We start from the raw sequence: 71535 nt of genomic DNA, 5'->3' as shown, positions 1-71535 counted from the left end.
ACTATATGATAGTTGAGTATGTGAACTAGCTGAAAAGCTCTTATACATTGACTCTTTCCTATGTTATGATAAATTGTAATTTGCTCCAATGACTGAGATTATAGTTTGTTAGTTTTCAATGAAGTTTACGATTCATACTTGAAATTGTGATTGAATTATTACTCTAGCATAAGAAATCATATGACAAGAATTATGTAAGTTGATGATCTAAGAATGATCATGATGCCCTCATGTCCGTATTTTATTTTTATCGACACCTCTATCTCTAAACATGTGGACATATTTTTCGATTTCGGCTTTTCACTTGAGGATAAGTGAGGTCTAAGCTTCGGGGAGTTGATACGTCCATTTTGCATCATGCTTTTATATCAATATTTATTGCATTATGGGCTGTTATTACACATTATGTCAAAATACTTATGCCCATTCTCTCTTATTTTACAAAGTTTACATAAAGAGGGAGAATACCGGTGTAACACCCCGGATCTAACTTTCCCTATTTGTACTCCAACTCTTGCCGTTTCCGGCGTTAAATTATATTTATTTCTCGGGTTCGGGTCTTTGTCTCCATGTGTTGTTTAGTTTATCATGCATCTCATATCATGTCATCATGTGCATTGCATTTGCATACGTGTTCATCTCATGCATTCGAGCTTTTTCCCCGTTGTCCGTTTTGTATTCCGGCGCTTCGTTCTCCTCCGGTGGCCTTTTCTAGCTTTCTTTCGTGTGTGGGTATTAAACATTTCCGGATTGGATCGAGACTTGCCAAGCAGCCTTGGTTTACTACCGGTAGACCGCCTGTCAAGTTTCATACCATTTGGACTTCGTTTGATACTCCAACGGTTAACCGAGGGACCGAAAAGGCCTCGTGTGTGTTGCAGCCCAACACCCATCCAATTTGGCCCAAAACCCACCAAACTCTGCTCCATGTCCTAGAGCGTTCGATCACGATCGCGTGGCCGAAAACCGCACCTCATTTGGACTCTCCTAGCTCCCTCTATGCCTATTTAAACACCCCCCCGAAATCCGGATCTTCCTCTCCCCCCGGAAACCCTATTTTCCAGCTCGCGCGGCCGGACATGTCCGATCCGGCCGGACGCACCGCCGCCGACGCCCGCAGCCACTGAGTGGCTGCCACGTGGGCCTCCCGCCGCCACCCACCGCTCGGGCCCGCTCGGCCCGTGGCCGGCCCCCGCGCGGCCCGAATCGCCGTCAGCCGCCGCCGCCGCAACGCGCCGGCCCCGCCTCCTCGCCCGACGCCGGTCGCCGCCCGCCGCCCGGCCCCGACGCTCCGCCGCCTCGCCGAGCCAGCCGGTCCCGCCGCCCGCTCCGCCGCGGCCGCGCCGCACCTCGCCCCGGCCGGCCCCAGTTCCGGCCCGGCCACCGGCGACCGGCGACCTCGCCGGATCCGGCGCCCCCAACCCCGGTCGCCGCCGTCCTCGACTTCTCCGGCGAGCCGCGCCGCCGTCCTTTCATTCCATTGCATCATTTTCATTTGAGCTCATCTTGATGCCCGAAATGCTGTTCGAAGAGGCTTCATGAGTTAATTGTCAGATCTGCTAGTTCATCTTAGACTTTTGTCATTTTTGCCATGATTAATGTGTGCATGATATGCCTGTGAGTCCTTCATATGTTTTGTTAAGCATTTTGTCTTCTCTCCATAGGTGCAACCCATGAATTTTTAGGATGTGTGTGGTGACTTGTGCAAGCTTGCAAAGTGAGGCACCCGGTAAATCTGTTTTCAGGGACTTGGTAGTTTTCACTAAGTCTGGGATTATTGAGTTCATGATGCCATATGTTCAGCTTGTTTCCTAGTGATCCGTGCCTCTTTTGAGGATGATCAGTAAAGGAGTTTTGTTAATCATGTTATGCTCTATCCATCCATGTCTTTGTTTGCAATTATGGAGCACCCTAGCTTGAGTCAATCGAGCTCTACTTTTGCTTCGTGGTGAATCTGGGCAGATCGTCAACTCGTTTGCGATTTTGCCGATGTTATTGTAGTTGATCCGTGCATGCTATGCCATTGTTCTTGCCATGTATAGCTTGTATTTTGTTCCTTCTTTATGGATATATGCTTGCCTTGCCATGACTTGCACCGTAGTGAGTGCATCGAGCTCGTTTACATGCCTTCGTGAGTTATATTTCAGCATGTCTCAGCTTTCACTAAGTCTTGAAAACTGATTGTGTTTGAGCTATGTTCGTGTGCTTGTTAGTATATTTTGTGATCCCTTTTGGCCCCAGGTCACTTTGGGACTTTTGTTAAGCTTGTTGAGTAGCTCCATGCCATGTTCTTACTTGTCTTAATCAGGTCATGTATCATGTTGTTTTTCTGCTCCGGAGAGGGCTTCGTGATCTGAAATTTCAGACAAGTGTTAATTTCACTAAGTCTGAAATCTGTTTTGCATTTGCGTTTTTGACATGCTTGTTTGAACCTCATAATGGATGAATTGGCCGTAGCTCAGTGCTAAACTTTTGTTAAGCTTCTTGTGTACATCCTTGCCATGCATTTTGTTGTCATGTTTGGGTGCTGTAGCATGTTCAACTCATTGCATTTAGATGCCTACTTGCTGTAAATCGCAGGCCGGTGTCATTTTTGAAACGCTTGCCATTTCCAAACCGTAACTCCGATTCCGGCGTTCTTTATATCGTTTTCAAGCGATTTCATCTCATCTTTCCAGTGGCACCCTTGGAATTCCAAGTTGAGGCCAGGTTCATGCATTTCCTGTCATATCTTGCATTTTGCATCCCGCATCGCGTCCCGCATAGCATATCATCATTTCATCATATTGCTTGGTCTTGCACATGGTTGATTGTATCCTTGTTGCTTGTTTGTCTTGTTTGGGTAGAGCTGGGAGACGAGTTCGCTAACGAGGAGCCCGTTGAGTTTGCTTTTGAGGATCCAGTCAACTCTGACAACTGTGCAGGCAAGATGATCATACCCTCGAAATCACTACTATCTTTGCTATGCTAGTTTGCTCGCTCTTGCTATGCCAATGCTACGATGCCTACCTTTTGATTGTCAGCCTCCCAAATTGCCATGTCAACCTCTAACCCACCATGTCCTAGCAAACCGTTGATTGGCTATGTTACCGCTCTGCTCAGCCCCTCTTATAGCGTTGCTAGTTGCAGGTGAAGATTGGAGGCCGTTCCTTGTTGGAACATCTTTTATTTACTTGTTGGGATATCATTATATTGCTATGTTATCTTAATGCATCTATATACTTGGTAAAGGGTGAAAGGCTCGGCCTGTCGCCTAGTGTTTTGTTCCACTCTTGCCTCCCTAGTTTCCGTCATATCGGTGTTATGTTCCCGGATTTTGCGTTCCTTACGTGGTTGGGTTATAATGGGAACCCCTTGATAGTTCGCCTTGATTAAAGCTTTTCCAGCAATGCCCAACCTTGGTCTTACCATTTGCCACCTAGCCTCTTTTCCCTCGGGTTTCCGGAGCCCGTGGGTCATCTTATTTAAACCCCCCCGGGCCAGTGCTCCTCTGAGTGTTGGTCCAAACTAGAGTCCTGTGCAGCGCCCCCTCGGGGAAACTCGAGGTTTGGTTTTAGTTGTATGGAGCGCTCATCTGAGTGTGCCCTAAGAAAGAGATATGTGCAGCTCCTATCGGGATTTGTCGGCACATTCGGGCGGTGTTGCTGGTCTTGTTTTAACCTGTCGAAGTGTCTTGAGTTACCGAGATACCGAGTCTGATCGGAACGTCTTGGGAGGAGGTCTATTCCTTCGTTGACCGTGAGAGCTTGTCATGGGCTAAGTTGGGACTCCCCTGCAGGGATTGAACTTTCGAAAGCCGTCCCCGCGGTTATGGGCAGATGGGAATTTGTTAATGTCCGGTTGTAGATAACTTGAACCTTAATTAACTAAAATGAATCAACCGTGTGTGTTACCGTGATGGCCCCTTCTCGGCGGAGTCCGGTAAGTGGACACGGTGTTGGAGTTATACTTGCGCAGGTTGTTCCTCTAGATTCTCGCTCGTGCTTTGCCTCCTCTTCTCGCTCTCTTTTGCGAATAAGTTAGCCACCACATATGCTAGTCGCTTGCTGCAGCTCCACTTATATTCGCCTTACCCTTCCTATAAGCTCAAATAGTCTTGATCGCGAGGGTGCGAGATTGCTGAGTCCCTGTGGCTCACAGATACTATAACTCCAGATGCAGGTCCAGGTGATTCCGCTCCAGGTGACGAGTACGAGCTCAAGTGGGAGTTCGACGAGGACTCTCAGCGTTACTACGTGTCTTTTCCTGATGATCAGTAGTGGTGCCCAGTTGGGGGTGATTGGGACCGCTGTCGCATGTTGGGTTTTCTTCTATTTTGGCGCCGTAGTCGGGCCATGAGTGTTTTGGATGATGTAATGTTATTTTTGTACTTGATTGACGTGGCGAGTGTAAGCCAACTATGTTCTCCCCTTTTATTAGTACATTACATGGGATGTTTGTGAAGATTGCCTAACTTGCGACATATGCCTTCAATGCGATTATGTCTCTAAGTCGTGCCTCGACACGTGGGAGCTATAGTCGCATCGAGGGTGTTACAAGTTGGTAATCAGAGCCTTCCCCGACCTTAGGAGCCCCATTGCTTGATCGTTTTTAGCAGCCGAGTTGTGTCTAGAAAAAAAATGTTTTGAGTCATTTAGGAATTATATATCGGAGAGTCTAGGAATTCTTTTTACTTCCCAGTCTCCTCATCGCTCTGGTAAGGCATCCTGACGTAGAGTTTTGACTCTTCTCTTCTCAAATTTCACTAAAAAATTTTTTAGGATCACGCGAGTATCTTGGAATCGTTCCGATGGCTTATGATGAGAACATTGTCTTGGTGCCTCCTGTCAGGGGTTTAGTGGAAGTGTCCCGGGGAGTTGAGCTCTGAGGTGTTGTCATCATAATTTTATCGTTGCAATTCTAGAATACTTGAGATATTTTCGCCGACATCGAAAATCTCTTTTATGCAGTTCGTTGGTGAGATAACCTCGACGCCACCCAGTACTGGGGCGGGAGTTCGGGAGTATCGCCATAACTTGCATAACGGATGCTTTTCGAAGGTTGAGGTAGATGGTTTCCGAAGGTTTCTTGGTTATGTGTTGAAGGATGGATACAGCTGGATGTAGGATTTGCTAGTTTGGGTGAGATATTATGCTTCCCCTGTATCCCCAACACCTGATTGCATAACCAGAAAGGTTCGGGAGTTTCATAGGTGGGAATTCTAGTAGCTCTAGTTCTTCTTCCACGGATATTGGTTTGAGATTGGGATTTCTTACCGATTATTCGTTCTTGATCCGTACCTTGTTGATTTATTTCTCTACCTTAATTCTACGTGGCTTCTCAATTTATGGATATGTGACCATTTCAAGAGGAATGCATTCGTTCATTTTGTTCGGATGTGAAGACTATATGTTGCAATTTTCATTCCGTTGGATTCAGCTTCTATATTATCTGTCAATGTGCTAATGGTGGTCAACCTCTTCAGGATGGCTCCTCCAACATGCACGACTCCGAATCATGATCCGCCACCGCCTCCACCTCCTCCAGAGGCATGGCAAGCTGTGATGGCGGCAACCAATGCAAACACACTGTTGATCATGCAAATTCTTCAAGAGCGCAATCAAGGCAGTCAAGGGAATCAAGGCAGCAATCAGAGTCACTTTGCTACACTCAACCAGTTCCTTGCTAACGGGCCAAAGACTTTCAGCAATTGTGTTGAGGCAACCAATGCTGACGATTGGCTTGTGGATCTGTGTAAGCATTTCGAGTGCAGCAACGTCAGGCCTGAGGACTTTGTGAAGTTCTTTCCTTCCAACTCAAAGATCAAGCTGCAGAATGGTTCCAGCAGTACAAGGATTCCAGAGGTGGACGTGTTATCACTTGGGATGATTTCCGTCGAGATTTCCGAGCTCATCATATTCCGTAGAGCGTGGTTGAAAGCAAACGTGAGGAATTCCACAATCTGAAGCAAGGCTCTTTATCTGTCTATGACTACAACAAGTTGTTCCAGAAGCTTGCCCGCTTTGCCAAGCAGGACGTGCCTGATGAGAAGAGCATGATATACCAGTTCAGGGGTGGTCTGAAAGAAGATATTCAGCTCGCCCTTGTTCTCTTCGAGCCCTTGAGATACGATGAGTTCTACAACATGGCACTGAAGCAAGAGGCTGCTTAGTTGAGGTGTGATGCTTCCAGGAAGCGAGTCAGAGATGTTACTCCTTCTTCCTCTACTCAAGTGGCCAAGCAGAAGAAGTTTTGGCTTCCTCCTCCTCCGTTCCGTCAGCCGTATCAGCAGAAGAGCAAAGGTGGTAGTGGTTCTTCCCACCCACCCAACCCTGGCTTTCAGAACAAGACTTCGTCTCAAGCTCCAAGATCGAGTGCTCCGTATCACCGTCCGCTTTCAGAGGTCACGTGCAACAAGTGCCAACAGAAGGGTCACTATGCCAACAAGTGTCTCAACCAGAGGCGTCTACCTCCTCCTCCTCCTGTCAGATCGGCAAGTAAAGCTGTGGTTAAGCATAACCCCAAGCATGCTAAGGTCAATTTGATGAATGCAGCTCAGGCAGAGGACTCGTCAGATGTGATCATGGGTAACCTTCCTGTTAATGATATTCCTGCAAAAGTTCTTTTTGACACGGGTGCATCGCATTGCTTCATTTCCAAACCTTTTGCATCAAAGTATGAGTGTGATATTCAGTATCTGCAAAGTTCCTTGCAAATTGTGTCACCGGGCAAGCAGATGACAGCTAACACCTGCGTCCCTGAGGTTACTATCACATTGGGTGACTACAAGTTCCTTTCTTCCCCAATTGTTCTTGGTAACTCGGATATTGATCTTATTCTCGGGATGGATTGGCTTTCTAAGCACAAGGCTCAGCTTGATTGTGAAGCCAGGCAGATTCAATTGACTCATTCGTCTGAGGATGTAATTGTCTTTGCCGCTTAGGATAATTATATCCGTCTGTTTTCTCTCAATGAGAAGGGTGAATTGGATGCCATCTCCCAAATTCCAGTCGTTTGCGAATATCAAGACGTCTTTCCAGAAGAGCTCCCAGGAATGCCTCCGCACCGGCCAGTTGAATTAGTTATTGAACTTGAGCCTGGCATGGAACCTGTGTGCAAACGTCCTTACAAGCTCGGACCTGAAGAGTTGAAGGAGCTGAAGAAGCAACTCGATATGCAAGAGAAAATGGGTCTCATCCGGCCTAGTTCTTCTCCGTGGGGTTGTGGTGTTCTTTTTGTGAAGAAGAAGGATGGAACGGACCGACTTTGTGTTGATTACCGTCCGGTGAACAAGAAGACCATCGAGAACAAATACCCTCTTCCCAACATCAATGAGCTGTTCGAACAACTCAAAGGTGCCTAAGTATTCTCCAAGCTTGATCTCCGTATGGGTTATCACCAGATTCGCATTCATGAAGAAGATATTCCCAAGACAACATTCAGAACAAGCTTTGGTTCATATGAATACACTGTCATGTCTTTTGGCCTCGCCAACGCTCCTCCGATGTTCTCTCGCATGATGAACTTCATCTTCAACGCCTACACCAATGACTTCATTTTGGTCTATCTCGATGACATTCTGGTTTTCTCCAAGAACAAGGAAGATCATGCCAAGCACTTGCGTTTGGTTCTTGATAAGCTCAGAGAACATCAGTTCTATGCCAAGTTCTCCAAGTATGAATTTTGGCTCGATGAGGTTCTTTATCTTGGTCATATCATCTCTGCCAAGGGCATTGCCGTGAATCCTGAGAAGGTGTCTGCGATTGTGAATTGGGAACCTCCTCAGAACGTGAAGCAACTCCGTAGTTTTCTCGGTCTCGCAAGCTATTGCCGAAGATTCGTTGAAAACTTTTCCAAGATTGCGAAGCCTCTCTCTAATCTTCTTCAGAAGCACGTCAAGTACGTTTGGTCTCCGGAGTGTGATATTGCTTTCAACACTTTGAAAGAGAAATTGATCACTGCTCCAGTTCTGACTCCACCTGATGAATCCAAACCGTACGAGGTCTTTTGTGATGCCTCTCTCCAAGGTCTTGGCGCAGTTTTGATGCAAGAGAAGAAAGTTGTTGCTTATACATCTCGCCAGTTGAAGCCTAATGAGAAGAACTACCCCACTCATGATCTCGAGTTGGCGGCAGTTGTGCATGCTCTTTTGACTTGGAGACATCTTCTATTGGGAAGAAAAGTGGACATTTTCACTGATCACAAGAGTCTCAAGTACATCTTCACTCAGCCTAATCTCAACCTAAGGCAAACTCATTGGGTCGAAATGATTCAAGAGTATAATCCGAGTATCGAGTATACTCCAGGCAAGGCCAATGTGATTGCTGACGCTTTGAGCAGAAAGGCCTACTGCAACAGTCTGATTCTTAAGCCTTATCAACCCGAGCTTTGTGAAGCTTTCCGCAAACTTAATCTGCAAGTTGTTCCTCAAGGTTTCCTCGCCAACCTTCAAGTCTCTCCTACCTTGGAAGACCAGATTCGCCAAGCCCAACTTCTTGATGCTATGGTGAAAAAGGTGAAGATTGGGATTGCCAAGAGTCAGTCCAAGTACAAGTGCTACCGCCTTGATGACAAGGACACTCTCTTCTTCGAGGATCGTATTGTTGTTCCCAAAGGTGACCTCCATAAAGTGATCATGAACGAGGCTCACAATTCTCTCCTCTCTATCCACCCTGGGAGCACGAAGATGTATCAGGACCTTAAGCAAGCTTATTGGTGGACTCGAATGAAGTGCGAGATCGCTCAATTCGTGAATGAATGTGATGTCTGCAGAAGAGTGAAGGCAGAACACCAAAGGCCAGCAGGTCTCCTCCAACCTCTTGCCATTCCAGAATGGAAGTTTGACCACATTGAGATGGACTTCGTGACTGGGTTTCCAAAGTCCAAGCGTGGCAATGATGCTATATTCGTTGTCATTGACAAACTCACCAAAGTGGCTCACTTTCTGCCTATCAAAGAGTCGATCACTGCAGCTCAATTGGCGGAACTCTATACCTCTCACATTGTCTCTCTGCACGGTATTCCTCAAGTGATCTCTTCAGACCGTGGCAGCATCTTTACCTCGAAGTTTTGGGATTCTTTCCAGAAGGCCATGGGCACTAACATCCGCTTCAGCACAGCTTTCCATCCTCAAACAAGCGGTCAAGTCGAGCGTGTCAACCAGATTCTTGAAGATATGCTCAGGGCTTGTGTGATCTCCTTCGGCATGAAGTGGGAGGATTGTCTTCCTTATGCTGAATTCTCCTACAATAACAGTTTTCAAGCAAGTTCGGGCAAGGCCCCATTTGAAATTCTGTATGGCAGGAAGTGCCATACCCCTCTTAACTGGTCTGAAACTGGTGAATGTCAGCTGCTGGGTAATGACTTAATCACAGAAGCAGAAGAAATGTGCAAAGTCATTCAAGATAACCTCAAAGCAGCCCAATCCCGCCAGAAGAGCTACTATGATAGTAAGCACCGTGATTTGGCTTTCGAGATCGGAGATCATGTTTACCTCCGTGTCTCTCCTATGAAAGGTACTCGTCGCTTCGGTATCAAAGGGAAGCTTGCCCCTAGATACGTGGGACCTTTCAAGATTGTCAGCAAGAGAGGCGACCTCGCCTATCAACTCGAGCTTCCTTCAAACTTTGCAAATGTTCATGACGTGTTCCATGTCTCTCAGCTTCGAAAGTGCTTCAAGACTCCTGACCGCACAGTCAACTTCGAGGACATTGAGCTCCAAGAAGATCTCTCTTATCGTGAGCACCCAGTTGCTATTCTTGAAGAGACTGAACGCAAGACTCGCAACAAGTCAATCAAATTTCTCAAAGTCAAGTGGTCACACCATTCCGACCGTGAAGCTACCTGGAAACGCGAGGATCACCTCCCTTCTGAGTACCCGGCGTTCTTTCAGTCCTAGATCTCGGGACGAGATCTTTTCGTAGTGGTGGAGTGTTGTAACACCCCGGATGTAACTTTCCCTATTTGTACTCCAACTCTTGCCGTTTCTGGCGTTAAGTTATATTTATTTCTCGGGTTTGGGTCTTTGTCTCCATGTGTTGTTTTCTTTGTCATGCATCTCATATCATGTCATCATGTGCATTGCATTTGCATACGTGTTCATCTCATGCATTCGAGCTTTTTCCCCGTTGTCCGTTTTGCATTCCGGTGCTTCGTTCTCCTCCGGTGGCCTTTTCTAGCTTTCTTTCGTGTGTGGGGATTAAACATTTCCGGATTGGACCGAGACTTGCCAAGTGGCCTTGGTTTACTACCGGTAGACCGCCTGTCAAGTTTCGTACCATTTGGACTTCGTTTGATACTCCAACGGTTAACCGAGGGACCGAAAAGGCCTCGTGTGTGTTGCAGCCCAACACCCCTCCAATTTGGCCCAAAACCCACCAAACTCTGCTCCATGTCCTAGAGCGTTCGATCACGATCGCGTGGCCGAAAACCGCACCTCATTTGGACTCTCCTAGCTTCCTCTATGCCTATTTAAACACCCCCCCCCCCCGAAATCCGGATCTTCCTCTCCCCCCGGAAACCCTATTTTCCACCTCGCGTGGCCGGACATGTCCGATCCGGCCAGACGCACCGCCGCCGACGCCCGCAGCCACTGAGCGGCTGCCACGTGGGCCTCCCGCCGCCACCCACCGCTCGGGCCCGCTCGGCCCGTGGCCGACCCCCGCGCGGCCCGAGTCGCCATCAGCCGCCGCCGCCGCAACGCGCCGGCCCCGCCGCCTCGCAGCGCCGCCCCGCCTCCTCGCCCGACGCCAGTCGCCGCCCGCCGCCCGGCCCCGACGCTCCGCCGCCTCGCCGAGCCAGCCGGCCCGGCCGCCCGCTCCGCCGCGGTCGCGCCGCACCTCGCCCCGGCCGGCCCCAGTTCCGGCCCGGCCACCGGCGACCGGCGACCTCGCCGGATCTGGCGCCCCCAACCCCGGCCGCCGCCGTCCTCGACTTCACCGGCGAGCCGCGCCGCCGTCCTCGTTTTCCGTGCCCAGATCTGAATCGGGTGAACAGTAAACCCTAGAGGTGTTTTTTTCCCGTCCCAGGATTTTTCAGTCCATATGCTCCTGTTCGAGGCTCCGTAACTTTGCATCCGTAGCACCGATCCATGCATATAGCATATCAAAATGTTCGCCTCGACGAGTGCATCATTTCATTCCATTGCATCATTTTCATTTGAGCTCATCTTGATGCCCGAAATGCTGTTCGAAGAGGCTTCATGAGTTAATTGTCAGATCTGCTAGTTCATCTTAGACTTTTGTCATTTTTGCCATGATTAATGTGTGCATGATATGCCTGTGAGTCCTTCATATGTTTTGTTAAGCATTTTGTCTTCTCTCCATAGGTGCAACCCATGAATTTTTAGGATGTGTGTGGTGACTTGTGCAAGCTTGCAAAGTGAGGCACCCGGTAAATCTGTTTTCAGGGACTTGGTAGTTTTCACTAAGTCTGGGATTATTGAGTTCATGATGCCATATGTTCAGCTTGTTTCCTAGTGATCCGTGCCTCTTTTGAGGATGATCAGTAAAGGAGTTTTGTTAATCATGTTATGCTCTATCCATCCATGTCTTTGTTTGCAATTATGGAGCACCCTAGCTTGAGTCAATCGAGCTCTACTTTTGCTTCGTGGTGAATCTGGGCAGATCGTCAACTCGTTTGCGATTTTGCCGATGTTATTGTAGTTGATCTGTGCATGCTATGCCATTGTTCTTGCCATGTATAGCTTGTATTTTGTTCCTTCTTTATGGATGTATGCTTGCCTTGCCATGACTTGCACCGTAGTGAGTGCATCGAGCTCGTTTACATGCCTTCGTGAGTTATATTTCAGCATGTCTCAGCTTTCACTAAGTCTTGAAAACTGATTGTGTTTGAGCTATGTTCGTGTGCTTGTTAGTATATTTTGTGATCCCTTTTGGCCCCAGGTCACTTTGGGACTTTTGTTAAGCTTGTTGAGTAGCTCCATGCCATGTTCTTACTTGTCTTAATCAGGTCATGTATCATGTTGTTTTTCTGCTCCGGAGAGGGCTTCGTGATCTGAAATTTCAGACAAGTGTTAATTTCACTAAGTCTGAAATCTGTTTTGCATTTGCGTTTTTGACATGCTTGTTTGAACCTCATAATGGATGAATTGGCCGTAGCTCAGTGCTAAACTTTTGTTAAGCTTCTTGTGTACATCCTTGCCATGCATTTTGTTGTCATGTTTGGGTGCTGTAGCATGTTCAACTCATTGCATTTAGATGCCTACTTGCTGTAAATCGCAGGCCGGTGTCATTTTTGAAACGCTTGCCATTTCCAAACCGTAACTCTGATTCCGGCGTTCTTTATATCGTTTTCAAGCGATTTCATCTCATCTTTCCAGTGGCACCCTTGGAATTCCAAGTTGAGGCCAGGTTCATGCATTTCCTGTCATATCTTGCATTTTGCATCCCGCATCGCGTCCCGCATAGCATATCATCATTTCATCATATTGCTTGGTCTTGCACATGGTTGATTGTATCCTTGTTGCTTGTTTGTCTTGTTTGGGTAGAGCTGGGAGACGAGTTCGCTAACGAGGAGCCCGTTGAGTTTGCTTTTGAGGATCCAGTCAACTCTGACAACTGTGCAGGCAAGATGATCATACCCTCGAAATCACTACTATCTTTGCTATGCTAGTTTGCTCGCTCTTGCTATGCCAATGCTATGATGCCTACCTTTTGATTGTCAGCCTCCCAAATTGCCATGTCAACCTCTAACCCACCATGTCCTAGCAAACCGTTGATTGGCTATGTTACCGCTCTGCTCAGCCCCTCTTATAGCGTTGCTAGTTGCAGGTGAAGATTGGAGGCCGTTCCTTGTTGGAACATCTTTTATTTACTTGTTGGGATATCATTATATTGCTATGTTATCTTAATGCATCTATATACTTGGTAAAGGGTGAAAGGCTCGGCCTCTCGCCTAGTGTTTTGTTCCACTCTTGCCTCCCTAGTTTCCGTCATATCGGTGTTATGTTCCCGGATTTTGCGTTCCTTACGTGGTTGGGTTATAATGGGAACCCCTTGATAGATCGCCTTGATTAAAGCTTTTCCAGCAATGCCCAACCTTGGTCTTACCATTTGCCACCTAGCCTCTTTTCCCTCGGGTTTCCGGAGCCCACGGGTCATCTTATTTAAACCCCCCGGGCCAGTGCTCCTCTGAGTGCTGGTCCAAACTAGAGTCATGTGCAGTGCCCCCTCGGGGAAACTCGAGGTTTGGTTTTAGTTGTATGGAGCGCTCATCTGAGTGTGCCCTGAGAAAGAGATATGTGCAGCTCCTATGGGGATTTGTTGGCACATTCGGGCGGTGTTGCTGGTCTTGTTTTAACCTGTCGAAGTGTCTTGAGTTACCGAGATACCGAGTCTGATCGGAACGTCTTGGGAGGAGGTCTATTCCTTCGTTGACCGTGAGAGCTTGTCATGGGCTAAGTTGGGACTCCCCTGCAGGGATTGAACTTTCGAAAGCCGTGCCCGCGGTTATGGGCAGATGGGAATTTGTTAATGTCTGGTTGTAGATAACTTGAACCTTAATTAATTAAAATGAATCAACCGTGTGTGTTACCGTGATGGCCACTTCTCGGCGGAGTCCGGGAAGTGGACACGGTGTTGGAGTTATACTTGCGCAGGTTGTTCCTCTAGATTCTCGCTCGTGCTTTGCCTCCTCTTCTCGCTCTCTTTTGCGAATAAGTTAGCCACCACATATGCTAGTCGCTTGCTGCAGCTCCACTTATATTCGCCTTACCCTTCCTATAAGCTCAAATAGTCTTGATCGCGAGGGTGCGAGATTGCTGAGTCCATGTGGCTCACAGATACTATAACTCCAGATGCAGGTCCAGGTGATTCCGCTCCAGGTGAAGAGTACGAGCTCAAGTGGGAGTTCGACGAGGACTCTCAGCGTTACTACGTGTATTTTCCTGATGATCAGTAGTGGTGCCCAGTTGGGGGGTGATTGGGACCGTTGTCGCATGTTGGGTTTTCTTCTATTTTGGCGCCGTAGTCGGGCCATGAGTGTTTTGGATGATGTAATGTTATTTTTGTACTTGATTGACGTGGCGAGTGTAAGCCAACTATGTTCTCCCCTTTTATTATTACATTACATGGGATGTTTGTGAAGATTGCCTAACTTGCGACATATGCCTTCAATGCGATTATGTCTCTAAGTCGTGCCTCGACACGTGGGAGCTATAGTCGCATCGAGGGTGTTACAACCGGCAACTGAGATTCTCGGCTGGAAAAGGAGCAAATATTATAGACCTATTCTGCACAGCTCCAAAAGTCCAGAAACTTCACAGAAGACATTTTCAGAATATATAAAAAAATACTCAGCGGAAGAGATTCACCAGGGGGGCCACACCCTGCCCACGAGGGTGGGGGCGCGCCCTACCCCCTGGGCGCGTCCCCCTACCTCGTGGGCCCCCTGGTGGCCCTCCGGTGGTCATCTTCTGCTATATGAAGTCTTTCGATGGGAAAAAAAATAAGAAGTCATCTTCTCGGACGAAACTCCGCCGCCACGAGGCGGAACCTTGGCGGATCCAATCTAGGGCTTCGGCAGAGCTGTTCTGCCAGGGAAACTTCCCTCCCAGAGGGGGAAATCATCGCCATTGTCATCACCAACGCTCCTCTCATCGGGAGAGGGCAATCTCCATCAACATCTTCATCAGCACCATCTCCTCTGAAAACCCTAGTTCATCTCTTGTATCCAATTCTTGTCTCCAAGTCCGGGATTGGTGCTAGTAGGTTGCTAGTAGTGTTAATTACTCCTTGTAGTTGATGCTAGTTGGTTTATCTGGTGGAAGATCATATGTTCAGATCCTATATGCATATTAATACCCCTCTGATTATGAACATGTTTATGCATTGTGAGTAGTTACGTTTGTTCCTGAGGACATGGGAGAAGTCTTGCTATTAGTAGTCATGTGAATTTGGTATTCGTTTGATATTTTGATGAGATGTATGTTGTCATCCCTCTAGTGGTGTCATGTGAACGTCGACTACATGACACTTCACCATTATTTGGGCCTAGAGGAAGGCATTGGGAAGTAATAAGTAGATGATGGGTTGCTAGAGTGACAGAAGCTTAAACCCTAGTTTATGCGTTGCTTCGTAAGGGGCTGATTTGGATCCATATGTTTCATGCTATGGTTAGGTTTACCTTAATCCTTTTGTTGTAGTTGCGGATGCTTGCAATAGAGGTTAATCATAAGTGGGATGCTTTTCCAAGTAAGGACAGTACCCAAGCACCGGTCCACCCACATACCAAATTATCAAAGTACCGAACGCGAATCATATAAGCGTGATGAAAACTAGCTTGATGATATTCCCATGTGTCCTCGGGAGCGCTTTTCTCTTTATAAGAGTTTGTCCAGGCTTGTTCTTTGCTACAAAAAGGATTGGGCCACCTTGCTGCACTTTATTTACTTTTGTTACTTGTTGCTCGTTACAAATTATCCTATCACAAAACTATCTGTTACCATTTATTTCAGTACTTGCAGAGAATACCTTGCTGCAAACCACTTATCATTTCCTTCTGCTCCTCGTTGGGTTTGACACTTTTACTTATCGAAAGGACTATGATAGTCCCCTATACTTGTGGGTCATCAGCCGGCTCCGCCTTTGCCCGGCCGCCGCGCCCACTTTGACCCGCTAGCTCCGCCCCCCTGCTCACTGCGCCGGGGAGATGCGGGGCGGGCTGGAGACGCCAGGCGAGGGAGGCGTCGGGGCTGCATCTGGCAGCACGAGCTGTGTGCGGTAGGTGGTGGAAGGAAAAGGAGAGGAGAGAGGGGAGAGAAAAGAAAGAAAGGGGGAGAGGAGAGAGAGGGGCTGCCAAGTGGGCCTGCGCATGCAAAAGGCAATTGCCGGCGTCCCCAGCTGCCCCCCAGGGGGCTGGGTGTGGGGTGGGCGTGCCGGCGGGAATTATCACCAAAACCTGTGCAAAACGACGTGTTGGGGGCCTGGCTGGGACGTTTTTTTACTGTCGGTGCTAAAAAAGGGCTTGGGGCGTCCTGGAGGCCCTAGTGGAGATGCTCTAATGTGCGTCTCCTGCGCCTCATCTTCCACGCCCTCCTCTCCCGAGGCCGGCAGTAGCACACGACTGGCACCTCATCGCGCCGCCGTGGTCACCCTCCCCTGCCCGAAAATATATATTAGAGCATATGCATCCAAGTCCTCTCTATCTAGCCATCCATTTCCGCATCGCGGTTCGTGCAAATACATTTCTCTTTTTTGTTTCTCCTACATAAAACATATCTTGAAGTTCAAACCTATGCAGCGTGGCAACGCTTTCTAAGCAGAATCTAGGATAAATCTTTCAGATTTTTTTGTCAAATATAAATATACAAAATACGTTTTATTTGATTAAAAATAATATTTTTAGTATTTATCTCGGACAAAAAATTCTAAAAGATTTATCCTAGATTCTAGCTAGAACGCTTTGCCACGTTGCATAGGTTTGAACTTCAAGATATGTTCTATATAGAAGAATCAAAAAAGAGAAAATTTCATATAGAAAGGTAGTTGCGTCGCACGGATCTTAAAGCGATATTGGAGAGCTAAGATAGCAGGACCGGGGTGCAAGTGCTCTAAAAATCCACGTCCCTCCCCTACCGCCTCCAGCTGCAATGGCTCGTGCCGCGTTCAGCGTCCCCGGTGTTCGTCCCACCAGATATCTAGGTTCGATAGCCAAGCCAACCTCCAAACCGCCGCGAGCTACCCGGCGGACTGTACATTACTTGTGAACCCTTGCTTGTTGCCATAGAAGGGCAAGGATGCTGGATGTTGAGATCTCAATTCTGGATATTTCTGGCAGTGTGGTGTTAGTTAGGGGTTGTTTGGTTTTCAGCCACATATTGCCATACTTTGCCACAGCTCATCTTAGGCAAATTTGATCAAGTTAGATGGGTGTTTGGTTCTAGCCACACCTAAGGCAAGAATTTTTTTTATGAGCAGTGAACCCCACATGTCATAAACACAAAAAGTGTGGCAAGATTCCTTTAAGTAAGCCAAAGTGTGGCTAACAATTTAAGCAACTCAAGTTAAGCAAGTGTGGCAAAAATAATGTGGCAACATAAAGCAAACATAGTCACAATCCAAACAACCCCTTAGTTTGCCTGGTTGCCGTGCAAGTCCAAGTCCCCGGACCGCCATGGCACATATTTCTTCATGACGACTGTGGCGGTCGCCGGGCGATGTCTGCAAACCTCGGGACAGGTCAGTTTCTCTGTGCTTGATGCAGTCAGGCAACACAGCCAATAATGTAGCCCGTGAGATATTGGCAATTTGTTGATCTTCAATTCCTCACGGAGACCACCCGCAATGCCTTTCCTATCACATCTAGGACTAGGAGGACGTATTGGATATAAAAACTCATGTTAATGTGACCGGCCACATCAGTCAGGAATACCAAATCTCCGAGCGTGTTGGGCTTTCTACCTTAGTGTGTTTGAACCCTCCAAGCTACCAGTCCCAAGCATCTGCATCCCATCTTATTGCCTTGCTCTTCACAAGCATATGTAGAAGAAGGCCTAACTAATGGGCATGACTCCCCTCCCAGTTTTTGTCCTCCTGTTATTGATTTGTTTCTGCAAGTTCGATGATCGCCTAACACCGGCAAAGCCACTCTCACCCGGTGACAAGCTCGTCTCAAATGGTGTCATCTTTGCTCTTGGCTTCTTCTCCCTGACAAACTCAACTTCAAACTCATACATCGGCATATGGTACCACCACATCCCCGAGCCAACATACGTGTGGGTCGCAAACCGCGATAACCCCATCGCCAGCAGTTCTCATGCTAAGTTGGTTCAAATTTCACCATTTTACCTAGTAGACATTTAAATACTCGTGAGCTTATATGCTTGTTTGGTGACCTCAGACGATCTTACACTAAATACAACTTCTCCCTGGTATTTTTATTTATTGTAGCTCACTCCGTGTTTGGTGAGAAGATACATTGTCACATCCAATATATACTCCTAGTTTTTTACTCTGCCTTTTGCACCTCTCCTTGTCAACATAATCAAAAGTTGACCTGGATATATATGCATGCTTCTTCAATCTACTTTTTTTTTCTGTTAATTATTATCTCCATTGTATATACTTTTGCAGTGAGCAAAAAGAAGACTGGTGCGCTGAAGATTGCACTCCCAGTCTTGTCAATTCTATCATTACTTGTGTGCATTTGTCTTGTCTGGATATGCAAGTCAAGAGGTTGGCAATATTCGATTGTGCAGCCAAATACATCGATGTTAACACATTAGTGTTTAACATATTGATCTTAATTACTGAAGGCAAGCTCCAAATAAAGGCATCCATCGATATCTTGATTGAGGGACAATTGGGCAATTATGATGAACCATGCGATCAGAAATTTCTGTGGATTAGATTCAAAGACATTGTCCCTGCTACAAACGGTTTCTCTGATTCCAATTTGCTTGGAAAAGGTGGCTTTGGCATAGTATACAAGGTACTGTAGATTTCACTTTGACAATTAGAGTAGCGAAGGACATTCCTTCATTATTAATCTGAACAACCTCGTAGGGAACGCTGGAAAGTGGCATGGAGGTTGCTGTTAAAAGGCTTACCAAGTATTCTGAACAAGGAATAGAGCATTTTAGAAATGAAGTAGTTCTCATAGCAAAACTGCAGCATAGAAACTTAGTTAGACTTCTTGGTTCCTGCATCCGTGGAGATAAGAGGCTGCTTATTTATGAATACTTACCCAACAAAAGCTTAGACTACTTCCTTTTTGGTATGTCCTGATCACTTAGAATGATTCTTGTGCTGACCAAAGGAGCATGCCCGATGTTACGACTAACATAGCTTTACAAAATTTGTTCTTGTCATGCAGATGATACTAAAAAATCTATGCTTGATTGGCCAACAAGGTTTAGCATAATCAAAGGGATAGCCAGAGGACTTCTGTACCTCCACCATGATTCAAGAATGACGATAATTCACAGAGATCTCAAAACAAGCAACATATTGTTGGATGTGGAGATGAGACCCAAAATATCAGATTTTGGCATGGCAAGGATCTTTGGTGACAGCCATCAACAAGCAAATACTAGACATGTTGTCAGAACATAGTGAGTAATAACTCCTGCACTAAACTAATAATGCTTAAAAAACCATTTATGTGCTTCAACTAATTATACTTTTGGGCAGTTGTGAAGCAATTTAAACAGTGGCTATATGTCGCCTGAATATGTGATGGAAGGCATTTTTTCTATCAAGTCCGATGCGTATAGCTACGGTGTCTTGTTGCTGGAGATTGTAAGTGGGTTAAAGATCAGTTCGCCCCATCACCTTATAATGGATTTTCCAAACCTTATAGACTACGTAAGTGCTGCTAAATGCTTCAAATTTGTATCACTCGAGTATAACATAGTGAATATGTTTATGAATCCTCGACCTTGTTTCAGGCATGGAACTCCCTGAAAGAAGGAAAATCAAGGGATTTCCTGGACACGATGCTTCTGAAGAGCTGTTCACTGCATCAAGTGTCTTTGTGCATCCATGTTGGCCTTTTGTGTGTCCAAGGCTGCCTAAGTGCCAGGCCACTAATGTCGTTAGTCGTGTCTATGCTGGACAACAAGGCCATGCCACTCACAACACCAGAGCAGCTGTTATATTCCGTCGGGAGGAAGCATGATGCAGAAGAGGCAACGGAGAACTCTGTTAACAACGCAAGACTGACAACATTAGCAGGGCGCTAGATGCTTATGATTCCTTGCAGTGAGGTAACCTGAGTGCCCTGGAACATCAAAGGGAAGCAGATTATGATTGACTGCCAAGTGGGTTTCAGTGGCCAGCTGCAGGTGGAGAATCCTCTTCCCCTTTGGCGCCCTCATCCGATGGTTAAATTAAAATTAGTATTGATGCTATATTTGATCCATTGGCTTATAAATCTTATTGTGGTCGGCATGTTCTTGCTGCTTGAGATCAACTACTGGGATCCATGACTGTTTTGCCGGACGTGTCAAAAGGGAGGGAAATGAGGTTGCAATTATTACAACTTTGTAGAATATAGTTGATCAGGTATTCATGTTCAATGATTGTGTTGAATCCTAGTGTCGAAACTAACTGGCTTTCTAAAAAAGCTAATTGTTCGAGATTGTAATAATCTTTTGATCAATTAATAATCTCTATTGCCTAAGAGGGTATGTGTATAAAACGCTTCGTGAGAAAAGGGCAAAGGTGATTGTGAAAACCTAGCCGGGGGCAAGCGTCTCCTGGTCTGTATCGATGACTTTTCGAAGGCTACTTCTAGTCTTCTACATGCTCCTGAGTTTCGAAAAAGTTTGCATCGGCAAGGCGAATGCCTAGAGGTGGCATCAAGCTATGCTCATGGGTGCACCGCCAATGAATGCGAGGAAGAAGATGTTGGCACCCTTGACTCTTTGAGTGTAATCTTATTTTTCTGCATGGGTGTGTTTGTAAGGTCCTGTGAATCTTAATAGTATATGACCTTAGCCCTTTTCGCAAAACAAAACAAAAGTGGCCATAATAATTTTGCTACCTGAGTAATTAAAATCCTCAGTTCAAAATATCGAATTTTCTTTTACACCAGTCGATTTTTTTAACTCAAATAACTTTTTTTTGAGGTAATGAACTCAAATAGCTATTCATTATTTCCAGAGGACAAAAAAAAAACTATCCGTCCCTTGGGCTTTTTGTACTGTGTGCAATTTCGAGGGCTATGATGATGCATGAGGCAGTGTGGGCCGCGCGTTAATGCGTAGCCCACAGATGGTTATGCAAATCGGGCTAACACAAAAATGGAGAAGGGGCAGGCCGAAGGCCCACACCAGAACCCATTGGCTTTGTCGCGTACCGTCATGCCCCGCTGGCCACCACCGCCGCCGTCGCCGCCGGCGGCGGCGGCTCGGCCCGCCGTTGCCTTCCCTCCCTCACCTTCCTCTCCAAGGTGTATCAGGCCGGCGCTTCGTCGCGCCATCGTGTTCACACCCCGCTGATTCCACTTTCCCCCCGCCGTGCGCCATCGCCAGCAGCAATGGGCCCGCCATGCTTACAGCGTTCCTTCGGCAGAGATGTATCCCCAATGGCAATAATCTCTCGGGATGGTGCACCATCTGCCCCTACGCCGTCGGCGTGTCGCCACGAGCTACCCTGCCGGAGCTCCGCCTGACTGACGGTGACCCATTTCTTCTCATATCCCCTTTCTTCTTCTTTGCAATGCTCCCTCCGTTTCATATTACTTCGCATATTAATTACAGTATGTCTTAAGTCAAACTTTGTAGTAAAATTCAAGTAAATTTAGATTAAAACATGCCAACATCTACAATACAAAATAGAAACAATATGAAAAACATGTATTCCACGGTGGATCTATGATATTCGTTTAGTATTGTGAATGTTGATATTTTTTCTGTAATCTTGGTCAAACTAATTATTGAAGTGATATGAATCGGAGGGAGGGAGTACTTAATTTCTATTCAAATCTTATGGAATAGAGTACCGGTATTTTACTGGAATCCATACATAAATTGTATTTCCTTTTTATTTCAGACCTCTTTTCTTGGACAATCTGAACATGGTGACCGGCTGTACTGGCTATCTTAAATTTCATGTAGTAACCATAGAGATTTGTGCCTTTTGTTTTGTTAGAAGAGTCAAATGGCCAAATATACAGGCAAATACCGTCCCCTGTTCACATGTGTGGGTCCTAAATTTAATGTCCTGAACAAAAAAATGCATAGGAGCTCTTAGGTGCCTGTGAACCCTATATGAATAGTAAAATAAAAAAATGCCAGGAAAATTTAAAAAACTCTGAAAATTTGGGGTATCAAACCTGGTCGGTCATTCTACTCACGTGCGAAGTTTCCTGAAGAAATGACATCAGTGGTATTCCTAGCCAAGAAAATGCAATCCGACCTATGATTCATTCATACAGTTTTTTTGTACAATCGAAATTTTTGACTTACGGCTGAGAATACCACGGATGTCCATTTCTTCATGAAGCTTCACACGGAAGTAGAATGATCAGGCAGGTTTGATACCCGAAAATTCAGATTTTTTTCCTGGTATTTTTTTATTTTACTATTCATATAGGGTTCACGGGCACCCAAGAGCTCCAAATCCGTGTCCGCAAGGGGTCTAGTTGTGAAATTACTAAGGGCATCTCCAACAGTTGTGAGATATGTATTGGTAAATTTGCCACCTAAGACATAGTGATGATGTGGCATGTATTAAATGTGGAGAGAGAGCAAAGTTGTATGTAGATTAACCAACAACCTTTGCACAAGCTCCAAGATGAAATAGAGAGCAATCACATTTATTGTCTCACCATCTATTGGATAGCTTACATACAACCCATTGGAGTAGTTGTATGATAGCTTGTTGGTTGATGACATGGACATTTTACCAACAAGACTAACATACAAACTGTTGGAGATGCCCTAACTCCATCAGTCTATCTAAAGCAATTACCGTGTTAGCATGCCCCAAACCATACTAGTACTGGTAGGCATTTGTTTTTGTTTACGTGAATCGAGTGTGTTAACTGGTGAGGTAATTCATTTGTCTGGCTAAGCTCCAAAATTTTCTATACATAACTCCGTGGGTAATATTGAGAAAAAAAATCGGTGCACATGTCCCCTAGGAGATTTGTACTCCTTCCGGTCCTTTTTATGCTGCATATTAGGTTTGACTGAAGTCAAACTTTATAAAGTTTGGTCAAGTTTGTAGAGAAAAATGTATCAACAGTTCTAATACCAAATCAATATCATTACATGCATTGTACTCCCTCCATTCCTAAATATAGGTCTTTCTAGATATTTCAATAAGTGACTACATACGGAGCAAAATGAGTGAATCTACACTCTAAAATATGTCTATATACATCTGTATGTGGTAGTCCATTTGAAATCTCTAAAAAGACTTATATTTAGAAATGGAGGGTGTAGAATATATTTTTATATTATATTTATTTGGTATTGAAGATGTTGACATTTTTCAATATGAAGTTTGTCAAAGTTTACAAAGTTTGACTTGAGACAAATCTAAAATGCGAACTAAAAAGGAACAAAGGGAGTACTGGATTTGACAAACAGTCAATATTGTGAGTGGCACATGTATTTTTTGCTTAATGACGTGACCAGTCAAGCTAATCTAAAATATATATTTTTATATGCAAATGGACCTAACATTATATTTTGATGCCCGGCTTTTGGGAATGCATGATGCTTTGCAAATGGCACAATCTGTAATGGTAATTTCCTTGCAATGGTTGATATAAGTGCAGGAAAGAGAAAGATGGAGAAAACTGAGGCATTGACTTGGAGCGTTGGGAGTTATGACTGGCCCATTCGTCCACATACCCTGTGTGAACGTGCGACCCACTGGTGAATACATAGTAGAGTATTTTCTTCTAGCAATACGTAGCAAGCACTCATCCCTGAACCGAATCATAAAGTTATCAGCACGGTTGATAGACGTGCAGCCACTCATTCTCGGGAGTACTAAGCCCACGCTTTCATATGCAAGAGCAACTGTGCAAAGAATTGTAGCCCACGAGATATTTCTTGATGGGCAATTCCCGACGGCGACCGGCAAACAATGCTGAATAATCCTCGCTCTTGCACCTTGTGTGGTCCTAGAATCATCAACGTTCCGGGCAAAGCTGGACACTCATACTCCTGCAAATGTGATGACTGATGAGCTTATCTTGAACAAAAACCACACAAAAAGTCAGAGCAGCATTAGATCGTCCAAGGCTCCAAGCATCTTCATGCCATCCTCCTTCTCCTTTCATTGCCTCCATATGAAAACATCTCCTTCCATTTGATCACAGGCATATGTGAAAGAAGGTATGACTCCCCTCCCAGTTTTTGTCCTCCTGTCATTGGTTTGTTTCTGCAAATCGGATGACCGCCTTACTCCCGCAAAACCGCTCAATGCCGGCGACAAGCTCGTTTCGAGCGGCGGCGTCTTTGCTCTTGGCTTCTTCACCCCGGCAAACTCAACTGCGGACTCGTACATCGGCATATGGTACAACAAGATCCCCGAGCGCACTTATGTTTGGGTTGCTAACCGCGACAACCCGATCAAGAATGGTTCTTCTGGGAAGCTGGTTGTGAGCAGTAACTCTGACCTCGTCTTGTCTGACTCCCAAGGCCATACTCTCTGGACAACCACAAACAACTTCACATCCGCAACCACGGGAACTGCTGCTATACTGTTGGACCCCGGAAACTTGGTCATCCGGTTGCCGAACGGCACAGACGTATGGCAGAGCTTCCATTACCCGACCGACACCGCCCTCCCTGACATGGTTTTACCACTGAGCACAAATGATGGTATCTTGAGGCGCCTCGTTGCTTGGAGGGGCCCTGATGACCCGGCCTCCAGCGACTACTCCATGGGTGGTGACTCCAGCTCAGACCTCCAGGTTGTCATCTGGAATGGGACGAGACCATATTGGCGCAGATCTGCGTGGGATGGGTCATTGGTCTCTGCCCTGTATCAAAGCATTACTGGCTTCATCGTAACTGAAACAATTGTTGACAGAGGGGGTGAGTTATACATGACATTCACCGTCTCCGAGGGATCACCAAGCATGCGCATGATGCTGGACTACAAGGGCACTTTTAAATTTCTGGTGTGGAACAGCAACTCATCATCATGGGAGGCTTTCATAGAGCATCCTAGTCCTATCTGTGAACGCTATGCGTATTGCGGACCATTTGGCTACTGTGATGCCACTGAAACAGTTCCGAAATGCAACTGCCTCAGTGGGTTTGAGCCTGATGGCGTTAACTTCTCCAAAGGGTGTCGGAGAAAGGAGGATCTGAAATGTGGTAAAGACAATAATTTCTCGACCCTGAGAGGTATGAAGACACCTGACAAGTTCTTGTATGTCAAGAACAGAAGCTTTGACCAATGCACAGAAGAGTGCAGTCGCAATTGCTCTTGTTCCGCATATGCTTATGCTAACCTGAAAAATGAAAGGGCTTATGCTAACCTGAAAAATGGAAGTGGGGATGCGGACCAGTCAAGGTGCTTAATTTGGTTGGGAGGACTTGTCGACACGGGGAAATTTCATGATGGTGGTGGTGAGAACCTGTACCTCCGCCTTGCCAGTTCAACAGGTATATATCTTTCCTTCTGCACTTATTGGTTATATCTTGTATGGTTTGATCAACGGTATATCTGTACCTCCGTCTTGCCAGTTCAATAGGTATTACCCTTTATGTTGAATTTTAGATGTGGTTAGGATGACATACCAATCAGGACAACTGCAAAACTTGCAAGAAATGCATGTTAAATCTTGAAAGCATCATCCTCTTGCTGGACTATATTTCTAGCTTTTTACAAAGAGAGCAAGTTGTCGAAGATTGTACTCCCTGTAATGGCTAGATGTGGTTAGGAAACTTAGGATGGCATAATAATTACAACAAACACAACACTTGCAAGTAGTGCATATTAAATTTTGAAAGCATCATTCTCTTGCTGGACTATACCTTTGGCTTTCTGCAGTTGACAAGGAGAGTAATGTATTGAAGATTATACTCCCAATAGTGGCTGGTCTGCTGATACTCGCATCCATCTGCCTTGTGTGGATATGCAAGTCAAGAGGTATAACAAGATTTACTTCACTTTTTAGGATGCAAGTTTTATGAGCTATTCGTAAAAAATACTCATACTAGTTATTCCTGTCGGTGTCAGGTAAACGACGAATCAAGGAGATTAAGAACAAACATACACGACAGCACTTGCAAAATTCTAAGTTGAACGAACTTGAGAATGAAAGTATAGACCTTCCATATATTTGCTTTGAAGACATTGTTACTGCAATAGACAATTTCTCAGACTACAAAATGCTTGGGAAAGGTGGCTTTGGAAAAGTTTACAAGGTAACAAGAAATTTTAGTCTCATTATTGATAACACTTTTTGCCTTTTTCTTTTGCTCAAGGATGGTGTGTTTGTGTAGGGACTATTAGAAGGTGGTGGTAAGGAAGTTGCTGTCAAAAGGCTTAGTAAAAGTTCCGGCCAAGGGGCCGACGAGTTCAGAAATGAAGTTGTTCTAATTGCCAAATTACAGCATAGAAACTTAGTTAGACTTCTTGGTTACTGCACTCATGAAGATGAAAAGTTATCGATATATGAATACTTACCTAACAAAAGCTTGGATGCCTTCCTTTTTGGTATGTTCTAACTTATGGTCACGTCTCACACAACATTATGTGATGATCGTTAATGTTTTTTTTTTGCAAGATGCAACAAGAAATTCTGTGCTTGATTGGCTTACCCGGTTCAAGGTAATTAAAGGGATAGCGAGAGGTCTTCTTTATCTCCACCAAGATTCAAGGTTAACAATAATTCATAGGGATCTCAAAGCAAGCAATATCTTGTTAGATGCAGAAATGAACCCTAAAATATCAGATTTTTGGTATGGCAAGGATATTTGAAGGAAATGAGCAACAAGCGAACACTATCCGCGTTGTTGGGACATGGTAAGTAATATATGCACCCGCTAAGGCTTAACATGCTAATTTTTTACAGCTTAACTAATTCAAGTTTCGTGGAATGATTAAAACAGTGGTTACATGTCTCCTGAATATGCAATGGAAGGTTCCTCTTCTGTCAAGTCTGACACATATAGCTTTGGCGTTCTATTGTTGGAGATTGTAAGCGGGTCAAAGATCAGTTCATCCCATTTCATGACGGACTTTACAAACCTTATAGCTTACGTAAGTAAACTAAAATGCTCTAACATTCAACAACTCAAACAATCATACTAACTTAAGGATTTAATTGGTTTAGGCCTGGAGCTTATGGAAAGATGGAAATGCAAGAGAATTGGTGGACTCGTCCATTGTGGAGAACTGTCCACTTCATGAAGTTCTACGATGTATTCATATAGGTCTCTTGTGTGTTCAAGACAATCCAAGTGCCAGGCCGCTCATGTCATCCACTGTGTTCATGCTAGAAAATGAAACGGCCCCGCTTCCTACTCCGAAGGAGCCTCTATACTTTAGGCAACGATATGATGAGGTTGAAGACCAAAGAGATACCATGGGAATAACCCTGAATAAGATGACTATCACTGTGCAAGAGGGGCGTTAGATGTTTAATTCATTGTTCTCCTTTTTTGTAAACTTCTCTAGTTTGTATAGGTGAACAGTTCAGCAATTCATATTCCTATGGATAAATAAATAATCCATTGAGTGCATTGTAATCCTGGTCGTGGGTTATTTTCATAGATGGTTTCCATGTGTGGAATTTACGTATTTTGCTCATATGTTCCTCACCTTGTCAAGTGGAGGAGGCTACCTGATTTATTTTGTCTGTATCCAGCTTCCTCGGTTAGTCAATGGTCTGAAGCTCTGAATTGCTAATTTGGTAAAAAGGCTGCTAGTAATTATATGTTCGATTTTAGCTGGCATCTTACTGTGAAATCCATTTTTTTTATGTTATGTTGCTATTGGCAAGTGAGATTGGTGTACACGCCCGAATTCTGACAATAATCTTTTATTTATTCAGATGAGTGGGCAAAACTTCAGGTATGGAAAACTTCTGAAAGTTCAGGTTCGACCTGAACAGAAAAGTAAGAAAAAAGTGGGGCTTCTGTGAATCTCTCAGTATCTATCAGAAAGGTAGAAAGGTCATTTCAAGTGATCTTGAACCGGTAAGACCAGAATAAATTGCCAGCCTAACTTATCCCTAATCATATATATTTCCTCTGAAGTTTCAGACATCACAATAAAAAAAATATTTAGCCACTACATCTGCACCACCTCTTTCATAGTTTCATCATTGGGATAGTATTGTTTACGTTTCAAAACAGTAATCTTGAAGTGCGCATGCATACTGTCAATTGTGATGGCCTGGTAAGTTCAGGATTTTTTTTCTTTTCAAAAGACAGGTCTTCAGTATATCCATGGTGCTGCCGGAGAATCAAGATAAAGGTGCTGAATTTGACTTTGGGTCTCCTCACGATCTGAAGTTGTTGAACATTGTCTTTCATGTTGCTTTATGAGTTCGACCATTACACCAACTTAGGGTGTTTGAGCTGCATGGTGGTTGCTTTCATTGAAGTTGAAAACAGAGTTAAATTCCAAGGTTACCATTAGCTCTTTCTGTGGCAAGAAACAGTCAAGTTCTCTGACAAGTACACATGCTTCGTTTGTCCCAATAACAGGACCATCAGAGGTTCAACTTTATATATCCATGCCACAGAAAAAACAGGACATGTCGCCTGAATATGCCTTGGAAGGAGGCATTTTTCTCTGTCAAGTCCGACACATATAGCTATGGGATCTTGTTACTGGAGATTGTAAGTGGGTTGAAGATCAGCTGACCTCGCCGTATTATGAGTGATTTCCGAAACGTTATAGGTTACATAAGTGCTACCAAATGCCTCGAATTTGGCCAAGTACAACACAACGAATAAAAATGTTATTAACTGATTATGCTCGACCATGTTTCAGGCATGGAATTGACTGAAAGAAGGAAAATCGGGGGATTTCCTGGACACGGTGCTTCTGAAGAGCTGTTTACTGCATGAGGTGTCGCTGTGCATTTATATTGGGCTCTTGTGTGCCAGGCCAGGCCACTCATGTCGATAGTCGTGTTTATGCTGGACAATGAGGCCGTGCCACTCACAACACCAGAGCAGCCTTTGTATTTTGTTGGAAGGAGGCATGAAGCGGAAGAAGCAGGGGAGGACTCTGTTAACAACGCAAGCCTGGCGACGCTAGCAGGGCGCTAGATGCTCATGATTCCTTGCACTGAGGTAATCTGAGTGCCCTGGAACGCCTAAGGGAAGCAGATTATGATTCACTGCCAAGTGGGTTTCAGTGGCCAACTGCTGGTGGAGAAGCCTCTTTCACGTTCGTGCCGTGCCCTCCTCCAATGGTTGGTTTAAAACTAATACTGATGATAGCTCTGGTCCATTGACTGCTCAATCCTGTTTTGGTGCCATTGTTCGGAACAGCGCTGGTCGGCCTGTTCTTGCTGCTTGGACTCATTGCCCAGTATGGAAAACTGCTGGAAGTTCAGCTTCGTCCTTAACAAATAGTCAGAAAAGTGGTGCTTCCTTGAATCTCCCAGTGTCTATCAGAAAGGTACAAAGGTTATTTTCTTCAAGTGATCTTGAACCTGTAAGACGACCATAGTAAGCCCAACTCACCCGGAATCACATATACCTCCTCTGAAGTTTCAGATATCACATTAAAATATTTAGCAATTGCATTTGCACTACCTCTTTCATAGTTTCATCATTCATATAGGTTTTTTTCACTTCAAAACAATAATATTGAAGCGCGTGTGCATATGGTCACTCGTGAGGTCTGGGGTCCTCTCTCCCACGAGGCGGCGGCGCCGCGCCGCCCCTGAGGAGTCCCCGTCCACACCGCCCTCATCCCTCCCCCTCCATCGCCTCCCTCTACCGCCGCTGTCGTTGATGACGCCGCAGGGCGAAACCCCTGTGGTGAGGCGGCGGCGGCGGCGCAGTCCCCGGCCGGCGGTAACGCGTGGGGGTAGCGGCGTCCATCTCCCTCCTCCTCCAACGGCAGTGCAAAGCGGGTTGGCGGTGGCCAGGAGATCTCCGGCGGCCGCTTGGCGGATGAGATTTGGCTGCAATGAGATCTGATCTGGGCCCGAGGGGTTTAGATCGAGATCCACTGTGGCTGCGCCTCAACTCGACAACGGCAAGAGGATTGGGTAATCTTCGCGGCACGAGGACGTCCGGGTCTCTTGGCCGGGCATGGTGGTGGTGGCTGCCTTCTCCACCAAAGGCGGTTGGCCAGACTGGTAGTGACGGATCGTGGATCCCACTATTAGCACTGGCGGCGAGTTGGGGAGACATAGTCATCGGTGAAAACCGAGCCGACTCTGGTCATGGCGGGCGATGGCGGCGTCTACATCGTTACCTTGATGAAGGTATCATCAACCTGCTCGTGCCGCTCCGGGAGAAATCCTAAGATCTCCGGATCGGATGATGGCGGCGCTGCGGTGTCGTGTTCCCTATTGGGGGCATCGTTTGTGGAGCGGCGCCAGATGAAAGAGGCGTGAGGTGGTGTGGCGTGCCTTCTCTCGCGTCGACAACGGCGGGTCTCGGCGGCATGGAGCAGCGGGGTTTCGCCGGTGGGTGTGTGATGATGGACGAGCGTAGGATAGTGGCGTTGTCTGGCGTCGTGGTGACGTCGGCGGCAGCTAGACCAGGTAAGGTAGATGCAACAGTACATCACTGAAGATGGAGTGGTGGCAGGTGGCTGCGGCGGCCTCATACCCGGCAGGCGTCCTGATTGAGGAGTGTGCCGGACTGGTGGGTGCCCCATACCCGGCAGGCATCCTGGTTGGGACCTCAGGTCTTAGATGTTAGGTTTGGCTGCGAGGTCTGTTTGGTATTAGGCCTAGACTATCAGCATCCCTACATCAACTGGATAGGAGTAGAGACAAATGTTGCCTAGACGGTGATTTTAGTCTTACTGTTGCATGACTTTGTAAGGTCTTGTGTGAATAATTAATAAAGTGGCTCCATGCATCGTCCAGATGCAGAGGCCGGGGATCCTCCTTCATTTCTGAAAAAATATGGTCACTCGTGACCATCTGATAACTTCCAGAATTTCTTTTCAAAAGGCTTGCCCCTTCGGTGTATCCATGGTTCTGCCGGAGAATCAAGATAAAGGTGTTGAACTTTACTGTTGGTCTCTGCACGATCGGATGTTGCTGAACTTTGTCTTGCATGCTGGCTTTATGAATTCGACCATTACACTAACTTAGGGTGCTGAGCTGCATGGTGGTAGCTTTCATTGAAGGTGAAAACAGAGTCAAATTCAAACCTTAACGCTAGTTCTTTTTGTGGCAGGAAACAGAGTCAAGTTGTATGCCAATTGACAAGTGCACAAGCTTCTTTTGCCCCAAGAACAGGACAATCAGAGGTTCGACTTTACATCCATACCACAGGAAAAATTGTGGGCCAAGGAGAAATTAAGTAATACTACATTTTATATATCTCTTCCAAGTACTTTATTGCAATCTCCGTAAAGATCAATCCATTTTATGCCAACCATCCCACTACGATGTTCAGCTTTCTAAGAAAAACTGGTGCTTCACTCTTTTCATTTCAGCAGTCATCCACACAGATAGACTCAGCAAGACCTAAAAGTGTACTGGAAATTGGTGCGATACCACCAAAACGTAAAGCAGAGGAGATGGGGTATTAGCTTGTTGCTAGGGCAAATACTCTCTAGCAGTCTAGTTTCAGTGCAAGACTACAGTTGAGATTCAGTCGTTTCTCGGCGTGTCGAACTTACCTGAATTTCTGTGCCACGGTTCGTTTTCGGTTGAATTTCATCGCTCATACCAGAAGAGACACGTATGTTGAGTTCATCTTTCTTACCCAATACTCTACAAAATACTACAGCTTGGTTGGTACCGATCAGGACTGCAACGTAGACCACATAACAAGAAACACACGCAGTATAGAATATGCCTGCGAAGAACTTACGCATGCCGATAATCCACTAGCATAGAAATGGAATAATTTAGCCTGAAAGATTCTGGCAATATTTAAGGAAAAGGACACGCATGCATGCACAAATTCTGAAAGCCCTGCTTATATTATACCAAAACATGTGGTCAGGTTCAAAAGAGAAGCTTATATTAGCAAAAGACACACTCTGCTGAGGTCAATCAAAGAGAGATGCCACTTTTATTAATCAATTTGGTACTTCCTTCGTTTTCATTTACTCTGCATATTAGAGTTGACTGAAGTCAAATTTCGTAAAGTTTGACCAAGTTTATAGAAAATAATATAGACATTTATCATAATAAATCTATACGATGTGAAAGTACATTTAATAATAAATCTAATGTTGTTGATTTGTTATTGTATATCTTAATATTTTTGTATATAAATTTGGTCAAAGTTTGTAAAGCTTGACTTTGACCAAAGTTAATATGCGAACTAAATAAAAACGGAGGGAGTACTGCAATATATCCGTAGAGAATGAAACCTGCTACAGACAGATCTGCTTTGATCCATCACGTACTGGATTAAAGTACCGAACCATTAAATTAGTTCTTAGACACAACCGATCGATGATGCAAGCCTAACAACCAATCATATGAACCCACCAATCATACGAACCCGATCGACGACGACGATCGGATGATCACTATGACATAATTCAGTCCTGTCAGCTAGCTGGTCCCTTAGTCAAATTCATTGATTATTCCCTGATGAACCTGAAGAATGAGTACAAGTCTTGAAGCACTCATTCCAAAGGTTCATCTAGCTAACCATATAGCTTCATCAGTACGTACGTAGTGCTATCCGTTACAAATTACGATCATGAGCTACTTATATAGATACTAAATCATCATGGTTGATCGAGGAACGCCGTCGGATCGATCTGCGCCGCACGTTCGTTCCACCCGGCGAGCCTTCGTCTACCTAAACTGGCCGCCGAAGGGGGTCCAGAAGTCGACGGGCCCATCGCTGGCCACCGCGAACGTGCTCGATATCGGCACCAGGCACAGCCCCCGGCCCTTGAGCGACACCTCGCCGCTGCCATCCTTGCACGACTTGTCAGGGCTAGCACTCGAGCTCTGTGACCAAACACAAACAGATGCAAAAGCTATCAGGCATGCACTAGGAGATGGTATTCGTATTCATGTGGCAATGGGAAGTGGGAAAGAGCAAGCATGCAGATGCAGCAACCACGCCATGTGTATACCTTGAGGTACTGTGGCACTTGATGCTGATGATGGCCCCTCTTCAAGTATGGAGCACTAAGCACCTGCATGGATGCAGAAACAAATGTTCATGAGCTCGGTCTCCAACATCTAGCTAGTCTCCTGTGAGGAAATCGATAGAGCTCGTGCGTGCGTGCGTGCTCCAGATGCCATGATCAAAAGCACTTGGCACATGCACTTACACCAGCCTGGTCGTGGAGGAACTTGATGTATTCGATGGTCTCGTGGAGCACCGACGCCGTATCCGTCTGCACGCACGCGCAACGATAAATGTTAAGATTGTGTGTTAGACTTAGACGCATGTGTGTCTGTCAAATCTCTCGAAAGGATCGAGGAGAGGAAAGGAACAACGCTTTTGCAGCAGCGACAAGATCATGCATGTGGTTGACGATATATATATATATATATATATATGATGTGGATCCAACTTCCAAGCAGCACTCTACTGGTTTGTGTAATGATATTTTTCATAAACTCCTTGGACGTTTGGTTTGAGTAATGCACATTGGACGATTGGACATGAAAAGCCTAGCTAAACTAGCTGGACAGCTCGCTTGATTACCTTTCCGAAAGGAGAGACGAGCTGTTGGAGTGCTGTGATCCTGTCCCCTAGCTTCTCCTTCCTAACCTGTAATGTATGTGTGGAGCAACTTTAATAATCAATAAAGATGCATATATAATACGGGTTTTGATCCACGCAACATGCACCAAATAATGCGTGTGGAGTTTGAAACAACCAGCTGGTTGTAAGTTAAGTTGACCATGCATGCATCTGCAATTCTGCATGGTAGATACATAGGTATGTATGGGACTATGGGATGATGCCTACCTTGAAGGTCGGCAATGACGACGGAGTCTCCGTTCTCGGCTTCTTGAATGCCGGCTCGCTGTTCGCCTTCTTGGTAACGATCGAGCTAGAGTCCCCCACTCCTTCTAACACACTCTACAGACAAAGAAGGTTAACTTATTAGCCAGCTATTCATTTAGTTTCTTGTGTTATTGTCTACTCCATGCTAGAGTAATCACTGGCACAAGCTTACCTTTAGTGCAAGATTTGCCCCACGCGGCGCCGGCGATGGTCGTTTCACCGCACGCACGCTAGTCTGCTCAGACACCGCCGGCGCTGGCATCGCCATGCCGAACCCGGCAGACGGGTTCCAGAACGCCGCATCGTTGGTGAACTGTAGCGGCTCCCTGACCCCTGCCTGGCCGCCCATCTGCTGGTACTGGTACTGCTGAATCCCCGCCGCCGGTGCCGGCTTGGCCATCGGCTCCAAGAGGCTCCTCAGCAGCGACGACGACTGGAACCCGTAGGGTGAGTTCGGCGACAGGAGCAGCTCGGGCGCCCCCAGACTGGACAATAGCTTCTGCTGGCGGTGGTGATCGCCGGCCTGCTGGTGGCCTTGCAGCGCTAGGTCTAGCTTATTTGCTGATGGGTCATTCAGCATGCTTGACGCGTTCATGTGGCTCTGCTGGTCCGTTCTTGAGCTCATGTCATGGTGGCCAACTTGGAGGAACCCATGCATGTTACCAGCGCCGCCGTTGCTCCTGTGAAAAGGTTAAAACACACGCACATACACATAGATTTCATTAATCAATTTTAGAGTCACGGGAGTAGATAAGTATGCATCTAACTATCTATCTATCATCATCACCATACATATCATTTGATAGTACGAGATCACGGAGGGTAAACTGATCCAGCAAGGGTAGGTGAATCGAACAACTCACATGTAAGGGCTATTCCAGTCGGTGAAGCCGGCTGCCGGGTCGCTGATGCTGGCTGTTTCTTGGAAGGTTACGGAGCTGTTGTTCCCGGGCGACTCGGAGGAGGCCGTGGTGGTGCAGCTCTTGGCCTTGCCGCCGTCGGCCACCGCCATGTCGTAGCCACCAGCAGCCAGCTGAGCGGCCGGCCAGGTGTTGAACCCTGCGAGCTCCGTCGAGCACGCCGCCGCGGGCACCGCGGTTGTGTTGGTATTCCACCACATGCCGTGTGAGACAGCTCCGCCGCCGCCGCCGTTGTGCATGGCCGGAGCAGCGTACATCAGCTGATGATCTCCCATATCAACGGACCGATCCACCGACGCCGCCCCGTTTCTTGGTCGATCTTCTCGGTGTGCGGCGGAGAGGAGCGAGATGCAAGCAAGCTGGGATGCAAGGGAGTGGTGAGTGCTTGTTGGGTGGGCGGAGGGGAAGGGGAAAGGGGGTGAAGCTAAGATGAGGGGTAGTGGCAGTGGAAAAGATGTGGTTGTGTGTCTTGGGTATATATAAACCGTTTGGAAAGGGCGGCGAGGAGAATTTCGCCTACCTGACCGCCGGGGTGTTGGGTCGCTGGCGGTCTTCCGGCATTGCGTCAGCTTGGTAAGTAAAATTGATCTGGTGCAACTGATCATGATCCAAGCGGTTGTTCAGCAACCCAAGATCAGTCACTAGAGAACAGCACTGTCATGCTCTATTTTTATTTAAAATATTAGCTGGAGGCAAACCAAGCCTTTGAATTGATAAAGCCATTAACCAACCAGAATTACAATGAAAAGCAACTGCACTACTTGGGCTGTAATTTCTTTAACTCGATTGTCTTGTAGTAGTACTAGTATGTTACTCCATCCGTCCCATAATATAAGAGCATTTTTCAAAAATGCTCTTATATTATGGAACGGAGGGAGTACATTATGGTCTTAGGTTTTTGACGTGCATGCTTTATGATCCTATCTCGACTACCGAAAAAAAGAGACCTAGTCCCTTTGTTCCCAAATAGACATTGTTTTGGGTTTTGCACAATCTCTAGTGATCGAGCAACTTTAACCAATATAAATACTTATGTTTAAATTTTACATTGTGAAATCGTTTCTAATGGAATTCAATGATATGAGTTCTATCTTAAAGAACTAAAAAATATTATGGTTCAATATTCATCAAAGATGAAAAGCAATTCATTTTGTCATAATTGTTTGTCTTCAATGATTTTTCATAACGTTTGTTTGTTGTGCCCAGTTTTGTTTACTTGAATCAACTTTCATGCTTTAATAAAATTGTTATTTTCCAAAAAAAGTATAAATATTCTTTGCAACAAAAGGTAGATTTGGACATTAGGGTTGAAAGTAATTCATTTTCAAAATTATAAAATGTTTATTTCATCTATATGTGGGCATGTGGTGATTTTGCATTGTTAGCGAACAGGCAGGTTCCCTATGTGTCCGAGCAACCATAAAGGGCTGGCTTGGTGCGAAACAATTGCGGTATTTAAGATTTTACATTTTGAAGCTTATTTTAATGGTAGATCTAATGTTATAACTTTTTATCTGACAAACATAAATTATTTATTAGTGATAGTAGTCAAAGAAAAAACTTAGTTATTGTACGCTTTCTAGAAAATCAAGTGACAATTAATATGGATTGGAGGGAATAGTCTTGGAGACTAATTAATATATCCATGATAAAGATAGTATCTCAATACATACGAAAAATTCTTTGCAAAAAAAGAAGGCCCAGACAAAAAGGAAATTGCTCCATATTTGTTCCAGACAAGTCACATCTAGCTATACTATCAAGAAATTCCGATCCTTCAATCTTCTCTTTAGTGATTCTTAAGTCAGAGGCCCAGAGCACACGCTAGATGTATAATGGTAAGGATTTAGGAATATTGAGATTACACAAAAGCATGGATTCAATACTTGATTTATGGCCCGGTGCCATGTTTCACACATTGGAATCAGGATAAATACATCAAATCAGCATAAATAATATATGTTATCTCTTACAAATAAAACAAAGGAATAGGACTAGGGCATAAATTCGAACTAATCAATCAAAGGTCTTGACCCCAGAAAGGGAGTCTTGCTGGTGATAGCAACCCAAAGCAAATAAATTACACCAACTGGTGGAAGGAATGCCTGAGATGAAATCGCCTAACGTTTCCTGCAATAGTCAGACTGTTGCACCTAATCTTTGTGCCAAGAAGTCTTGTTTGCGTGTACTATAGTCGCCTCCAAGTGATCTAATCTATCCTAGCGAATTACTTTCTCGCTGGTAACTATAGCTAAATTATGACTATCAGCCTTTATTTATTTTATTGTTAAGCATTCCCGACCACTAGAAGATAAACTCAACGTCGCGGTCCGATGCAAATTACATGCATGCCCTGAGACATATTCTACAAATCGTAGCATGCTTTGCTTGCCGATCAAATAATTGTAGCTAGCATATTATGCATTTTAAACACAAAGTAAATCTTATAGCATTTGAGTGGAAGAGTGTACCCTTGATTAACAGAGAGAACCGGCCATGTTTTTCTGCGAACTTGAGAATGCAGATACAAAAACGTCAGTTTCGTTTGGGGGTGGGCGACGTGATGGAAGAACCCCCCACACATCGCACGCGTAGGCAGGCATGCACCCCATGTTTTGTCTTGGATCGTTATGATTCCCTCGTTTCTTTTTGGATTTTTCCTCCATGCACTTATATTCCCTTGTGGGTTCAGACCAGCCAAATGCTTGCATTATTCCTCTTATTTTTCTTCTCCTAGAGAATTGCTTAACGACGGAGTGTTTATATTTAGTTAAGATGCTAGTATAGTAGCTAGCGCAGTGCAATGCGACCGAAATGCACAAGCTAGCTATGCCTTGCATGCCTACCATGGTCAACGCCATTTCTCCTACTACTACTACTTGTGGGCTGGAAACCGTCGTGTTCACGGGTAGCATAGACAGAGTGCGACTAACATAGATTATTAGAGCATCTCAACATACAGGGTTCTCGCAAGTTGTCATGGAGGTTGACTGTTTAGAGGTCGTAAACCGCTGACTGTCATGTCACAATTTCAGATTGTAGATTCGTAGTTGACGCCTATCTTCAATGAAATTAGGGACAAACCTTCAAGTTTCGCTTTGTTTTCGGTTAAGCACACTTCTAGGGACTTTAATGGCTCTGCGGATCTTTGCTAAACGTCCTATTTTTTTAGCAGTGTCAAATTGCTAAAGAACCCGGCATCTCCGCCGATGTTTGGTGATCGAAATTAGCCAATCCAGATTGTATATGCTCTTATGTGTTAAAAGACATACTAGAATAGTAATCCCTTCATCTCAAAATAAGTGTCATTGATTTAATACAACTTTATAGTACTGATTTTATACTAAATCAGCGATATTTATTTTCATACAGAAAGAGTGTTAGTTAAACTAACATAAGATTTTTTAGGTTACTATAAAATAGTGATTTAAAACTCTTATATACTATTAGTTTACAAGAGGAGTACTAATTGCGACATTTAGTGGACTTGAGAACAGCACCTACGCCCCTCACAAAAAAGGAGAAGAGGAAGATCGATAGAGAACAGCACCATCGCGGACGCGCGTCGTGACATTCTTTCGGCAATAATGCTAAGAGCATCTCCAACAAAAGCGCTATATAAACGACGCACGGTATAAAAACTGCTTTTAGCACGCGCGGATCTGATTTGGAGTCTTCAGCAGCCGCACAAAAAAGCGCGCACGCTATAACTAATGCAGTGTGCGCATCAAAAAGGCATCGCACGCAGCATATTTAGTGCGCCCGGTCGCGCGCGCTGCAAACTCTGGGCTGCTGCAGATGGGACCGCTTGATTGAGACCGTTGGACTCGCGCGTGCAGCATATTTTGCAGCACTTGCTGGAGCAAACGTCTTCTAGCGCCCTAAAAAACTACTTGCACGCTGTAAACCCGTTTTTTGGGCGCCGCGCATTGGGCGGCTGTTGAAGATGCTCTAAACATACAAAGAATTACATGCAATTACACGTTGACTAGGATTTTTTTTTCCTTTCTAACTAATCTCTTTCCCCTGATTTTCATGAGGTGGGCCCCTCCTCCTTAATCTCCAATGAAAACTTACCTGCCTGTAAAACCCCTGTAAACCTATGTATATGTAGCATTTTATTACTCATCTTTCGGATTACGCATGCAGCAGAATCCCATATGGAAGGAAGACGGTGGCCGGCCTGAGCCTAGCAAGGTGGTACACTGCATGCATGTAACACGGTGAATGCACGCACAGCTTTGGCGCGACGACGGCTCGGTTGACGTCATGCTTACGGCCGGCCGCTGGTCGATCTATAGCGACGGGGACGGCGACGGAGAGAGCGAATGCGTCAAAAGCACGGGGCCCAGGGGGTCGCACGCGTGCCCGGAAAAAGCCAGCCGCCCACTCACTCCATCCACACGCAACACAACACAGCACAGCACACACAGATATCGACCCAATCTAGCCACACACAGACACAGGGCATGCATGCATAGCATATAGCTCCACTCCAGGGACGGGGCTTACCTGCGTCCCGTACGTGCGCCCATCCGTGCGCGCCGCTGATCGCTGCCGCCCATCCCTGCCTCCCCTCGTGGGGCCGTTTTTTCTCGCACAAAAAAGAATCAAAAATATCCTTCCAAATACACATCGACCCGTAATACTTGCTTTACCCAAAAAAAAGACCTGTAATACTTGCTGATCATCAAAACTGAATAAAACTATGGAGGGAAATAATCCCAATCAGATCTCTTAATCCCGCCAAAACAACATCCTTATCTCTAAATCGCATCAGAATGGACCAAAAAATATAGAGATTAATAGAGCCTGCTGAAACAATCAGGAGACTCTTTATCATTCATCAATCAGGAGACTCTTTATCATTCATCAATCAACAGCGTCAAGCAGATGCAACGTCTCTGAGTCTGGAGCGACCTAGAGATTGAAGCGAAGGATCTTCTTGTCCTTCCCTGATGGCTTCTCCAGGGGGTGGTCATGGGAACCATGATGATAATGGATCAGAACCACCAACAGTGAGATTCTCACTTGTATTCTTCATATCCTCCTTTTCATCTTCATAGTGATTTTTTTTCTTCATATCCTCCCTTTCCCTGATGGCAAATAAACATGGTTGTTAAACATCTGTTAATGAAAGATCATATAAGAAAAGATCTGTTAAACATCTGTTAATGAAAGATCATATAATTGATACAGGATGTGCAAGAAACCGCAGCTAGCAATGCGAAAGATCGTATTAATGAAAGGGTACCAAAGATTGGAATGAATTTTTTATCTGATGAAGAGGCTTATTCCTTTTATAACAAGTATGCTGAAGTTATGGGTTTCAGCATCCGGAGAGGTAGTAAGCATAAAGTAAAGAACTCTGATACAATACAACAGAGAACATTTTTCTGTTCTCGTCAAGGTATGGACCACTTGTAATTTGTTTGGAGTATAATAATTTTTAGATGCACTAAGACAATAATTTAAATTATTAGGAACTCGTGCTGAAGATAAGAGAGAAGATACATTCAGTTATAGTAGGCCTGAATCACGATGTGGATGTAATGCACATATGAAAATAAGTCTTAGGAATGGATTTTATCAGGTTTACGAATTTGAGGAGACACATAACCACATTCTTGCTACTGGAACCATGGCCCAATACTTGAGATCTCACAGAAAAGTGACAGATGCACAAATAGCGGCTGCAGAGGTCGCAAAGTCTGTAGGCATTTCTAATAAAGCAACTATTGATCTTATGGCCAAAGAAGCATGTGGACAAGAAAACCTTGGTTTTATCCCTCAAGACATGAAAAATCGTTTGTACTCAAAAAGAACATTGCAAGCAGCGAAAGGTGATACAGGGGGAGTGTTAGAATACATGGAGAAGAAGGTAGCAGAAGATGTCAAGTTTTTTTATTCAATTCAAGTAGATGAGGACGATTTGATAACTAATATATTTTGGGCTGACTCGAAAATGGTCTCAGACTATGCAACTTTCGGTGATGTTATAAGCTTTGACACCACATATAGGAAACTAAATGATGGGCGTCCATTTGGTTTGATTGTTGGGGTGAATAATCATAAGAAAACTATTGTGTTTGGTGCTGCACTTCTTTATGATGAAACTGCTGAAAGTTTTGGTTGGCTTTTTAGAACTTTTCTAAAAGTTATGTCAGGGAAACATCCACAAACAATTCTTACCGATGAAGATGCAGCAATGGCCAAGGCAATCAGTGAAGTCCTACCTCACTCTCACCATAGACTTTGTGTGTGGCATATGAATCAAAATGCTTGCAAGCACCTTGCTGGAGTTGTTCCAGAATATAAGAAGTTCAATAGTGATTTCCAGCATTGTATCTATGACATAGAGGACGAAGAAGAATTTATAAGTGCATGGAATGATATGCTTGATAAGTATGGACTACGTGAGAATACATGGCTCCAAAGGTTGTTCGAGAAAAGGGAGCAATGGGCACTAGTGTATGGTAGAAATACATTCTCTGCCCACATGAGCACTACCCAACGAAGTGAAAGCATGAACAATGAACTGAAGCGTTACATCAGTATTAAATATGACATGCTTACTTTTTTCGAGCATTTCGAACGGCTTGTTGCAGATAAAAGATTTGAAGAAGTGAAGTGTGACTTCAAGGCATCACAAACTACTCCCAAGATGAAGGCGGAATGTAGCTATATATTAAGTCAAGCTGTAACTACATATACTCCAGCAATATTCAAGATGTTTCAGGAGGAAGTGCTTCTGACCCTGAATTATGACACGTTCCTTCGTGATGATAGTGATACAGACCAAAAGTTTTACACGGTAAAATTTCATGACACAAAACGTGAGCATGTTGTTAGATTTGCTCCAAATGAAGAAAGGGTGAATTGTAGTTGCAAGAAGTTTGAATTTGCTGGAATTTTGTGCCGTCATTGCTTAAAGGTACTTGATATCAATAATATCAAGCATATCCCTGAACAATATATCTTGAAAAGGTGGACAATAGACGCCAAAGTTCTCGAGATAACAAGCAATTGCAATCTACATGAGGATCGAAAAGCAAAAATGTCAAACTACTACAAGGAATTGTGCAGAATGTTTGTGAAAATAGCTGCTCGTGCCTCTGAATCGGACGAAACATATGATATGGTTGCTAAATGCGCAGAGCAGCTAGCAGAAGCTGTGGAGAAACACTTGAAAAATAGAACTGATCCTGATCCTGATCCTGATCCTGATATGGGAAATTCCTCTGTTTCGCAAGGTATATATTGTACTACTAATTGCATAGAGTTTTGTATAAGACTTACATTTTAGTTTATAGTTGCAGGTCCGCTTATCGACTCTAGTAGAGTTTCAAAACACAACGAGGGGCTTGCCAAGCCAAGAGGTATCAAGGAGAAGGAGAAGACTACACGAGGATCAGCAAGACCCATTGGTGGATTGGAGAAAGCAATAACAAAGAAGAAAAAGAAGACAGATGATCCTGTACCAGTACAACCTCAAAGCACATCAATGGTCTGAAACTGTCCCACCTTTTTCACATAGAAATTTTAATTTTACTCACATTTATCCATCACTTTTTATAGGGTCATTTGGAGCTAATGGCAAATCAGATGGGCGCACCGCAATTACTGTACAGCCCATTCCTAAATGCTTCCATGCACCCAACACTTGCTAATACAATTATCATGTCAACACAACCCGCTGGGGGTTTAGAGAAAGCAAAAACAAACCAGGAAAAGAAGACCGATGAATCTTTACAACTACACCGTCAAAGCGCATCAACGGTATAACACGATCCAACTTGTTTCACATAGAAAAAATAGTTCTACTAACATTTATCTATCGCTTTTTATAGGGGTATTTGGATTTTATGCAAAAGCAAATGGGTGCACTGCAATTGCAGTACAATCCATTCTTAAATGCTTCAATGCAGCAATCGCTTGGTAACACAATCTCAATGTCAGCAAAACCCAATGGTCGCTTGGCGAAAGGAAAAACAAAAAAGAAAAGGAAGACAATCGATTCTTCACAAGCAGAACGTACAAGCACATCAATGGTATAAAACTGTCACACTTTTTTTCATACAAATTAATTTTGCTGAAATTCATGTATCACTTTTTATAGGGTAATTTGGAGGTTATGACACACCAAATGAGTATGCCGCAATTACAGTACAACCCATTCCTAAATGCTTCAGTGCAGCCATCACTTGGTAATACAATCTCAATGCCACCACAACCAAATGGTGGCTTAGAGATAGCAAAAACAAAACAGAAGAAGACTAGTGATTCTTTACAAGTACAACCTGAAAGCACATCGAGGGTATAAAACTATCCTGCTTGGTTCACACAGAAAAATTAATTTTATTGACCTTAATCTATCATTTTTGTAGGGTCATTTGGAGTTTATGACAAATCAAATGGTTGCACCGCAGTTGCAGTACAATCCATTGCTAAGTGCCTCAATGCAGTCATCACATGGAAATACATTCTCGATGCCAATGAACCAAAGAATGGTGGCAGGATTCCAACAATACAATACACTAATGGTAGAAGCATTGTACTTTGTCATGTTTTATTATCATTTCGAAACTTCTGCGTGATTAAACTTTGCTACTTTTTTGTATAGGGTCATCCAAACAACCACATCTGCACCGATTTCCAAGTGCACAACTCGGCATTGCAGCAACAGAGCATTGGACCCTCTGCCTCTACTTTAATGACAGGACAAAATCAAGTCATCTTCCATGAACCGAAGCCAACTTAATCAATTTGTTATGAACACTATAGCTTGCGGCAGCTTGATTCACCTTTCCTACCCCATCACCACCCCGCGTGCTTGCGGTGTTGGGTTTCGTAGTAATTTCAAAAAATTTCCTACGCACACGCAAGATCATGTGATGCATAGCAACGAGGGGAGATTATTGTCTACGTACCCAACGCAGACCGACTGCGGAAGCGATGACACGACGTAGAGGAAGTAGTCGTACGTCTTCTCGATCCAACCGATCAAGCACCGAAACTACGGCACCTCCGAGTTCGAGCACACGTTCAGCTTGATGATGATCCCCGGACTCCGATCCAGCAAAGTGTCGGGGAAGAGTTCCGTCAGCACGACGGCGTGGTGACGATCTTGATGAACTACAGCAGCAGGGCTTCGCCTAAACTCCGCTACAGTATTATCGAGGAATATGGTGGCAGGGGGCACCGCACACGGCTAAGGAATAGATCGCGTGGATCAACTTGTGTCAACTTGTGTCTTTGGGGTGCCTCTACCTCAGTATATAAAGGAGCCAAGGGGGGAGGGGGCGCCGGCCAAGAGAGAGAGGTGCAGGAGGAGTCCTACTCCTACCGGGAGTAGGACTCCCCCCCCCCCAATCCTATTCCAACTAGGATTCCCAAGGGGGAAAGAGGGAGAGGGGTGGCCGGCCACCTCTCCTAGTCCTAATAGGACTAGGGGAAGGGGGGAGGCGCGCAACCCCCTTGGGCTGCCCCTTTCTCCTTTCCACTAAGGCCCATGAAGGCCCATATGGCTCCCGGGGGGTTCCGGTAACCTCCCGGTAACCCGGTAAAATCCCGATTTCACCCGGAACACTTCTGATGTCCAAACATAGGCTTCCAATATATCAATCTTTATGTCTTGACCATTTCGAGACTCCTCGTCATGTCCGTGATCACATCCGGGACTCCGAACAACCTTCGGTACATCAAAATGCATAAACTCATAATATAACTGTCATCGTAACCTTAAGCGTGCGGACCCTACGGGTTCGAGAACAATGTAGACATGACCGAGACACCTCTCCGGTCAATAACCAATAGCGGGACCTGGATGCCCATATTGGCTCCTACATATTCTACGAAGATCTTTATCGGTCAGACCGCATAACAACATACGTTGTTCCCTTTGTCATCGGTATGTTACTTGCCCGAGATTCGATCGTCGGTATCCAATACCTAGTTCAATCTCGTTACCGGCAAGTCTCTTTACTCGTTCCGTAATACATCATCTCACAACTAACATATTAGTTGTAATGCTTGCAAGGCTTATGTGATGTGTATTATCGAGAGGGCCCAGAGATACCTCTCCGACAATCGGAGTGACAAATCCTAATCTCGAAATACGCCAACCCAACATCGACCATTGGAGACACCTGTAGTACTCCTTTATAATCACCCAGTTACGTTGTGACGTTTGGTAGTACCCAAAGTGTTCCTCCGGTAAACGGGAGTTGCATAATCTCATAGTCATAGGAACATGTATAAGTCATGAAGAAAGCAATAGCAACATACTAAACGATCGGGTGCTAAGCTAATGGAATGGGTCATGTCAATCAGATCATTCTACTAATGATGTGACCTCGTTAATCAAATAACAACTCATTGTTCATGGTTAGGAAACATAACCATCTTTGATTAACGAGCTAGTCAAGTAGAGGCATACTAGTGACACTTTGTTTGTCTATGTATTCACACATGTATTATGTTTCCGGTAAATACAATTCTAGCATGAATAATAAACATTTATCATGATTATAAAGAAATAAATAATAACTTTATTATTGCCTCTAGGGCATATTTCCTTCAGTCTCCCACTTGCACTAGAGTCAATAATCTAGATTACACTGTAATGATTCTAACACCCATGGAGCCTTGGTGTTGATCATGTTTTGCTCGTGGAAGAGGCTTAGTCAACGGGTCTGCAACATTCAGATCCGTATGTATCTTGCAAATCTCTATGTCTCCCACCTGGACTAGATCCCGGATGGAGTTGAAGCGTCTCTTGATGTATTTGGTCCTTTTGTGAAATCTGGATTCCTTTGGCAAGGCAATTGCACCAGTATTGTCACAAAAGATTTTCATTGGACCCGATGCACTAGGTATGACACCTAGATCGGATATGAACTCCTTCATCCAGACTCCTTCATTTGCTGCTTCCGAAGCAGCTATGTATTCCGCTTCACATGTAGATCCCGCTACGACGCTTTGTTTAGAACTGCACCAACTGACAGCTCCACCGTTTAATGTAAACACGTATCCGGTTTGCGATTTAGAATCGTCCGGATCAGTGTCAAAGCTTGCATCAACGTAACCTTTTACGATGAGCTCTTTGTCACCTCCATATACGAGAAACATATCCTTAGTCCTTTTCAGGTATTTCAGGATGTTCTTGACCGCTGTCCAGTGATCCACTCCTGGATTACTTTGGTACCTCCCTGCTAAACTTATAGCAAGGCATATATCAGGTCTGGTACACAGCATTGCATACATGATAGATCCTATGGCTGATGCATAGGGAACATCTTTCATATTCTCTCTATCTTCTGCAGTGGTCGGGCATTGAGTCTTACTCAATTTCACACCTTGTAACACAGGCAAGAACCATTTCTTCGCTTGATCCATTTTGAACTTCTTCAAAATTTTGTCAAGGTATGTGCTTTGTGAAAGTCCAATTAAGCGTTTTGATCTATCTCTATAGATCTTAATGCCTAATATGTAAGCAGCTTCACCGAGGTCTTTCATTGAAAAACTTTTATTCAAGTATCCCTTTATGCTATCCAGAAATTCTATATCATTTCCAATCAGTAATATGTCATCCACATATAATATCAGAAATGCTATAGAGCTCCCACTCACTTTCTTGTAAATACAGGCTTCTCCGAAAGTCTGTATAAAACCAAATGCTTTGATCACACTATCAAAACGTTTATTCCAACTCCGAGAGGCTTGCACCAGTCCATAAATGGATCGCTGGAGCTTGCACACTTTGTTAGCTCCCTTTGGATCGACAAAACCTTCCGGTTGCATCATATACAACTCTTCTTCCAGAAATCCATTCAGGAATGCAGTTTTGACATCCATCTGCCAAATTTCATAATCATAAAATGCGGCAATTGCTAACATGATTCGGACGGACTTAAGCATCGCTACGGGTGAGAAGGTCTCATCGTAGTCAATCCCTTGAACTTGCCGAAAACCTTTTGCGACAAGTCGAGCTTTGTAGACAGTAACATTACCATCAGCGTCAGTCTTCTTCTTAAAGATCCATTTATTCTCAATTGCTTGCCGATCATCGGGCAAGTCAACCAAAGTCCATACTTTGTTCTCATACATGGATCCCATCTCAGATTTCATGGCTTCAAGCCACTTTGCGGAATCTGGGCTCACCATCGCTTCTTCATAGTTCGTAGGTTCATCATGATCTAGTAGCATGACTTCCAGAATAGGATTACCGTACCACTCTGGTGTGGATCTTACTCTGGTTGATCTACGAGGTTCAGTAGTATCTTGATCTGAAGTTTCATGATCATTATCATTGGCTTCCTCACTAACTGGTGTAGGTGTCACTGAAACAGTTTTCTGTGATGAACTACTTTCCAGTAAGGGAGCAGGTACAGTTACCTCGTCAAGTTCCACTTTCCTCCCACTCACTTTTCTGTGATGATCCATTCTTAGCAACGAATGTCTTGCTTTCGGATCTGTGATAGAAGGTGTACCCAACAGTTTCCTTTGGGTATCCTATGAAGACACATTTCTCCGATTTGGGTTCGAGCTTATCAGGTTGAAGCTTTTTCACATAAGCATCGCAGCCCCAAACTTTAAGAAACGACAACTTTGGTTTCTTGCCAAACCACAGTTCATAAGGCGTCGTCTCAACGGATTTTGATGGTGCCCTATTTAACGTGAATGCGGCCGTCTCTAAAGCATAACCCCAAAATGATAGCGGTAAATCTGTAAGAGACATCATAGATCGCACCATATCTAGTAAAGTACGATTACGACGTTCGGACACACCATTGCGCTGTGGTGTTCCGGGTGGCGTGAGTTGTGAAACTATTCCACAGTTTTTCAAATGTATACCAAACTCGTAACTCAAATATTCTCCTCCACGATCAGATCGTAGAAACTTTATTTTCTTGTTATGATGATTTTCAACTTCACTCTGAAATTCTTTGAACTTTTCAAATGTTTCAGACTTATGCTTCATTAAGTAGATATATCCATATCTGCTCAAATCATCTGTGAAGGTGAGAAAATAACGATACCCGCCTCGAGCCTCAATATTCATTGGACCACATACATCGGTATGTATGATTTCCAACAAATCTGTTGCTCTCTCCATAGTACCGGAGAACAGTGTTTTAGTCATCTTGCCCATGAGGCACGGTTCGCAAGTACCAAGTGATTCATAATCAAGTGGTTCCAAAAGTCCATCAGCATGGAGTTTCTTCATGCGCTTTATACCGATATGACCTAAACGACAGTGCCACAAATAAGTTGCACTTTCATTATCAACTCTGCATCTTTTGGCTTCAACATTATGAATATGTGTATTACTACTATCGAGATTCAATAAGAATAGACCACTCTTCAAGGGTGCATGACCATAAAAGATATTACTCATATAAATAGAACAACCATTATTCTCTGATTTAAATGAATAACCGTCTCGCATTAAACAAGATCCTGATATAATGTTTATGCTCAACGCTGGCACCAAATAACAATTACTTAGGTCTAATATTAATCCCGAAGGTAGATGTAGAGGTAGCGTGCCGACTGCGATCACATCGACTTTGGAACCGTTTCCCACGCGCATCGTCACCTCGTCCTTAGCCAATCTTCGCTTAATCCGTAGCCCCTGTTTCGAGTTGCAAATATTAGCAACAGAACCAGTATCAAATACCCAGGTACTACTGCGAGCATTGGTAAGGTACACATCAATAACATGTATATCACATATACCTTTGTTCACCTTGCCATCCTTCTTATTCGCCAAATACTTGGGGCAGTTCCGCTTCCAGTGACCAGTCTGCTTGCAGTAGAAGCACTCAGTTTCAGGCTTAGGTCCAGTCTTGGGTTTCTTCTCTTGAGCAGCAACTAGCTTGCTGTTCTTCTTGAAGTTCCCTTTCTTCTTTCCTTTGCCTTTTTTCTTGAAACTAGTGGTTTTGTTAACCATCAACACTTGATGCTCCTTTTTGATTTCTACCTCCGCAGCTTTCAGCATTGCGAAGAGCTCGGAAATAGTCTTGTTCATCCCTTGCATATTATAGTTCATCATGAAGCTCTTGTAGCTTGGTGGCAGTGATTGGAGAATTCTGTCAATGACGCAATCATCCGGAAGATTAACTCCCAATTGAATCAAGTGATTATTATACCCAGACATTTTGAGTATATGCTCACTGACAGAACTGTTCTCCTCCACCTTGCAGCTATAGAACTTATTGGAGACTTCATATCTCTCAATTCGGGCATTTGCTTGAAATATTAACTTCAACTCCTGGAACATCTCATATGCTCCATGACGTTCAAAACGTCGTTGAAGTCCCGATTCTAAGCCGTAAAGCATGGCACACTGAACTATCGAATAGTCATCAGCTTTGCTCTGCCAGACGTTCACAACATCTGGTGTTGCTCCAGCAGCAGGCCTGGCACCCAGCGGTGCTTCCAGGACGTAATTCTTCTGTGCAGCAATGAGGATAATCCTCAAGTTACGGACCCAGTCCGTGTAATTGCTACCATCATCTTTCAACTTTGCTTTCTCAAGGAACGCATTAAAATTCAACGGAACAACAGCACGAGCCATCTATCTACAATCAACATAAACGAGCAAGATACTTTTAGGGACTAAGTTCATGATAAATTTTAAGTTCAATTAATCATATTACTAAAGAACTCCCACTTAGATAGACATCCCTCTAATCCTCTAAGTGATCACGTGATCCAAATCAACTAAACCATGTCCGATCATCACGTGAGATGGAGTAGTTTCATCGGTGAACATCATTATGTTGATCATATCTACTATATGATTCACGCTCGACCTTTCGGTCTCCGTGTTCCGAGGCCATATCTGCATATGCTAGGCTCGTCAAGTTTAACCTGAGTATTCTGCGTGCGCAACTGTTTTGCACCCGTTGTATTTGAACGTAGAGCCTATCACACCCGATCATCACGTGGTGTCTCAGCACGAAGAACTTTCGCAACGGTGCATACTCAGGGAGAACACTTCTTGATAATTTAGTGAGAGATCATCTTATAATGCTACCGTCAATCAAAGCAAGATAAGATGCATAAAAAGATAAACATCACATGCAATCAATATAAGTGATATGATATGGCCATCATCATCTTGTGCTTGTGATCTCCATCTCCGAAGCACCGTCATGATCACCATCGTCACCGGCGCGACACCTTGATCTCCATCGTAGCATCGTTGTCGTCTCGCCAATCTTATGCTTTCACGACTATCACTACCGTTTAGTAATAAAGTAAAGCATTACATCGCGATTGCATTGCATACAATAAAGCGACAACCATATGGCTCCTGCCAGTTGCCGATAACTTGGTTACAAAACATGATCATCTCATACAATAAAATTCAGCATCATGCCTTGACCATATCACATCACAACATGCCCTGCAAAAACAAGTTAGACGTCCTCTACTTTGTTGTTGCATGTTTTACGTGGCTGCTACGGGCTTAAGTAAGAACCAATCTCACCTACGCATCAAAACCACAACGATAGTTTGTCAAATAGACTCCGTTTTAACCTTCGCAAGGACCGGGCGTAGCCACACTCGGTTCAACTAAAGTTGGAGAGACAGTCGCCCGCAAGCCATCTATGTGCAAAGCACGTCGAGGGAACCGGTCTCGCGTAAGCGTACGCGTAAGGTTGGTCCGGGTCGTCTCGTCCAACAATACCGCCGAACCAAAGTATGACATGCTGGTAGGCAGTATGACTTGTATCGTCCACAACTCACTTGTGTTCTACTCGTGCATATAACATCAACATAAATAACCTGGCTCTGATACCACTGTTGGGTTTCGTAGTAATTTCAAAAAATTTCCTACGCACACGCAAGATCATGTGATACATAGCAACGAGGGGAGAGTATTGTCTACGTACCCAACGCAGACTGACTGCGGAAGCGATGACACGACGTAGAGGAAGTAGTCGTACGTCTTCTCGATCCAACCGATCAAGCACCGAAACTACGGCACCTCCGAGTTCGAGCACACGTTCAGCTTGATGACGATCCCCGGACTCCGATCCAGCAAAGTGTCGGGGAAGAGTTCCGTCAGCACGACGGCGTGGTGACGATCTTGATGAACTACAGCAGCAGGGCTTCGCCTAAACTCCGCTACAGTATTATCGAGGAATATGGTGGCAGGGGGCACCGCACACGGCTAAGGAATAGATCACGTGGATCAACTTGTGTCAACTTGTGTCTTTGGGGTGCCTCTACCTCAGTATATAAAGGAGCCAAGGGGGGAGGGGGCGCCGGCCAAGAGAGAGAGGCGCAGGAGGAGTCCTACTCCTACCGGGAGTAGGACTCCCCCCCCCCCAATCCTATTCCAACTAGGATTCCCAAGGGGGAAAGAGGGAGAGGGGTGGCCGGCCACCTCTCCTAGTCCTAATAGGACTAGGGGAAGGGGGGAGGCGCGCAGCCCCCTTGGGCTGCCCCTTTCTTCTTTCCACTAAGGCCCATGAAGGCCCATATGGCTCCCGGGGGGTTCCGGTAACCTCCCGGTAACCCGGTAAAATCCCGATTTCACCCGGAACACTTCCGATGTCCAAACATAGGCTTCCAATATATCAATCTTTATGTCTCGACCATTTCGAGACTCCTCGTCATGTCCGTGATCACATCCGGGACTCCGAACAACCTTCGGTACATCAAAATGCATAAACTCATAATATAACTGTCATCGTAACCTTAAGCGTGCGGACCCTACGGGTTCGAGAACAATGTAGACATGACCGAGACACGTCTCCGGTCAATAACCAATAGCGGGACCTGGATGCCCATATTGGCTCCTACATATTCAACGAAGATCTTTATCGGTCAGACCGCATAACAACATACGTTGTTCCCTTTGTCATCGGTATGTTACTTGCCCGAGATTCGATCGTCGGTATCCAATACCTAGTTCAATCTCGTTACCGGCAAGTCTCTTTACTCGTTCCGTAATACATCATCTCACAACTAACATATTAGTTGTAATGCTTGCAAGGCTTATGTGATGTGTATTACCGAGAGGGCCCAGAGATACCTCTCCGACAATCGGAGTGACAAATCCTAATCTCGAAATACGCCAACCCAACATCGACCATTGGAGACACCTGTAGTACTCCTTTATAATCACCCAGTTACGTTGTGACGTTTGGTAGTACCCAAAGTGTTCCTCCGGTAAACGGGAGTTGCATAATGTCATAGTCATACGAACATGTATAAGTCATGAAGAAAGCAATAGCAACATACTAAACGATCGGGTGCTAAGCTAATGGAATGGGTCATGTCAATCAGATCATTCTACTAATGATGTGACCTCGTTAATCAAATAACAACTCATTGTTCATGGTTAGGAAACATAACCATCTTTGATTAACGAGCTAGTCAAGTAGAGGCATACTAGTGACACTTTGTTTGTCTATGTATTCACACATGTATTATGTTTCCGGTAAATACAATTCTAGCATGAATAATAAACATTTATCATGATTATAAGGAAATAAATAATAACTTTATTATTGCCTCTAGGGCATATTTCCTTCATGCGGCAGATGGAAAGACAATAGGATTGGTCACGCAAGAACATAATTTCTCACATTCGCTCGTTAAGACACTCCATTGTTAAATAAAAAGTTCTATCCCATGTACTGAAGCCAATTTAATCAATTTCATAGATGACACTGGTTTTCTTGTTATTTGCTATGGATTTTTTATTTTATTTTTTGTGGGGATGCCATGGATTGAATCGAATATCGAACAAATTATCCCTATGCACTGAAGTCGATTTTAATTGACACTATTTTTCATTAGAACTTGTTATTGAACATCGATTGAATAGAATAGCAACCAAATTATCTCTATGCCCACAACCATAACTCGTGTTCCTAGTAATCAAGCAAGAAATCAAAGATCAAAAGACCAGCAAAGCAAAAAAGAAAATTTACCCGTGTGGTTGTGTCGTATCTCTTGTGGAAGTAGTAGAGCTGAATCTCTTGGTGAACGAACAAAGGCACCTTACGAGCTCTCCACTACGAGCCTGCGACGTCCCGGTCTGCTGCCTCCGCCTATGTGTGGCACACTCATGGCGGTACAGAGCTGCTGCGCCACCCGGGATCCGCCGCCTCCATGTACGGGCTGCAGCGCTCCACTAGTCGAAGCAGCTGCCCCATCCACCATCCACCTCCTCCAGGTCGGGGCTGGAGCGCTCGAGCTTCTCAGTCTCTGCAGGCAGCTGCGCCCGCCCAAGATCCACCTCTCCATGGTCGGAGCTCTCGAGCTGCCCCTGACCTGCTGCGCGCCTGAGGAGAGAAGAACATGGCCAGCATCCGGAGAAGATGACAGAGAAGTCGCCTCCTGAAGTAAGGGGGCACGGGGTGGACATCGCGGCGGCTTCATCCCCTCCGTCCTTCATGCTCTGGTCCATGTCCGAGCTCTGACGGGAAAGAGAGAGAGGAGTAACGAGGTGAAGAATACGAGAGGACCCCGCTGGACCAAACAGACGCGTATTAGGATTGGTATTTTGTTTTTTTTTTCGCTGCCAAAAACAGCCACGCCAAGGAGAGGCAGGGATGGGCGGCAGCGATCAGCGGCGCACGGATGGGCACACGTAGGGGGCGCAGGTAAGCCCCGTCCCCACTCCAGTAGTCGGAGGCCGAGTCAAAAGGCGGGACGGGGACAGCATCTAGGCAGCGTACGTACGTTCGGCTCATCGCGCGGGACAGGATCCGGTGTCCCGATCCACGTCGCTGACACGTATCGGCAAAGCCTTGACCAGCGCGACACACATATGAACAATCATTTTGGCCGGGTTCGGTAGATCGGGAGGGTCAACTTCTTATTCATTTCGTCTCATTTCCCCCTCGGCATTCAGCCTAGTGTGGCAGTTCCAGCACATGAAATAAAGAAATGATTGGGTTTGGGGAGGAAGGTCAACTTGCCATTCATTCCACTCCCTTCCCTAGCTGAGCTGAGCTAGCGTGGTATGTAGCCAGTGCACCAGTTGCAGAGATGAGTCTGCATGAGTGCTGTCAGTAATATTATTGTTATAGTAGAATATATGTTCACACAGACAGACAGAACCTCGGTCGAATCTGTTCATATCTCCTTTCCCCTGCCGCCCGATCGAGTGAGTGATTCTTCCTTTCCTTCACCAACCTACCCTGCCCTGCCCGGTGGTCGCGCGATCATGACGATCTTGCCCTCTGTGTTTTCGCCAAGGGATTGGCCATCAGCACAAGGTGGGACGGAAGATCAGCCCAATATATATTCAGCTAGTAGTAGCAAGCGTGCAACCTGTTGATTCTCGTACGCACGCACGTACGTACGTCATGGAGCACCAAAGTGTTACTGTTTGTCTTTGGTAGCAACTTCTGGCTGCATATATATATCAGCCACAAGCTCGCACACATAATTTTACTCTGCGAAAAGCGCACGGCTCGATCGGCTCGTGCTCGTGCATTGCACGTAGCCACGGACACATAATTTTACCCGCGAAAAGTGTTAGATCGTCTGGTGCTCGATCGTGTGCATTGCACATAGTCATGGATAGATAGCTAGCTAGACTCGATCACTCACGATTAGGCGATTATTCAATCTTCTTCGCTTTGTTGTTGGTGGTGGATGGGCCGATCAAGTCGTAGACGGCAAGCCGCCAATGGTCTGGTGCGTGCCGTGCGACCCAGGGAACCGAACCCGCCCCCGAGCGCGACGGAGAGCCATCCCGGCCGGCCGGACGCCGTCTTCGGCTGGCTGTGCGACACACGGCGCAAGCACGGGCACGGCGACGACGACGACAGCTATAGTGCGCGCACGCGTGGCACGCCGCCGCGCGCAGAGCAGCAGCAGCATCGGCGCGCGCACCCGCTCTCTGTAACACGTGCCGCGGCCAAGACGGCGACGCTGACCCGGCCGTCGGGCGCCGGCGTCGACCGATCGCGTCGTCGGAGGGGGGAAAAGGCAGAGGGGTTGACGTGTTGCGGGTCATGATCGAGTGCGACTTTTGAGCTGTTAGGCTCGGCGTTGACACGGCATATAGGAGTAGATCCGAATTTTTTTAGCTGTTTGGTGGGTCAAAGCGTGGTCTGACTTTGGATCGTGAAGCATACGTGCTGGCCGGGTCTACTCGGTTTCTCTCCCCGACAGCTGCCGAGACCCATGCATGGCAGACCCGACTTGTTTGGATCCTAGCGAGCGTGGGAGTTGGTTGGTCTCGTCGACCCCTCTCGTTTCCATCGTAAAACCCTAGCGTGTGCGCCTAACACACCACATGCATGCGTGGTTAGGACTTGGGATAATCCGTGACTGATCCGTCCAAGCACTGGCGGACCTCCCCACTGGGCAGGGTATGGCAGCCGACATACCTTACTTCTGGGCAAAAAAAATTATATACATATGCATCTATCGATCGATACTTGAATGAATTGCTTGACTCGTTTGACCGCACCCAGGGCTGGCAGCCTGGCCTAATGGGCCGACGCGACGCATCCAGCTGTTGGGCACTTGGGCTAGTAACAACCGGTCGAGATCGATCCAGCGCCCACGCACACGAGACACGACGCCCAGCCGCGATGCAACCCTAAGCAGCTAGCGCGGCGGCGGCGGCGGCTGGCCAGGTCGTGAGGACGAGGAGGGCCGTGGGCGACCGACGACGGGGCAGCCGACAGCCGGACGGCAGCGGCTGGCTAGGGGCTTAGAGGGCGGCGGCAGCAAGCTCCAGCGACAGCAGAAAGCGGCGGCTCCAGCGGGCGACGATAGTTAAGGATTTTCCTGGTAATCTCTCAGGGTCCGAAACTCTGAAACGCTCCTCTGCTCTAAACTATTTGCAGCCACTACCACTTTGTTTATACAATTATACTTTTCATTCATGCTAGTGTACGCACAAGTTTTTTGTTTTTAGATGATTATACGTACAAGCTAATAAGATGCCCAACCAGCACAGTTCTATGACTTCTGTCCATAAGATGAAAAAGAAGGGGAAAGAACCAGCAAATGCAAAGGAAAGAGGAGGAAGAGGTATATTTATCATGTCCGCTTGGTAAAATTAAGGAAGATGTGTTACATTGAGTGATAGATCTTCAAAAGATTGCTCTTGTTAAAATTAAGGAAGATTTTCAGAAGGAGGGTAGGGCACTGCCATTGCCTGGGTCTTCTAGACGTCATTATAAGCATTATCGGTATGTTTTAGGTTATTTTCCTATTGAAACGTGTCTACATTTTCATTGTATTTGGTTATTCATTTGTAGTGTGCATTGTTAGTATGTATTGACTTCTTTGATTCGCATCAAAAAAAAAATTCTTAATGAGACTTCGCCCTATTTTAAATATTTTTTATGGTCCGTCTCTACGTCCAAGGGAAAATGGTCAACCATCTCCAATGACCCAAAGAGACATGCATGTATGCATCCCATCTTGTGATTCACAGGACTAGCTAGTAGTAAGCGCCAGCGACACTGCCATTCCTAAACAAACACTCCTATGGTGCTAGTAGTTGTCTGATAAGCTTAGGCCATCTCCAACGCCGACTCTTGAATCTTTCGTATCCGTCCGGACCACGATATCTAGACCGTGAAAGTCATCCAATATAATTTTTATCGGTCCACAACGTGGTCCGGACGTATTTTCTCTCGCAAATAGAAGACAAACATGGAGGGCTTTGCGGGAATCCGGATCGCTCACACGTTTTTTTCTGACCGCCCTGGCCCACCCAATCCCCTCCTCCCTTGCCTGCGCACGTTCCCGTCCGACGCCAGCTGCCCGCATTCATGCCGCTGTAGATCACGCCGCTCCACATTAAAGAGGGCTCAGGGTTGACGCGACCTACAGCGCATTGAAGCGGCACGCCAGCTGGCCAGATCTACGACGGGCGTGCGAGCGAGGAGGCCGTGGCGGCCATGGCCGCGGCAAACCACAACTTCGTCTTGGAGCTGCGTGCCATCTACGACGCCGTCCGCGCTCAAGCCGCCGCTTGCCAGGAAGCGGCCGCCGCCGAGGCGCAACACCAAACGATCGCGGAGGAGAACATCGCCAGCTGCGCCTCCTACGCGCCGCCGCCGAACTATTAGGCATCCCCGTGGGACAACGACATCACCGACGCCACCATTTTCATCGTAGAGTTCACGTCCACCGGCGACGGACAGGTCCCGGACTCCTTCGAGGATGAGTAGACCACGGGAGGCGGCAGGGCCTGGCGTCCCACGTGGGCTGGTCCGTCTCCCATGTTCTACTCTTCGTTGCTGCAGACCGCATCTTCATTTCACGGGTCTTATCGTCTGTGCTCATGGAGACGGCGGATGGAGGACTACACAGGCTTGGACACCGGCCGCCACCGTCGTAGGATAGGTTTAGGGGCGGGTTTTTTCTTCTAAATGTTTGAAATGTAATAAAAATCCGATGCGTTTGTATGAAATTCATCCATGTTTGCATGAATTTCACCTGATTTGTTGAAAAAGAGTTTGAAATATATGTGGCTACGGTTCGGTGGCAGCCTCCCTTATCCGTGTCCGTGGATTGGTCCTTTCTGTCCGCGGATGAATATGAGAGAAAATTTGCGTGTTGTTGTTGGAGATGCCCTTAATTAGCAAAGAGTTGTCTAGACTTTGGATCGCCACTTGGTCTACTACCCAAGTTTATTCTCATGTCCACAGCTGCCGCGCCTTTTGTTTTCTTCGGAGCTAAACCGTATTTTAGTATATGCAAGTAGCCAGTGTGTGCGCCTAACACATGCAGGTTAGGACTTGGGAGTGACCCGGATATACGATCCGTGACTGACCCGTCCAAGCAAAAACGTCAACAAACCCAAAGGGTTTTCCGTGGAAAATGTGGAAAGCGTCAGCTGGGAAGAACCCATTCACATGCATGTGGATGTGGTTATAGTATATTCATCACTCGCAGGATTACTGAACACCAGGAGCACTTGCTATTTCCACAAAGAATATACCGTGCGCTTTTCAGACAGGTTCGATCCGCTGCACGCACGTTTCTTATTTACGTAAAACCCTACTGGGAAACGTTTGGGGCCGGGGCACCGGCCGAAGCTTCGGCCGGTCCAGTCCACGCGCGCACGCCGCGATCCAGTCGCGAGCAACCACGTGACGCTGCGGATCTCGCGAATCTCACCTCATTTCTGTCTCGCAGCTCCGCGGATCTCGTCCCCATCCTCATCTCCTGCAGCGCCGGCGCCCACATCTCGCCGTCGGCCATGGAAGGTCGAATCCCCTGCGTGTCCATGGATGTAGATCTCACCCCGCCATGCTTTACAGCCCGTTTCGCCATTGGATGCAGCCCGTTGACCAATCCCCATCCCCGGCGGTTGCAACTCCCACACGTCTCGTGCTTCTGCCTCGCCGCCGACAAGCCGGACGGCGATGGTCGACACCGGAGGCTTCTGCAGAATCGTCGCACCACCTCATGTTGCAACCGTTTAAAAAAAAGCTTCATCCCCTAGATGAAAAGCTTCAACCGGATGTAGAGAAAGCTACAAGTGGTCAGCGCCATCGCCGGAAAGCTACAACCGTTGACATGAAATGCTACATCCTTCGATTAAAAAAGCTTCAACCGAAACGACACAAAAAGCCTTGACCAAGTGCTGCTAAAAAGAAAATAGCTACAACTTTTGGTAAAAAAGCTTCAACGGTTGTTGGAAAAAGCTCCCACAATTGAGAGAGAAAGCTACAACTAGACACTATGAAAATAAGAAAGCTTCAACCAGCGACGGCTAGAGGTGGAAGAAGATGATAAAATGCTGCAGTTTTGCTACGTGCTTCAACCGGCATAGATTTTTGCTACAACTGGCATAGCATTTTGCTACAACTAGCGTCACGTTTTGCTACAACACACAGCCGGCGTCGCGGTTTTGCTACAACTAGCATCGTTTTTTGCTACAACCGGCATAATGTTTTGCTACATCCATCATGGCTGAGCTGCGACCCAGCACGGGTTTCCGTGAATTCTGGCGGCGAGATCCAGCACGGGGGGCAGGGGTGCATGCTGCAACCGGTCACCGGCGAGCTGCTACGGGCTCGCGGCGAGCTGCAACCTCGACCGGCCGTAGCGGAGCTCGAACCCAAATCCATGGCGGCAAGGAGGTCATGACGTATGTAAGACATGATTGAAGCAATCCCAAGGCGGCTTGATAGGTGGGGGAGCTCCTCGTCGACGTGATTCGGCCGTGGGGAACGAATAACAGGCGGATCTAGCCGCCGCCGCCGCGGATCGGGGACGGTCAGTCGCGGGGGGATCCAACTCCCTGTTTTTCTTCTTGTGCCTGTTCGTACACGGTCGCAACAAAACTATTTTTTTTGCTGCAACGGTTGCTTCAGTCCGTGTATGCGCGCAGATCTAATGGTCCATGCAAACCGCATCGGACGGCTGGGCCTCGACCGGCCCAACTGTTGGGCCGGTGCGCCGGCGCAGATCGCTGCCCAACCCTACTATGCACTCCGTGCACGTCATGTACACTCGCGGCCAATGGATAACCATAGGGGTACAACAAAACTATTGGACGCAGCTTATCGTTAACGGAAGCCGAACAATGAGTGAGTGCACTAAATAATACAGTGCCTTTTTCCTGTCTTGTGAATTCTCTGGCTTTAATGATGTGCCCAGTGTGAAACGAGGGCGAACTCACCATCTGGCTCATAGGGGGTCAACACCACCTTTTTTTTTGAGAAATCTTGACTGCTTTATTCATTCAAAGGAATTGTCATAGGTACAAGGTTCAGGTCATGTGGGTAACCCAACCAAACATGAATACCTATGTTAAGATTACAAACGAACTTGGCAAGATTATGAGCCTCGAAATTAAATTTCCTACGCTCGAAAACAAATGAGCAAGACACAAAACTACTCATATGGTTCGTTATTTCATGAACTAAAGCTGCATTAGGGCCTCCGGTGCCTCTGTTTATGTCGTTCACCGCCTCCTGGCAGTCCGAGGCCACATATATCTTCTGCTCCACAAGATCATCCGCCAAAGCTAATGCTTCACGGCAAGCAAAAGTCTCCAACAGCAGCGGGTCAGTAATGCCATAGTACACCATCGCTGATGAGCCCAGGTAGTTACCTTCATGGTCCCGACATAGCGCCGCTACTGCTCCTCCTCGCCTTGTTCTCCCAACGGCTCCGTCCACATTAATCTTCACCATCCCTCCGGGGGGTGGAATCCACCGCTTGGGCCGTTGAGCCGGGATTGATCTTGTGATTGCATGTACACTTTCAACGCGTAGATTACCCAACTCTGCGATGTAGTTGTCAATGAAAGATGCCATTTGTTGTGGGCTCTGAAAAATTGATTCATAAATTGCCTTTCTCCTTGCATACCATATAGACCAAAGTGTAATGACCATCCTTGTAAACTTATCATGATCCAAGCTCTCACTCATCTCGAACAGCCAAATCCTTGCATTGGCTCCATGTTGTCCGACATCTGGGAGACCAGCATGTCATCTGACAGTGCCCAAATTCAACGTGACATCGTACATGCAACAAGGGCACGCCGCTAAGAATCCTCACATCCGCATAGGGGGCACACGTCTTGAGCTGACATATTTCTTCGCTTCAAAACATCCGTTGTCGGGAGGGAATGATGAGCAAGTCTCCACAGGAAAATCCTCACTTTCGATGGGACTTTCAATTTCCATAATGCACTCCACACTCTTTCATCCTTCTCAGAACTGGACATCCCGCTGCACCCATTTTGCCACTCCTCCCGCTGTAGCTTGGTCTTTAGCAAGAATCTGTAGGCCGGGCTTACAGTAAACTGGCCCTTTCTGTCCGGGTTCCATGCCCAAAAATCCTGTATATTGCGCGTGCAAACAATATATAGGGGGTCAACACCACCTGGACCCCAAAACGCCGCATGCGAACAGCCCGGGTGGGCTATGACGGAAGCCCAGAGGCCCACGCAATGCGGACCCGCACCATCGTTATTTTGTTGTTAGGTACGCTGGGCCAGATGGGCCTGCCTGTGGAGCCAGTGTCTATCGCATTCGCAGCCTCCTGGGTGCACGGGTCAACTCCTGTGTGACCCCTGAACTCTCACTTTCCCTTTCTGGTTACATCGGGCGAACCTTTGCCTCCAAATTTCCCTTTGGGTCCCTGCCGAATTCCACCAGTTCCCGTGTGCCTAGTTGTTCCTTCTCATTGCTGCGACGAAAACGAAAAAAAAAAAATACTACGTACGTGCTAATTGCAGATCATATCAGGCTTAGACTGTCTCCACCAATGCTCGTCGCAGGTTGCACTGCATTGCACTAGCAAGTTTAACCGGACGGTTCGTCAGACTGGCTGGGGCGTTCCCGCCGTGGAGCCTTCCGACGATCGCGGCCGTGGCACCATGCATGCAACCCGTCCCTACCTGGTGTACGTACCGCATTGCCCGTCTCAAATCGTCTCGACGTACTCGATGGCTCGACCATGTGCATGCATGCACTAGTAGAAAACGGAAGTTTAGCGCCGGTTCGTAAGGGTCTTTAGTGCCGGTTCCATAACCGGCACTAAAGGGTGGGCACTAAAGGCCCCCCCCTCTTTAGTACCGGTTCGGCACGAACCGGCGCTAAAGTGCCATCACGTGGCGTGAGCTCGCGCCCTGGTATGGGGGACCTTTAGTACCGGTTGATGTTACCAACCGGTACTAAATGTTTTTTTTTTGATTTTTTTTGAAATTTTTTTAATTTTTTTTCGATTTTTAATTTTTCTGAATTATTTGATGATTTAGTATCTAATCACCTCTCTTAAGTGCTCAAGTGTGGATCACTCATTCCAAATCATCTAACTTCCCGACCGGTCACCCATCCCTCTCATCTAACTTCCCGACCGGTCACCAATCCCTCTCACTACTCTAGCCCGAGCACGCTTAACTTTCGGATTCTATTCTCCTTCGTTTCCGAGTCTGCACTTGTTGTTTTCCTGACAATAGTAAGATGTCAATCCTATTAACCCTCAGGAGTTTAGCTTGAGCATGAAGTCACACATTTCACCGTTTGAGTTTGAAACTATTATTCTAAAAAACAGTAATTATTTAGTAACACTAATATTTCTTGAATAAGTTTGACCATAGTTTGACCACAGTTTGACCATAGTTTGACCAGATTTGACCAAAATTCAAAAAATTGAAATAATTATTTAGTAACACTAATATTCTTGAATAACTATGTGGTAACATTAATACTTCTTGAATAAGTAGTTTGACCAGATTTAACCAAAATTTTTTAAAAAAACTGAAATTTGACCATATCTTTTTTTCCTTTTGGAATTTGAGGATTCTAAAAAATTCCAAACAGGCCGTAGGCAGTCTCCATCGGATGCGGATTTTCGTGCTGAATTTTTTGATATATTATACGTTTTTTTCTGACATCGTATGCAAAAGTTATAGCCGTTTTACATTTTCCCTACACTTTTTGCAAAACATGTCCAAATTGTAGTTTTCAAATTTTCCTAACTAGTAGATGTAGTAATATAACTACCTCTCGAAGGATTCTATTTTTTGAAGTTTTTATTATTTTCTTTTGATTTTTTAGAACTGAAATGGCGACACACGGGGGGGGGGGGGGGGGGGGAGGGGGGTAGAGTTTGAAAATTGGCCTATAGTGCCGGTTTGTGTCACAAACCGGTACTATAGGTCAGACCCCTTTAGTACCGGTTCGTGGCACGAACCGGTACTAAAGGTTACCTTTAGTACCGGTTCGTGCCACGAACCGGTACTAAAGGTTAGGTCTAACCTTTAGTACCGGTTCGTGCCATGAACCGGTACTAAAGGTGATCGTGGGGCCTCGGCCTGACGCCAGCCTGCCACCACCCCTTTAGTACCGGTTCGTGCCACGAACCGGTACTAAAGGTTCAACACGAACCGGCATTAATGCAAATCCGTTCGAACCGGCACTAATGGTACCATTAGTACCGGGCCAAAATCAAACCGGCACTAATGTGCTTCGCGTTTGACCCTTTTTCTACTAGTGATGGTGACACGTAGCTTATTTGAGGCACTACCAACGGCATCAACAGGAGGGCCAACTCGATCGTCGAGTGTCCCTATGCCATCTGCCATTGTGCTTAGTGAGCTGCTGCAAAACGGTCTAGCTAGCTAAGCTAACAATGGGCAATAATCCTACATCTACGTAAAGAAGGACCTACTTACTCTTACATAAACTTCTGAATTTCGCGGGGTGGGGCCCGGGCCGTTTTTTCTTCCAATCATATCATGTCGGGCTAGCTCTCACGTAGGTTTACCTAGACTATTTACGTAGATGTAGCAAAGCCCATAAGCTAACTCAAAAGGAAAGCTAGCTAAGCTAACTACGTGGTTAGTGTGCTTAATTCTCTGTGCGTTTCATAGCTAGCTAGGGCACTTGTTGGCGAAAACCGTGTTTTTTTTCCAGAATAATGCAAGCTATAGCTGCGTTTACAGAAAGTCAAAGCTTAGTTTGATCCACGCATTTAATGGGGACCCATCAGTTGCCTGACAGTAGTACGTGGGATCTAGCTAACAGGTGCCGGCCGGTTGACTCTCAAGTCTTAACCAAGATCGTGTCAAAAAGGAGTAGGCACCATGTCAGACGTTGTGCTGTGCATCATCTGTGCTGCTACAGGCAACGATCGACCAAGCAACCACGGGCCAAGCCGGCAATTTCTCCCTAACCTCAACCGCGTGGGGGCTGCCATTTTTCAGTGATGCGAATGTGGAAGTCAGAGGAGCACGGGGGGTGCTCATGGATGTGCAATAATACATGTATGGACCAACCTGCAGGCCTGGCGACCACTTGTTGACTCATGGCATGGGGATGCCATTCTATTCTTGAGAGTATTGTATACGTGGAACCATGGAGTGATTGCGCAGCACAGTGTGTGAATTATCACGCACGGTACAGGCTCGATTGTCAAAGGGCTCATAAGATCACTTCAGAAGTCTACCAGAGGTCACACACGCATGAGAAGTCTTGTTTCAGAAGTGACCGTTGCCGTGAGAAATCTCAAGGCATGGCCGGTGCCAGTGCCACCGTGCCAGAGAGGAATCATTTGGATCGACGGAGTGAGACACGGCGAGTTGGCCCGGCTGCCCGTACTGTCGCATGTGCACGGGAGCTTTTCAGAAGGAATTTTAGTGGTAGGAGATCGGAGAGGATTCATTCGATCTGGGAAAGATGTGCGCCTGGGCCAGCGCCGATCGATGCATGAGAAGCTTTGCAGCGAGACATATGGCTCAATCAGCTCAAGCCCCATGAGCTTCTGGCCCCGCCTCGGCGAGGGTCACCGGCCGCGTCTCGCTCCAAAAAGGGGTCCTTTGGCCGGGCCATGTGGCAACATGAGCGAGCGATCTCAGTTCGTTTCGTGTGTTGGATGAAGCCCCCAGGTTGATATTGATAGCAGCAACTTGGATTCCCTCGGAAGAAAGGTTAGCAAATTGGATGCTCAGCACCACCGTACCATGTGCAGAGCTCACGATCGTGCAGCCGATGGCGCTGCAAGTACGCATTGCTACTGTCAATGTGCATCAGCTGCTACTTTGCACCGGTGTGTGCAGATTGTTGCAAAAATGGTAAGGGCATGTATAATGGTGGCATATGGATACATATGCCCCATGAAAAAAAGTAATTTGAAGCATCTACATTTATTTTTTCTCCCCAATGCAAGCTACTATTAGTGGGCCTTATTAAGAAATAGAAAATAAAGACTTTAGTACACATGCATCTATACTTTTCATTCCAACCTTTTCAGCTTTCGTCACCGAACCACACTTTTTCTCTTCAAGCACCTGCCTTCTGGAGAGGATTCCGCTTCCCAATCCGAACCTACTTTACGTCATATCCGATCCTACATTGTACATGCCTAAAGAACAACAAAAAAGGGGAACAAAAAAGGAGAGGGGGAGAGAGACTTGTTCAGGCAACCTATGAGCCTCCCTGCGTCAGGCTAGGCTGAACAGGAACGATCATCTACAGCCATAGATTAGCAGCTGATCCTAGCCGTTAATCACGCTCTGGCACACAGTGTTCTGCTTGCCTCCTTATTAGTCAAGGATGCAACGGTACAATCCTATAGAACAGATCCTGTTCAAGTAAGGTCGTGGATCAGTGCAGTGGAAGTTCCCTTTTAAGCTGGTTCTGCTGCTTGTAAGCAGCCGAGGTGGTACTAAAACCGAAATTGCTTCACTTATGGATGATGCTTACGGAAACTGTCGTACGGACAGATGTGCCAGCGCCTAATTCATCCCTCCCCCTGAATTTCGGGGATGGGCCCCTCCTCATTCCAATCTGATGATTTCATTTCAGTCCGTAAGTTTAAATGCGTTGAAAGTTGCCTGTAAGTGTAGCATCTCTCTACTAAAACACCTCTGTTCCCTGCATAATGCCTGGGCGTTTAGCGTGTGATGGAGCGGCCCAGTATGCTACGTGGTCTGGAATCTGGCCCGTTATGGTACTAGGTAAGGAGGAACGAGATTGCTCTTTGGGCCTCGGCCTACTTTTTTCTTTCCTTTCCTAGGACATAAATTATACCGATGTTGCATGCTGCAATAGTGACGTGGAAATGTGGAATGCCATGATCAAATCAATGTCTTTTTTTCGCAAAAAAAAAATCAATGTCTTTTTTTAAAATAGTTTGGATTACTTACCACATGTGTCACATGGTAGGATCGAATCAATGTCGACTCACACAAAAAGATGGTGACCAGTCTTCTTAGTTTCTACTACCTCCATTCCAAAATATATTTTAGAACAGAGGTAGTAAGAGATACACCAACTTGTTTTCAACATCAGTTAGCAAGACACAAATGGAACCCGGCCTCCCGAGATTGTATGGGAAAAAAGAAGACATAAAAGATGGTTGAAGCCCAAATTAGAGAATGTTTTGAATGGCAAGTGAAAAGAAGAAAGGAACCAGTACCGGCAAAAACACAAATTGATCACAAAATTGTCCAAATTTAAGCAGAGCTTAATTTTTACCTAACAAGCATAAGTGGATGAATAAAAAATCAACTAGACACTAATTTGCTTTGTTGCTTGTATAGTTTTGCTTAAATTATGAACATATTATTTTATCTGGGTGAAAACTCATATATCCATGGCATAGTATTTTATATACTCTCCCTTGATTTGGAGCATCCTGGTGTGTCGGGGCCTCTAGGGACATTAAGGGGTCCACCTGTAAGTGTGTGTTGTTGGCTAAGTGTTTTGGGTTTTGCATTTTCCTTTTCCTTTTTAATTTTTATATTTTTCAATTCATGAGAATTTACAAAAATTCATGAACATTTAAATAATCTTTAAATATTTTTAAAATCCATGATTTTTTAAACAATCATGAACTTTTATCTGCATATATTTTGAAAGTTCACAAACAATTTTAAATTAGAGATTTTTTTAGTTTGAGAAACTTTTTAAAATTCATAAATATTTTTTGAAAATGTTTCTAAAGTCAGAATCATATTTTAGCATTCATTGTTTTCTTAATCCATATATGTTTAAAATTTGTGAACATCTTTTGATTTAATGAACCTTTCAAGTAAAAAATGTAGCCTTTTTTTCCTAAGTAGCAGCGTCGCGAGTGGGAAAAAACCTAAACGAGCGAGCGGTGTAGGGAGCTGAGCTCAACGAGCAAGAGCTTCATGGGACGGCCCGAACGTTATCGAACCAATTCTACGATTTCATCATAGAATATGAGCTCACACCGTCACCATTTGCTTACACCAAGACCGATGCCTGTAAAGACACCATAAATCATGCACCGAACAACTTCATTTTCCTCTTAGAACAAATAGTGTCTCCAACAGCAGTCTCGCACGGTATACAAAAACTGCAACATGTAACATAATTAAAACCCAATCCAACATAGATAAAAGCCAAACAAAACAATCAACCCAAAAAACCTACTGGATAAAAAAGAGTTAATCGCATGAGTGAAGAATGGTGCCGCAAAGCAAGGGTGAGCCTCTAGTAATACAAAAATTATCGTGTTAGACACAACTTTGCACGGGTACCACTGTGAAGTGAGCCAATCACAATGTCAAAAAAAAAAACAAGTAATTCATCACATATAGAATCACAGACGTAGCTTTACTTTTCACAAACAAATATTGATCACATGATACACACTCAGAGTACTACTATTAGGTGATATGCTTACTTATGTGCTTCTTAGAAGCGGTAATACAAACCACACGAGTAGATTTTACATAATAAAGCGGGGACAGTTGACCGTTGGGTACGTTGATAGATTGGCACGTATTTATTTATTTAGGTCCGTCGTGTTTTTTGATCGACACGCCGGTAGTAGAAGCATCTAGACGACGGAGAAGGGCAATGGGATAATATTAAGGATGCCGCCAAGGAGGCCGCCCACGATCTGGCCGATGAGGCCAATTAGGCCGCCAAGCCCCCCGAGGCCGCCGCTACCGCTGCCACTGCCATTGCCACTGCCAGTGTCAATACCCAGGAGCTGAACTGGTGCAGTCAGCGTCCCAGTGACGCTGGCTAGGGACGCGTTGCAGGTGGCCAGCGGGGTGACCACCACCACCTTGCACTGGTTGCCGAGCAGAGGGGCGAGCAGCGATGATGTGGCCGGGCCCATGTTCATGGTGTACGTTCCGCTGCGGTCCGCCGTCGCGCTGGCCATCACATCACGGCCGCACACCATCTGCACGGCGGCATCTGTCCACAGCAAAGAAGCAAAGCAAACGTAAGACGGTTGATGAATATAATTGCTTAGGTGGCTATGGAGGCCGGCAGAGGTCCTTACTCGGGAACGGCGGAACCGCAGCCACGTTGATGGAGTTCCCGGCGCTGCATGGCACCACGCCGGAGATCATTGCCAGTGGAGGCTGCTTGCCCGCCGCCTCCGCACCGTGCGGTGCCAGGCTGACGGCGAGGACCAGGAGGGCGGCGAGAAGAAGGCTCTTGGTTGCCATTGGCTTGGATCCGCTCGATCTCTCTGGACTCTGGTGTTGTTGTATGTGTGAGAGGATGTTGTTATGTGCAGAGTGTGGTGGCTTATGCTGCTGCTTGGATCCCCCTTTTATAGGCTTGCGAGGAGGCCAAGTTGCCGCTGTTTAATACGACTAGCGGACTGGGTAGCTGGTTTCATTGAATCACTGTGCCGCGCATGCTTGCAGTGTAGTAGCTGGGCACGCTGCCGTCCGCGTCGGGCATAGGAAGGATCCAAAGCTTGGCCCAAACGCATGCTCCAAAGCAGCAGCAAAAATCTCGATCTGTTCACGGGCCAGCGCATGCATGCATGCATGCAAGCTATAGATTTTCGATCGCAAAAGCTACGAGGGCGTGGGCACGCCGGCCTTGTTATTGGCAAATGATGAATCGAGCCTGATTATTTGGATCAACCAACGGATACCACGCAAAATAAATTATGTATTAATAATTCTTGTAGTTTTGCTTACTTTTTTAACTGAGAAAAGTTTAAAAGGGAAAATAAACACGTACTTTTGGAAATTAAAGAATAAAAATCAGTAGTTGGGTGTATAATTGGATAAAAATATAATCTTTTTTCTAAAATCACGCTGAACATTATCCAAAATACATGTTGTCAATTTATTTTAAATAGTTTTGTATTTTAAAAATATAGTGAGGATACACAATAACTGTCTTTGCTTGTGGTCCTGAATGAAGATGCTATTGGAAATATGCCCTAGAGACAATAATAAAATGATTATTATATTTCCTTGTTCATGATAATTGTCTATTATTCATGCTATAATTGTATTATCCGGAAATCGTAATACATGTGTGAATACATAGACCATAATGTGTCTCTAGTGAGCCTCTAGTTGACTAGCTCGTTGATCAACAGATAGTCATGGTTTCCTGGCTATGGACATGGGGATGTCATTGATAACGTGATCACATCATTAGGAGAATGATGTGATGGACAAGACCCAAACCTAAGCATAGCACAAAGATCGTGTAGTTCGTTTGTTGTAGCTTTTCTGAATGTCAAGTATCATTTCCTTAGACCATGAGATTGTGCAACTTCCGGATACCGTATGAGTGCCTTGGGTGTGCCAAACGTCACAACGTAACTGGGTGACTATAAAGGTACATTACAGGTATCTCCGAAAGTGTCTGTTGGATTGGCACGAATCGAGACTGGGATTTGTCACTCCGTATGACGTAGAGGTATCTCTGGCCCACTCGGTAATGCATCATCATAATGAGCTCAATGTGATCAAGTGGTTGATCACGGGATCATGCATTACGGTACGAGTAAAGTGACTTGCCGGTAACGAGACTGAACAAGGTATTGGGATACCGTCGATCGAGTCTCGGGCAAGTAATGTACCGATTGACAAAGGGAATTGAATACGGGATTGATTAAGTCCTCGACATCGTGGTTCATCCGATGAGATCATCGAGGAGCATGTGGGAGCCAACATGGGTATTCAGATCCCGCTGTTGGTTATTGACCGGAGAGTCGTCTCGGTCATGTCTGCTTGTCTCCCGAACCCGTAGGGTCTACACACTTAAGGTTCGGTGACGCTAGGGTTGTAGAGATATGAGTATGCAGTAATCCGAAAGTTGTTCGGAGTCCCGGATGAGATCCTGGACGTCACGAGGAGTTCCGAAATGGTCCGGAGGTGAAGAATTATATATAGGAAGTATAGTTTCGGCCATCGGGAAAGATTCGGGGTCACCAGTATTGTACCGGGACCACCGGATGGGTCCCGGGGGTCCACTGGGTGGGGCCACCCATCCCGGAGGGCCCCATGGGCTGAAGTGGGGAGGGGAACCAGCCCATAGTGGGCTGGTGCGCCCCCCCTTGGGCCCCATGCGCCTAGGGTTGGAAACCCTAGGGTGGGGGGCGCCTCCACTTGCCTTGGGGGGCACTCCACCCCCCTTGGCCGCCCCCCCCCCATTGGGAGATCCCATCTCCCGGGCCGGCGCCCCCCAGGGGGCCTATATAAAGGAGGGGGGAGGGAGGGCAGCCGCACCCCAAGCCTTGGCGCCTCCCTCTCCCCTGCTACACCTCTCCCTCTCGCAGAAGCTCGGCGAAGCCCTGCTGCGATCACTGCTGCATCCACCTCCACACCGTCGTGCTGCTGGATCTTCATCAACCTCTCCTTCCCCCCCTTGCTGGATCAAGAAGGAGGAGACGTCATCCGCTCCGTACGTGTGTTGAACGCGGAGGTGCCGTCCGTTCGGCACTTGGTCATCGGTAATTTGGATCACGGCAAGTACGACTCCATCATCCCCGTTCTCTGAACGCTTTCGCTCGTGATCTACAAGGGTATATAGATGCACTCCTCTTTCCCTCGTTGCTAGATGACTCCATAGATTGATCTTGGTGATGCATAGAAAATTTTAAAATTGTGCTACGTTCCCCAACAGATGCATTATTTTTTCTACATTTTTTTGTTAAATCCACATTATTTTTTAAGTTCGTGTTTAGCTCTTCAAGGCACAAAAAAATGAAAGTAGAATACAGATTTAAAATACACTATAACTGAATTTTTTATATGAAAAAGAAAATAAAAATACAAACTTGGTAGATATAAAATAGAACGATAATAAGATAAGCATCAGGAAAATTGTTGAAGATATTAAAAAAAGTATGCCACACTAACTGGTTGGCTTAACTACATGTCCTGTTGATGGCATCAAACGAAAATTTGATTTATGTAGCCTTTAGATCATTGATTTATAGGTAGAATTGGCCGGATTGGTGGTTGGCTGTCCACATTTGTAGAAGGAGTAGCGCGAGATGTAGCTAGGACCATATTGAAGTGTATTCTCGTATTTAAGGACCATAGTGGAGCACTCTCCGAGTTCGAGGATCATTGTATTACATGCCGGAGAGTACAAGGACTGTAGGTGTAATTATCTCTAAATTTAGTTATACCCAAATTACTTTGGTTTACAAATACTCAAAAGACCTTCTATATTTTTTTTGGTTTTTATCATTTATGCCACTGGTTATGTCACACTACTCAGTTTTGCCATTATGAATTTCAACTGCTCAAAAAGGCCATTGCTTCATTAGGCGCATGCTCAAAAATGCCACTAGACACCATTACTAGCAGCTCTAATCTCGTTTGCCATGTTATAGTGACCAAAATACTTATGGACCAACATGTTAGCTCTCCCTCTATCTCACTCCAATAAAGTGTGGGTCCCACTTGATCCCAACACCATTCTTATTTTCCTCTAAAATTATTCACTTGCTTACTCCTGACAAGTGGGGCCCACACTTATCATTTTGAGAAAGAGAGAACTGGCATGTGGGTCTAGGGGTATTTTTTGACATATAACATGATCAACGGGTTTGACCTGATAATAACGATGTCTAATGGCATTTCTGAGCAAACATCTAATGGAACGATGGCATGTTTGAGATATCTAATGGCATTTTTGAGCAAGCATCTCATGAAACGATGGCATTTTTGAGCAGTTGTAATTTCTAATGGCAAAACTGAGTAGTGGGACACTACTAGTGGCATAAATGATAAAACCCCTTTTTTTTAGTCAGTTGCTTATATGGTCATTTGGGCACTATTGTATGCTTATTCTTGCATATTTGAAAAAAGCAAAATTTGTGTGTATATTTTGTGCAAATTTTGTTATTGTCATTTTAGATTTGTTTCTATGTGTGTAGTTATAAATGCAAGCACTAAATAAGAATCCCTCCGTTGCTAAATATAAGTCTTTATTGAGATTCCACAATGGACTACATGTGGAGCAAAATGAATGAATCTATATAGCTACACTCTAAAATGCATCTATATACATCCGTGTGTGCTTCATAGTGGAATCTCTACAAAGACTTATATTTAGGAATGGAGGGAGTATCTTTGTACATTATAGTAGAAGGTGAAAATTGCACTATTATATGCTTATTTTTTTGCATATGTCAAAAAAAAAAATACAATTTCAGTGCAAGTTTTGAAAGGTTTTTCTTTTTCTTTCTTTTTAATTAAAGGGTTTCATTTCTTTTCAGAAAAATTCATTATTTTGATTTTATTTCTTCTAAAAGGATAATACCATTTCCGTGAATTCATTCTTCCATAGAACTTCATTTTTTAGTTTTACTTCATTTTTTGATTCTGTTTTA

The 71535-nt window shown here is 45.5% G+C and overlaps 3 protein-coding genes and 1 pseudogene across 4 annotated transcripts; 1 reads left to right on the top strand and 3 right to left on the bottom strand.

Annotated features, from left to right (window-relative positions):
- Nucleotides 1-20771: 20771 nt before the first annotated feature.
- On the top strand, nucleotides 20772-27160 carry LOC123190588 (G-type lectin S-receptor-like serine/threonine-protein kinase B120). Of its 2 annotated transcripts, XM_044603258.1 has the most exons (8): nucleotides 20772-25075; nucleotides 25464-25562; nucleotides 25653-25840; nucleotides 25919-26132; nucleotides 26203-26296; nucleotides 26388-26441; nucleotides 26528-26678; nucleotides 26752-27160. In XM_044603258.1, exons 1-8 carry the CDS (start codon nucleotides 23797-23799, stop codon nucleotides 27052-27054), a joined length of 2382 nt encoding a protein of 793 aa, XP_044459193.1. In that variant the 5' UTR covers nucleotides 20772-23796; the 3' UTR covers nucleotides 27055-27160. The 2 variants fall into 2 exon arrangements, 1 of the variants encoding a protein (XP_044459193.1); XR_006496420.1 differs by lacking the exon at nucleotides 26752-27160 and having other exon boundaries at nucleotides 26203-26246; nucleotides 26344-26441.
- A 4977-nt stretch (nucleotides 27161-32137) lies between these two features.
- Nucleotides 32138-34935, bottom strand: LOC123190587 (transcription factor bHLH112). Its single transcript, XM_044603257.1, has 7 exons — nucleotides 34423-34935; nucleotides 33732-34239; nucleotides 33521-33634; nucleotides 33254-33319; nucleotides 32874-32939; nucleotides 32673-32735; nucleotides 32138-32544 (listed from the first exon to the last, which is right to left on the bottom strand). Exons 1-7 carry the CDS (start codon nucleotides 34752-34754, stop codon nucleotides 32386-32388), a joined length of 1308 nt encoding a protein of 435 aa, XP_044459192.1. The 5' UTR covers nucleotides 34755-34935; the 3' UTR covers nucleotides 32138-32385.
- Nucleotides 34936-64363: 29428 nt separating this feature from the next.
- On the bottom strand, nucleotides 64364-64550 carry LOC123038548 (uncharacterized; annotated as a pseudogene).
- A 2001-nt stretch (nucleotides 64551-66551) lies between these two features.
- LOC123186219 (phylloplanin) lies at nucleotides 66552-67446 on the bottom strand. Its single transcript, XM_044598005.1, has 2 exons — nucleotides 67216-67446; nucleotides 66552-67127 (listed from the first exon to the last, which is right to left on the bottom strand). The coding sequence occupies exons 1-2, from the start codon at nucleotides 67382-67384 to the stop codon at nucleotides 66760-66762; spliced, it is 537 nt and encodes a 178-aa protein (XP_044453940.1). The 5' UTR covers nucleotides 67385-67446; the 3' UTR covers nucleotides 66552-66759.
- Nucleotides 67447-71535: the final 4089 nt, after the last annotated feature.

The sequence above is a fragment of the Triticum aestivum genome, chromosome 2A (assembly GCF_018294505.1).
Source record: "Triticum aestivum cultivar Chinese Spring chromosome 2A, IWGSC CS RefSeq v2.1, whole genome shotgun sequence".
In the NCBI taxonomy this organism is placed as follows: Eukaryota; Viridiplantae; Streptophyta; class Magnoliopsida; order Poales; family Poaceae; genus Triticum; species Triticum aestivum.
The sequence above is the reverse complement of the archived record's forward strand: the minus strand, read 5'-3'. Positions and strand labels throughout refer to the sequence as shown.

Bases quoted from the DNA above. Each gene is read 5' to 3' on its own strand.
- LOC123190588 (XM_044603258.1), top strand. From the start codon at position 23,797: ATGACTCCCCTCCCAGTTTTTGTCCTCCTGTCATTGGTTTGTTTCTGC. The intron at 26,297-26,387 runs GTTAACAATAAT...TGGTATGGCAAG, and splicing joins TATCTCCACCAAGATTCAAG to GATATTTGAAGGAAATGAGC. The intron at 26,442-26,527 runs GTAAGTAATATA...TGATTAAAACAG, and splicing joins ATCCGCGTTGTTGGGACATG to TGGTTACATGTCTCCTGAAT.
- LOC123186219 (XM_044598005.1), bottom strand. From the start codon at position 67,384: ATGGCAACCAAGAGCCTTCTTCTCGCCGCCCTCCTGGTCCTCGCCGTC. The intron at 67,128-67,215 runs GTAAGGACCTCT...TGCTGTGGACAG, and splicing joins TGCGGTTCCGCCGTTCCCGA to ATGCCGCCGTGCAGATGGTG.
- LOC123190587 (XM_044603257.1), bottom strand. From the start codon at position 34,754: ATGGGAGATCATCAGCTGATGTACGCTGCTCCGGCCATGCACAACGGC. The intron at 33,635-33,731 runs GTAAGCTTGTGC...CTTTGTCTGTAG, and splicing joins GGGCAAATCTTGCACTAAAG to AGTGTGTTAGAAGGAGTGGG. The intron at 32,940-33,253 runs GTAATCAAGCGA...GCGTGCGTGCAG, and splicing joins TCGTCTCTCCTTTCGGAAAG to ACGGATACGGCGTCGGTGCT.